The 71,449-nt window shown below is 48.1% G+C and overlaps 1 protein-coding gene across 10 annotated transcripts; it reads right to left on the reverse strand.

The window, feature by feature from the left end:
- Positions 1-25,211: 25,211 nt before the first annotated feature.
- Positions 25,212-48,934, reverse strand: VEGFA (vascular endothelial growth factor A). Of its 10 annotated transcripts, XM_065835834.2 has the most exons (9): positions 47,883-48,934; positions 41,939-41,990; positions 36,583-36,779; positions 34,748-34,824; positions 34,303-34,335; positions 33,993-34,139; positions 31,457-31,528; positions 30,175-30,306; positions 25,212-27,864 (listed from the first exon to the last, which is right to left on the reverse strand). In XM_065835834.2, exons 1-9 carry the CDS (start codon positions 47,946-47,948, stop codon positions 27,843-27,845), a joined length of 798 nt encoding a protein of 265 aa, XP_065691906.1. In that variant the 5' UTR covers positions 47,949-48,934; the 3' UTR covers positions 25,212-27,842. The 10 variants fall into 10 exon arrangements, with proteins under 10 accessions (XP_065691906.1, XP_065691909.1, XP_065691908.1 ...); XM_065835837.2 differs by lacking the exon at positions 33,993-34,139; XM_065835836.2 differs by lacking the exon at positions 30,175-30,306.
- Between the last annotated feature and the right edge of the window lie 22,515 nt (positions 48,935-71,449).

Consider the following 71,449-nt stretch of genomic DNA (forward strand, 5'->3'; position numbering starts at 1 on the left):
GAAACCAGTGCCTGCAGCCAGAGCAGGCTGGAATTATTTTAAACACAGCTTTTCATCCTACTTCCATTTTTCTTAATGCTTTGTTTTTAATAACCAGATATTGATGTCAATGGAAATTTCCCCTGGCAAAATATGTCAGTATGGGCATCTTCTTTGTTCTGGGTTGAGAAATGCATTTTCATAAATTTAGAAATTTCAAAATTTTAGCCCAATTTCCATTGTAATGTATTTTAACTTTACGAGAGCTCCTCGGCATGCACATGCCATACGAAAGACTTGAAGTATTGGAGTTTTATTTCCTTTCTTAAATCATGATGGACAGCTGTTATTTGGTACTAATTAAAACATCTTATCTTTTTTCACAGATCAAAGCGTCTCCTGTTTGTTTTGTAATGAAGCAGTTTGACACTTTTTGTGTTTGACTTTTTGTCAGACTGTTTCATTACAAAATAAACAAAAGTTGCTTTGATCTGTAGAGAAAGACAAGATTTTTTAATTAGTACTATATAGGGGCTGCCTTTAATTGCATTTAAAATTAAAGAATGGAAAGCTTAAAATATCTTGCCATGCTATGCTTTAAATTTTTATCCTAAAACGGTCAGTAATCATTGTAAAACATGAAAAGGACATGAATTTGGATTTCTAAGTGGTGTTTTGAAATTTCAAGATGTGAATACAAAATGCAAAACCCAACATCCCAAACTTGAAACTCTGTGAGAAGCCATTTAGAAAGAAAATTCTAAAAGTAATTGATTTGGCTTGCAATTACCTTTCATAATTTCTCTTCCCATGAAAAAGTTGTGAGTCTTGCCCTGAAAATCAGCAGTCAAAGGCTAAAAAGAACTTACATAATCAGCCCCATTTTTTGGCATGTTAGAACAACCCATGGCCTTGGTGTTCCCCTGGCTCCTCATTGCTTCTAGACATTGAAATAGCCACATCTGTTAGATTTCTATCTGCTGCTCTGTATGAACATTGCCTCAAGCTGCAGAGTCCCATTCTTGGCTGGCACCTAACCATGCTGCAGATGAACAGTAATAAAGCATCTTTTGGCAAGAAGGCAACACCTCTTTCCTGTCGGGTACACTTTTTGATGCAGTCTTTCCAGGGATGACTGCCCACAAATTTGTTCCCCCTGACTCTGAGTTGAGCACTGATTTCAAACACCAGACCCTTTTGTTCCCAGTTTCATACCAAATTTTGGGCCAAATCTAGGCTTTCAGCCCTCCTTTCCAAACCAGCTCACAGTCTGGGCGCTGGCTGCCTAAGGGAACTGTTTCATGCTTTCTGCTCACTGCTGCTCACAGCAGCAGTGATTCACCCGAGAAATCTCTGTCTCGAGGGGAACGCGGCTGTCTGCAGCAGACAGGTGTCTTACCTGCTGCTGGTTCCCACCCCTAGAGTTTGCTCCTACAGGGAGCTGGGTGAGTAACCACCAGCTTTCACATCTCTCCAGGCCAGTGGCACGTCTCACGCCATCCAGCTCACCAAAACAACACCATGCACCTCAAATACAGCCCTCGCTGCTAAGAGGCACGAGGATGTTGGTCCAACTCGTGTATGCTTCACCACTGCAGAGGTCCCCAGCACAGCTACGGGACCTGCTCTATGAAAGGGTGTGTGTGGAGAGGGGAGGGATGGCAGGGAAAAGGTTGGTGTCTCATCCAGCAGCCCAGCTCCACCAGTAGCCAGCACCATATCCTTCACGGGAGGTAGTAAAATCCTTGTAGTGGACAGTAATGCAATAGGCTTCCTTGCCTAGCTCGCAGCAATTATTGTCATGCAAGATGAAGATTTATATCCCATGTAGGTTTTTATCCCAGCTGGTGTAGGGGTGGATGATATTTTTATTGCTCCTGTATGGAAAATGTGAGTGTAATATCTTCCCAAGCTCTTGGCCCCAGTCGTATTTTCAAACAGTGAATTCCACAGGTTACATACGGCGTAACGCAGTGTGTTCCTTTATTAGTACTTCAAGTGCAATATTTTAAGTCATGAACTTTTTCTTTCTCATTCTGGTATTTTAATAAAGGATAAATAGCAGGGTCTCATGCGCCTCCTCCCTGCTATTGTTCTTTTCATTCCTGTGTCACATCCCTTTCACTAAATTAATGGTCCTAATCTTTTCTTTGTGAAATCCTTCTAGGTCTTCTAATAATTCGCATCATCTATCTTTAGATACCTTCTATTTCTGATACGTCTTTCAGAAAACTGACAAAATCTGGGCACATTGTTTCAAATGTAGACATAATTTTGATTCATAGGAAGGTATTATAATGCATCCTTTTCAGCACTAGCTAGCTATTGTGATTTCTGTTGCTCAAGGAGCCTGAAAAGGACCTTGATGTTTCCCTTAGTAAGAAATAATTAATTTAGGGCCTGTCATGTTACATAAGTAGTTTAAATTGATCTTTCATGTTCTATTACCTTGTACCTACCCATGTTGAAATTAAACTGCCATCTGCCTACTCTGGAGATCCTCATGCTCTCCCCTTTTTGAGTCCTCTAAGCAACATATGCAGCCCTGAGGCCATGGGTCCATGTCAAGCTTTGCAAAACAAATACCCACGGCCCAGAGCAGAGCAGCAGGTGCCGCACAGCTCTCTGGCAAGCTTGCAATGAAGTGCAGTGGGTAGCCTATCGGCCACCCACCACCAGAAAAATAGCATCTGAGCATTGCTGCCACACAAGCAGGTCTGCAGGAAGGTGATGTGAGCCCACCAAGCAATGATTGCTATCTGAGTGGCTAAATCCTTACCTCTGCATGCCTAACCTTTAGTCCAGCTTCCTGCCTAACACCTGCTCAGGACCAGCCATGATGTTCCTGCCAGTCCTCTCTTCCCTGAAACTTGGTGATTGCCAAGTGAGATAAAGCGTATCTCTTGGAAAGTCAGTCAAGCTTAACTTCAGAGTGCAAGTCTTGGTGATCCTGCTCCATTGCTATATATTTCTCCATGGGTCAAGCTAGAATTTGCCACATGAGCCTAGCTCCATACACTGGCTCTCACCTGATGCAGTTGCTTGTGGGGCTGCCAATCCCTTTAGATTTGCTGGGTTTTTTTAAATTGTGATCAATGACTCAACACAGGCTGGAGGAGTTGCATCAGCAAAGCTGAGAAAGGTGAAGAGTGAGCTGGGTGAACCTGGATCAGAAAAACTCCATACACTCATTACAGTGACAAGAAAGAGCAGAGTAGGGAAGACAATTGGCAAAGAACTGTAGCTCATCAAGATTTATCTGTTGGTACTAATTCTTGCTGTCTTGAAAGGGGCTTTATTAGAGTTGTTTATGTAGACTTGGCCAAATCCTTAGTAGTTATAAATCAGCGTAGCTCCAATTAATTCAATGAAACTGTCAATTGACACTAGATTAGCATCTAGCTTGTAGTACATTCTTGAACCCAAGCAGATTGCCTCCTTTTCATAAATACCTGGCTGTCAGTTTTCCCTCCAGGATCCCTGCAGATCTTTCCTCCTGGAACCCAGCAGACTCCATGTTCTCGCTGTCTTGCTGGGCACAAAGTAACATCTGAGTGCTAGCCCCATTTGAAAAAAAGAAAAAAAAAAGCAGCACACATGTTTTTTTTACAACAGAGACCTATTAGCAAGTCAAAGCAACGGCCTGGAATGGTGGAGGCACAAACGTAAGGAATCTGTGGTATTTGTAAGAAACGCAGATAGCAGAAGATTTGACTTATTTCCAAATACTAAAGCAACTGTTCTTTTTGATGCACAGAGCTCTGCTCAGTCTATTTCATTGCCTGCAACAGCAGTGTATTTATGGATGGCTGGAGGCAAATATACAAGCCTTCTTGTAAGAAGTTCCTGCCCTGTAAATTAAAAGGATATTCATTGTTCCGCCAAAACACCTTTCACCAACAGACTTCTGGGCACTTTGCGAACAGGGTATTCAGCATCAGGAAAACTCTCTGTGAAGCAACTAATTGTTGATGTGGTACTAAGAGAGTGGTGCAGCAGGCTGCTGTAGGACAGTGGGAAAGGCGGGAATTAAACTTCACTAACCAACTTTTCGCTTCCGTGCTGCAGTCCTAAGCATTGAACTAGAAGCCAAAATCCTGAGTCCCATCATCAGCTGCAATCTCTGAACTGCTTCTTTTTTCATTGGCAGAATAATACCTACATCTCTCAAGCCCCTAGTACACACTGTAAACCCTACAGTCTTTGTAGAAAGTCCTCCAGAAAGACTCTTCCCTTTGCTCTAAAGTTATATAAAGCCTGAGTTCTTGGTTAGAGACTACTCAACTATCCTGTTTGGGCCAAAGTTGGATAAATTATTTGCTGTTCAATCTGCATCTTCGCTAGGCTTATGGTGATGATATTTCAACTCAGTTCCTTTTCAACAATAGTGATTCTCATTCCAGGTGACCTCTCCTTTGCCTGTCTTCTGCTTTCCTATTCTCTCTATGACAGATATTTTTGCTATTTTTCTACTATCCACCACACTGTATCTCCCACGTCTTTTACTAGGCCTTATCCACCCTTATCCTATCTTTTTCCATTTTCTTTCTAATTCTTTCTTTAAGTTCAGTCTGAATTCAATGCAAGCTCTCTTGCTTGACTTCAGGGTATCTGGATATTTTGTCTTTTTTTTCTCCTGATGCTTTTTACTGCATATTTCTTTTCCTTGCCACTCCTGTGCAAAGCTCCACATGTCATTAGTTGTGTCTGTCTCTTGAGGTATAGGAGTATTTCCTACTCTACCTGTCTACGTCCACATCCTGGTCACATTCTGATTCCCTGGGAGGGACGAAACCTGGATATACTTGATTCTCAGTCTCTTTCCACTCTACCCCATGCTTTAATGTCCACAGGAATAAGACCAAGTTGCCTGGGCAGGAAGACACATCTCAGCCACATCTCTGTTCTTGACACTCATAGGGCACAGGACCAGAGTCTATACCATAGTGCACATCTATCCGTAGTGTAAACTGTCTTTTGCTGGCTGTATCCGAACAATGCTGCAAAAACATCTGTTCAAATATCTATACTGTACCTTCTGACAATAACCAGACATTGCATGTGAGAGGTGCTCAGCACCTCTAAACTTAAGATCCAATAGTTGCTGAATCAAACAATGAGATAAAGGGTAAGAGGTAAGGCGTAAGACAAGGACCCCACAATCAAAAATAGGTACAAAGATGGAGCCTATAATCACACAGCAGGTCAGCATTAGATAAGGTGCAGCACCAGGCCTCCTGATTGTCCCCACTAGTGCCCTCAGCACAGACTATATGACATTTCTCTCTCCTCAATCCCTTCTCATGCCTCTCTCCATCCTTCCCCTCCTCCCAAGCCACTCCTCTCCTTTTATTTTAAGAGCTGACTCTGCCATTTCCCATCTACAAGGTGACATATGAAAACTTTCTTAGAAAACAGTCATAAAAAGAAGAAGAAAATGAAAAAGAAAGACCCAATGGAAAGCAGAAAATTACAGTGTCTGGGCCCTATTTACAATAATTATAATTATTATAAAGCACAATAGGGTGTAGAAACCCATAATTCTCCTGGTGCTTTCTGATTTTTAGATCTATGTTTAGAAAGCACATGCCAGAGAAACAGTCAGAAAAGGAATACCATGAAGTCACTTTCCTCTCTGTGTTGTAAAAGCATTGGGGGGAATATTTGTGTCTGCAGGAACACAGGGATGTGCAGCTTCAGAAATTAGTCCATCATTGCCCATCCCAGGGTGATGTACCACCTGCTAAAGTGAAAAACGAAGCCCTTCTCTAATAGCACTTCACAAGAAGACACTCTCCTTTCTCTACTCCAGTCCGTGTGTCATTTTTATAGGACTAGACATTTCTCTCACTTCGGATGCTTTGCTGACTCTTACCCAAATGTCACACTTCATGCCAGCAGCCGTGGCCCCCAGCCCACAGTAACACAAACTTGGAATTGCTCCCTTCCTTACACAAATGTTTTGTGGTTGTATCTGAAGACCCCTAGTAGCACTGAGGCAGTCTGACTGACACCTGCCCTATGGAACTCCTCCTTTCTTCACTCCTCTCCCACAGGCAAAAGTACACATGTAATGCAAGTGGTTTATTTTGCTCACCAGATATCACAGCCAGAGAAAGCAGCTTTGAAGAAGTGTCCTCATGTGTAAGGCAGAAGGTGGGAAGGCTTATGATTGTCCTTTTCTCCTGCAGACAGTTATCTAGCCCACCAGAAAGCTCTCCTCCCTTCCCTGACAAGCTTTCCCCATTTGGCAGCAAGTTCTATTGCTCATTACTGCGGCTTTGCTCTTAAATCCTATGCAATCTCTTCAAGAAAAGGGGCTGAGACTTTCAATTCTAATCAGAGGTCTTTCACAAGGATAAAAGCTCCTATTCCTACCTAATCTTGTGTGGCTGCCCATCTTGGAGCCAGACAAGTTCATTCTGATCTTCTCTCACTCAGGGTGATAGTATGAGGTTTGTGTCTCCTAAAAGAGAGGTCTCTCTCTACAGTCCAGTTATGTCCATAGTAGTCTGCATTGTTGGAGCCAGTACAAGTTGGATTAGTTTCTCTCCACAAATCTCCCTACTCTTTCCTGCTTGGGTGTGGACTCTACCTTCTGTGCCCTGACTCCTGAGCTCTGCTGACCTGTTTTAAGCAGAATCTCTTCCAGCTGCTATGATATACACCAACATCTCCTGCAGGGCCACTTCACAGCCAGTGGAAAAAGTGGTGTTTGAAGTACTATGGAAGTGCCTCCATCCCTTTCAGAGCTACCCAGAGAGCTTGGGACACCTTCTTAGGCTATTTGGCTAGAAGCAACCACCATGACACAGCTATTGTGCCAGTGGACACTGAGAAGCTTCTAACCAATAAGATGGATTAGAGACATCTTCACTGCAAAGAGGTTTCTTTCTAAAAATAAGCCTTTAATTGTCTTTATTAATGCATGAATGGGTGCTAATAGCACCTGAATATGAAAACACACACAGAGTTATGACCAGGAAACACACCTGAATAACAGAACAATGCTTAGTGACATTTGGGTAAATAGGATATCAACAGGGACCAGATGTGAAAGAAGAGACAGGAGGGAATACACCCAGCCCTCAAGCATTAGTTGTGTTTGGGGCTAGGTACAGCCATCAGTTCAATGCATTGCACATGTATGTATGTGTGTACGTACATGTGCCCTTTCTGTCTGTGTGTGTTTTTCTTTGAATGTTACACATTTTTGCCCGCATAAGGGAGAGCAGAACTGCAGCATGAACATTTGTAAGCAGAACAGAATAATCCTTGCAGTATTTATATCTGTCTGAAAAATCCCAGCCCTGTAGTACATGCCAAGCTCAGGCTTTTCACCTACCAGATAAAAAGCCAGGGTATTACTCCTTAACCGAAAATGGGGTGTTTTACGTACCTTCCCCACACATCCCCTCTCCTCTGGTGCAGGCCCAGCACAGATGCAGTGGAGAAAAAGGGGAGTTTTGCATGGTGCCTTCAACAGTCAAGACGAACTCTCTTCTTGAGAGGTAGGAAGGTTGCCAAACCAAAGAGGTTTTCCCCAAAGAGGACTGAGAGTCACACCTGGCCAGGTGTTCTTGCTCTCTCATGAGACTGACTCCTGCCCCACCCCAAATGAGAAAGCCTGAAGTGGGGAGAGAGGGTGATCAGATAGATGCACATACAGGTATCTCAGATATGCACCTGCTGCTCAGCCAGCGCCAGGGAGACGCCGGGGAGAAGAGGAAATGTTTTCTTTCTCTGACATTTTTAGCATGGATAACAGAGTTCAAGTAGAGCAGAGGAGCCCAGAGATAATGGCTTCTGTTGCCTTGAGGTAAGCTGCATAATTGCATGGGACCAGCTCATCTGATCAGGGAGAAAGGTGAAACACCTTGTTGCTAGCCCAGCTGACTTTCCTCAACTAACAAAGCTGATGAGCAAAATGTCAGGAGATCCCCAACATCAGAAATATCTGAATGGAGCAAAAAGAGTCCCACTAATGTAATTCTGTGGACAAAAACATGCGATCATGCACACGCTGAAATGGCTTGCAGACCAGGCCAAGCCTGAAGCCCAGTGGCGATAGTTCTCCCAGCTTGCTGGAAATACATCGTTCCTGACTTACCTTCTCTCCCATTCATGTTTCAGGGCTCTAGGGAGCAGCAAGTAACTCCCAAGTGGTTGCTGGAATTTAGAGGGAACTCTGGCTGCTGAAACAGCTGAAATAAGGATCTTTCATCCATGCTGTGTCTCACAGTTCATGGCCATTTTTTTCACCCCTGCCCGTCCCCTCCTTTGCAAGACCTTGTTTTGCTGTTTAAAGAACGTGCAATCACCATAAGACATAAAGTGTTCTGCCAGGATCTATAACTAAAGATCTTGATGCGCCCCAAATAATCCTGGGCAGCAGAATAAAACAGCTCAGCAAGAAGGGCCCTTGCTTGGACTGGTCCCTTTCTGTGACCTGTCGCTCAAACCCCTCAGCTCTGCAGCAAAACTGGATGGTACAGGGTAGAGTATTGGCCAGCATGAGATCAGGGCAGAGCTGAGGGGTCTCACTGGCCTGGGAAAATGTATCCTGCACCACAGAGAAGTGTCAGTAGTCTAAGTTTTACTTAGGAGCCACGCTCAAGGCAAAGCAGGTATTAGGGAGGTGGTTTTGGTGCCAGTCTCGCCACTTTGCCCCATGGCAAACTTCGCATTAGTGAGGGACAGAGTGCAATGGGGCCAGTGCCCTGTGAAGAGCCTGGCTGGTGGTCTTCTCTCTCTGGTGACTGGTGCAGCATCAGATGTCACAGTCTTTGGAGAGGTGTCCCCAGGCCTAGTGATCAATGCTGCCATCTCTCTGGGCAAGGGGAACCCACTCACAGGTACTTAGAAACGGCCCATTACTTCACACTCATGACTGTGTGTCTGTTGCCAGCATCAGCCACAACACCTGTCTGCCCCTGGCTCCAGGGCCACATACCCGTCATTTCCCCAGGTGTCATCACTCACTTGCAAACAGTGCCCCAAAACCTCTGTCTGCTCTCGGGGACTGCCAGCTGCCCAGTGCTCACCTGCACATCCTCCCACCCCCTCCAGCCAGTCCATGGACCATAGCTCTGCTGAGCTATGGTCCATGCCAGGAGAGAAAAGTGCCCTCCTGCAGCCCACAGGCATTGGCAAGGGTGGGCTGGAGGATGTCTAGGTTTGGGACAGGTCTGGTACCACACTGTGCTGGAGCCCTGCCATGGAGACAACCAGTACCCATAGCACAAGTGCCACAAACCTAGTTTCATGTCCTGCTGCTACATCTCACCCAACACATGGCCCTGGGCAAGCCTTTTTGCCACTTCCTTCTTTCTGTCTCCCTCCCTATCTGTCTTGTCTAATTAGGTAAAAGCTTTCCAGGGTAGAGATCACTTCTCCCTGGGTAGTTACACAGGGTAGCTGGGCACGCTCCTAGACACAATTAACAACCCAGCAGAGCAGACCCACTGGATATGACAGTGTCAGCAGGAGTTGGTGTCCCTGACACAAACTTTTATCTTGTCTCAGTTAGCAGACAGCAAAATCTCAGACCTTCTGTGGTTTGGTTGGAGAGCCATTGCTCTCCCCTGGAGAACCAGTCTCCAGCTGGAGCAGCTGCCTGGCCTCAACACACCAAAGTGTGGCTTTTGCAGGAGTTGTGGGATGTATCTTCCTTCCAAAAAGTCTTTCAGGCTTGCTTCAAGCACAGAGCAGAGAGGCTTTCTCGAGGTCTGGCACTGCTAAAGGAAAAGCTTTGCTCGTTGTCTGAAGATAGCTGAAAGAGTCCTGGCGCTCAGCCTGTCTCGCAGGTAGAGGCACACAGGCAGCAGGGAGAGACTGACCCTGGCATGGTTATTACGAGGGCTGAGGGCTGCTTGCCTGCGTCATGATGGAGATAACATCAGCCTGATGAAGATGGCCTCAGAGCAGCCTAATTCCTGCTTCAGGAGAAGGAAAACATGGGCCTCAGGAACCACTCTGGCTCTTGGCTAGTTGCCAGGCAGGTGTGCTGCAGGGATTATGTATCCCAGAGGAGAGGATGCTGATGAGGGATGCCGTGCGCAGCCAGCATGGAGATGAGCTCCGTTTAAGCTCCCTGAGGGATGGGTGTGCAGAGCAGTACTGAGAAGAGGAAGCTCACTTCTCCATCTCCTGCTCCTCCCTGGGGAAGAGGGGGTAGGTTGGGGTGCCATGTCAATGATGGCAGTCACCATCTCAGAAGAAAAGGGTGAGGGCTCTGTTAGAGGGGAAAAAGGAGAGTAGAGAGGAGGGGTATGACAGCTACTAGGAGTTTAAACAGAAGCCATGCAAGGGATCCAAAATCAGACAAGGTCTCCTTCAGCCCTTTGCTCCCCGCCTTGTTACTTCATTGCTGTTGGCGATAGACTCAAAGACATTAAGAGGAGAATGTCATGAGACCAGCACAGCTACAGACATTGCTAACCTCAAATGCAATCACCACAGACAGCACTGCAGAATGGCAAACCCGAGGTGTGCGGACATACCAAACCCAGACTCTCCTCACTAAAAATCCACATGCTCGGGATGTTTCCGACATGGCTTATAAATAACACATTGGCCTTAAATATTCGGAAACCCACAGTTATGTCCTCTAGGATTCACGCCAAACAAAATAAGCGAACATTTTGAGACAATATAGGTCTATGCATTTGAGAGCTGCATACAAAAAGTAGTAGTGGCAACAAATGTAGTGTATGTCTTCCGTCCGGCGGACATACAAGAAGTGTGTGTCAGGTAGCATCCCTGCTAAGATTAAAACTGGAGCTGTCTTGAATATGTGGATTCTGGGCATCTTCCCTTCCTCTCCTCATTTCTCACGTCTTCTCCCTGGTCTGAACAACCCAACAGTTAGGCCTGTGACCCTGGCAAGAAGCACAACAGGACCTGTCTACACTGGCCAGGACCAGGGAGCTGAGCTTGTGGAGCTTGCGAGGCAACAAGAGCTGAAGCAGCCTTCCCAGCAAGCCCTTGCGCTCATTCACAAAACGGGAGCTCAGATCCCCATGAACCCACACACTAAGCAAAAGGAGCCTGGAAATGATCTGAGAGAGAGCACAGATGGAAATCATTGTCATCAGGGAGGCCAAGAGCTTTGCAGGAAGCACGAAAGGATCAGATGTTTCAATGGATAAAAAAGAACATCCAGAGCTACATGAGATAGAATAAAAACTTAAGAAATCTAAGCCGTCTTGCTCCAGGATACAAGCCAGCCCTGCCTGACAGGAATTAAGACAAAACGACACATCTGAGCAGGTCGGTTCATAATTACCTGCAGCCACGTTTCCCACCCCTCTTCCCTGGAGTGTCTGGCACTGGCCCCGTCCCAGACAGCTCTGAATTAAGACCATTGGGAAACTGGCAGGAGTGGAAGGAGGCTCTGTGGAGGGGAGACAAGGAGACAAACTGAGAAACCTCAACCATGACAGAGCACACTCATCCCCCTTTTGTTTTCCCCCTTAACCCCACCTTCTCCCCTGCCACTTCTGCTGAGGAAAGATCTTGCCTAAGCAAAACTTTGATGACAGAACAGACTGCTTTGGATATTTAGGTCTGGTTTGGATATCTAGGTAGGCTAGGGGAAAAAATAATTTTCAGACCACGTCTCCTGTCCAAAGAAGAGTCTTTCCCAAATTGAGCTAACTCCATACAATGGCAACAGTAAGCAACATGATATTAAACAATAATAAATCAAAGCTGACATGATTTGGAGTACATCCGGACCCTCCCCTGTGGGGGTATTACTCTTCTGTGTGTCAACAGAGGGAAAAGAAAAGCAGAAAGAAACCTAATCCAAATCACAGAAAAGACAGTGTGCCTAGGATGGTGTTTCTGAGAGAGAAGATCCCTCCTAAAGACTTGCTGTGAACACCATCGGGCAGAGGGAGAGGGACACAGGGAAGAAGGATGGGGCAGGATGACCTGTCGCCTTTGCAGCAGATGATTGTCTAGAACATCAAAGCCACTCTCGGCACAGAGGACTGGGACCATCTATCCCTGCTGTGGCATGCAGCACACCTCCAGGAACTGCTGCCTTCACAGAGTGATCCCTTCTCACAAACTGCAAGAGGGCTGCACACCTTGGTCCACACCAGCAAGCCCAAGAGCTCAGACATGTATGGGGAGCAGCAGGGGAGAAAGGGAGCACTTGCGGTGGCTCCGGACTGGAGGGTGTGGTTGAGAGTGACATAAAGTGCAAAAACAACAGTCCAAAAACATGAACATGGCTTGGTGACACATCCTTGAGCCAGCTTTAAACTAGCTGGAGACCAATGGGAGAGAATGAGCAACAGCAGCAGCCAGCCAAGCTTGGCCTAAGAAGGGTCTACAATCCAGACATCTCAGTGACACACTGCTACTGGTACTCATGCTAACAGTCAGAAAACTAGGTTAAAACTCAGATTAAAACCCAAGCTCATTAACGTGTGTTTACCAAGCTGTGATCCCACCTCTGGAATGCAATGTAGACATACTCAAGGGATGACTGGATTTAGCCATCTCCTTGTAAAATACTAATGGACAAGTGACTTAAGGGAGTTTTACTCCAAGACCAGTGCCAGAGCTAGATACTAAACATTTCAGGGTAAACCTACATTTTTGTGTCTTTAATGAGGACACAAAAATGAAGCCATTTGCCCAGTGATGCACCAGCAAGAGATACCACTGGCAGGGAGGTGTGCTGCAGACATGCCTTCTGCTTGTGTCTCCACTTTGCACACCCCAGGTCAGGGAATTTATACCTACACATACAGAAGTGTCCTCCCTCTATAGTTGGTGTTTTCTTCAAGCACATGTCCAAGAAACCAGGCAGTAGGCAAGGGGAGAATGGTGGGTGAATGGTGTTCAGAGAGCACAGCTTCATCCTAAATACTGAGGGCATCTACCAGGCACAGTTCTACAACTGTGCTACAGACACTGTCAGCCCAGCACTGGGCTGCACACAGTGCACAAGGGCAGTGCCATCCCTTGGCTACTTCAGCTGTTATAAAAAGTTGCAGATATGAGGGTGGATGACTCTGAAGAAACTGGAGTTGAAGGCAGTGGCTGAAAAAATGAGCTTTGGATCACATGGAGAGAGCTTTAGGGGCCTGGGGTTGGTCTGGCAGGGGCCATGGGGCAGGGGAGAGGGGCAGAGACAGAGCTGGGGGGCCTGGGGCAGAAGCTTGTGGGGAACTCAAAAAAGGGGTTAAAGTGACGGGGTAAGGAATTATCTCTGTTACTTTGTTCTCCCACCCCGCTTTCCTCAGGCCACGTGCACTCCATTATAATGACTTGTTTTCAGTGATGCTGGAAGCTCTTCAGACGGAGGACTAATTCTGCAGAAACGCTGTGCAGCTCCAGGAACCAGGGATTACAACTCTCAGTGCTTCTCTCTCTGCTGCTGTCACTGCAGACACTGAGATGCGCATGTGGGAAGGAGATGGCTTACAGCAAAGAGAAGAAATAAGGTGCTTGATCTTCCTTTCAGTTTTAATGGGCTTCTCATAGGTGTGCCACTGTTAATGAGTGTTGAGTCATGCTGGCCAGAGCTTTGTCTTACACAACCTCTCCCTGACTCCCTAGGCTGCTCTGTATCTGCCCTCTGACAGTGCTACACCTGATGACTAGGGCAAGCACCGCTGCCAGCAGCAGGTTTTAGGCAGTATTTGCTGAGCTTTACCAGGACAGGAGCGGATTGTTTCACTTTGGTGGCTGTTTGCTCGGCCAGCTCACTGTTTGCTCGGCCGTTCCTCCCTCCCCGTTCCTCCAAAAACCCTCTGCAACCGCCCTTGCCGCGCTCACAGCAGCGAAGGGTGAAGCATCCCCGGGGTGCAGCCTCATCCAGTCAGGCAGCCCAGCGTGCTCCCCAGCAGCAGCCAGCGCCGGGGCCACGCTGCTCCCCTCTGACATCACCCGCACCCCACCCCAGCTCTCCAGCACCCACAGACCCACTCCCTGCCCCACAGCACAGGAGGAAACACCCACCCACCACCCCAGCTGCACCGCCAGGGCCAAACACTGAGGCTGCAGGTGAAACCGGCTCTTTCCAAGTGCCACGGACCCTCTCCCGCACAGACACCCCCGCAGCATCATCTGGGTGTAGATTAACCTCAGCAGAGAACACACCAGCTCGATGCAGGGACAGCTCACCCAGCCAGGTGGAAGCAGCCAAGAGATTCAGTACAACATGACTGGTTCTCACATATGCTTCTTTTTTTCCTTTTCCTTTTCCTTTTCCTTTTCCTTTTCCTTTTCCCTTTCCCTTTCCCTTTCCCATTCCCTCTTCATTCCTATTTTTCATCCAGGCTGTCATCAGAGGAGTCACACCCAGCGGGCAGGATCCAAGCACTGTTCAGAGGCATCAATCCCATCAGAACTTTTTTTACAACCTCTGTGCACAGGGGAGCACATCTTAAGCTGATGCTTGAAACCTTCTATACCAGGACTGCAAGTCTAAAGACACTGTGTAAGCAGGCAGTGTTCCCTTGCTGATTCAGCTAAGTGTACCACATCATGGGGAAAAAGCTGAAGTATTTTCAGTGACTCACATGGTCCAGAGATCCTGTTAAATCTATCCCAGGCTATAAAAGCGGGTAGAGCCTGTCTCTGAGTCTCTGTCTTGGGTTTGCAACGGGCGGGAGAGGAAATCCCTTGTGGGGAGGAACTTGGATCCTGTCTAATACATGAAGGAGAGCAGAGATCTTCCACCTTGCAACAGGCACAGGCTGCACGATGCGGCACCCTATGCCAGCTTAGACTCATCTCTGAATCCGGCCTTCAGTCTCTGAGTGGCTCCGCATGCCAGGGCACAGTGTCCCGGCATTAAAAATACCAAGGCTGACAGATAGTGTTTATTAATAGCACAAGTGGTGTTTATTGCTGAGCAACAGTCAGCAGCTCAGAGGTTACCACTGTTACAAGCCAAGGTCTGAGCACGTTGCCACATTGCTCCATTCTCAGGGGAAAGAGGCTCCATCTTTGGAGGCAGAAGCTGTGGGGATGAGGGGGTGAGGTGGGCGCCTAGTTGCCTTGGGGACCAGCTGCGCACAGATGAGGGGGTTACAAGCAGAGCACCCTGACCTGAGGGGCAGGGCAGCACCCACGCATTGGGGGACCCCAGCTCCCTGGGATGACCTGCGTAACACACAGCACAACTTGTGCAAACAGGCACAGAGCAGGTGTTGGTGCTGAGCATCCGCTTTCTTCCCATCAACTGCACTTGGCTGCACTGGAGGCACCATCTCCTGTTCAAGAAGACTCCTCGTCCTCCAGGGTCTCACTCAGGTCTACATGTGGCCCCTCAGCCTTGCCCCTCACTCCTGCCCCATGGCCCCTGACAGCCTCTGGGCACCAAGCTGCTGTTTAGGAGAACATTGGTTTTAACATTCCTGTTCCACCGAGAACGAAACTGAGGTGCAGAGAGGTGAAATGATCCACCAAGGGTGATTCTCGGCCTGTTCCAGAGCTGATCACAGATCTGGCAACAATTCCTTAGTGATCCGTAAGAAGGAATGAAAAAGGGCACTTTGCTTGGTGTTCTGCAGAGATCTACTCAGCTGACTTCTCCAAAGAGCTCTGAAACATCCCTGAAAGAGGGACAGGGGCTCAGAGACTGAAAAAACTTGAAATCTAATAAGCAGTTGTCACAGCCCAGACTCAGAGTTCATACTGTGGAGGGAGAGGCCAAATCCAGCTCTCAGCAGACATTTTTTTTCCAGTCCTTGATCTTACTCTCCCAGCAGACTCTGTGTGATGCTTCACACCCTCCAGGTTTCTCTCCTCCAGAGCTGTGCTCCCTAGCTTTTACCAGTTTATGGTTAAATTACCATGACATTGTATGCTACAAGCAACATCCCACTTTGCTCTTCTTCTCCTAGTTTCTTTTTTCCTTTTTCTCTGTCATCACATGCAATATGTGGGGCTCTCCTAGAGGATGTTACCCCTGCATTATCTCTTTACATATTGCTTCAGGAGAAGACAGTTGCAGCTGAGAAGCTACTCCATCCTGCCAACACAGACTGCTGCACACCTGGAATAACATTAAGTGATCAAGGAGCGCTTTTCTTAATCAAGGTGTGACTTTCCTTTGGGGTCACGCAGAAAGGAGCAAAGACTCAGAGACAGGCTGCAACGTAAGCTGAAGTCGTGCTTTGCACAGTGTGTAAAACTTCGGCTCAGTGCCTGCTATCGTGGAATCTCTGAGCACACAGTAGAGGCTACCAATTAAACCATCTTTAGCTCCTCACCATTAATTCACTCACAGATCATCCCCCAGGGTAGCTCAGTACTGTTGTTGTCACTGACAGATGAGGAAACTGAGGCAGAGACCAGAGTAGTGATTGACACTGCCCTAATTAGCAAGCAAGGCAAAGGGGTGGGAAAAGGACCCAGAAGTCCCAGCTCTGGCAAAGCACCGAGGTACAGGATCACCTGTGCTGCACAAGCCTGTAACTTTTAGCCAGTTTCTTTCACATCAAGCCCAAACACAAGCTTTGGCAAAATATCTTCCATAGAGGTCATGATTTTAGTTCTTCTTGGCTAAAAGATCCTATCAAAAACTCCCTTCGTTCTCTGTAATAACCTTCAAGCAGGTTTCCTGTCATTACCCTACCTTCCATCTTTACTCACATCCCTCACCCTCAATGAGCCAGAGACCAGCCATCCAGTGCTAGCAAGCACCCTGGATTCAGAGGATCCACTCTTTTCTGGCATAGGGCTCGGTCTGCCTGGCCACCTGAGTCTGGGAGAGCCAAGGACCTGCTTCAGAGGTACCCACAGACCAATTTTTGTCACTAACATGTTCCATACATTTATCATCTGAACAAGAAAATAAGCCTCTGGATGTATCAGAGACTGTGCATCCAGGCAGGTCTTCGTGGAGGTGCAGAACGAGCTCGGGGACCTCCTGTGCTGCCAGCACAGCAAAAGCGAGGTACCTCCTCTCCTCCCTCAAGGACTCCAATCCGGGTCAGGGAGCCAGGCCATGGATGTTTAGTCTGGAACAGTCTGCGGGACACGATTTGGTGGTGTTCCCGTGATATTTCACACAATAAGCTTAGAGAGGACAATGCAGTTGCTTTGTGAGACGTGGTGATGCTGTGTCTTGTGACACAGCCTATTAGCAGATTGGCTAATGCTGGGTGTGCAGCTGCTTTCTGTCACGGGAAAGGCTGAAAGCAGCCAGAATATACCTGTGAATCCTGCCTCTAATTACTTCCAGCAAAAAACACTGTGCTCCCAGTTTTCCCAAATCCGAGTGCATTGCACACACACATGAAAAATAACAGTCAATAACCAGAACAAAAATTCCCTTTTCTGCCTTAATAAAATCCTGCCCAGTAAACAGGATTGTACTTGAAAGAGGCTGTGATAGAGATACGAGGAAAGACATACAGATGCCCACATTTCTTTTCATGAAGACAACTTGTTAAACAGTTGAATAGATTTTGCTAACTCTGCTTAATCCTAGCTGCCTCTATACCCCCTATTTAACACATTTTGCCTCTGCCTGGCAGCCCTCCATCAGCACCTAATTTTGCCAGGCCAGGGTGCAAAACAGCCCGACAAGAGAACACAACGATTTTCCCTTAATTTCACGAAGGCCAAGATTTCCCCTTCTTGCTGAGGGTGGCTTGGTCATCACAAGGATCTCAGCAGTGAACTGCCCGTGAACTGGTGGGAATGGCCCTTCTCCCACAGTGAGGACACAATATCTGAGGGCTGTGGATGGAAAAACGAGGTAGTCAGCCAATAAAGAAAATTAACCCAGTGGACATGATTTGCCCACATTCTCCAAAGCTGGAGTTCTTTTATAAGGCTTGCCACAGAAAGCTCTTAAGGATAACAACTAATCCCTGGATAAAGGTCAAAGTTCTTGCTGAGCATTAAAACTTGGTGATGTGATTAAAGAAAAAGTGAAAACTCAGTGCTCCAATGAAGAAGCTGCAGGGTGCCCGTGCTCTGGTTGCTGCTGAATGATCCCAGGACACCAGGCATGAGGAGCTAATGGGTTTGGCTCATGGAGCTCAGATATCTGAGGAGCCTGAAAGGGATGTAAAGATACTCGGGAGTGACGCAGGGCAACAGCCCTCTGAAACAGCCCCTGGATAGGTGCAAGGTGACGTACCCTGGCACAGAACAGCCAAAACTTCACCTCTCCACTAATAGGCTCTGAAGGTTCCCTCTGGAAAAAATATTTAGCAGTTGCTGTGGATACTTCTCATAGGATGCCTGGGCTTTGTGTCTATCTACAACCCAAAAGGCAAACAGGTCTCAAGTGACTTAAAAATGAGAGAGAAACTGTAAAAACTATCCACAGCAAGACAAGGACATACATACAATCCTCTTTCAGGCTTAGGAAAGGTCTCAGATTGACAACACCAGAAGATGTGGAGTGGATTAAAAATAGGGTGGAACCAGGAAGTAAAGGGATATGGGAAGAGCCTGGAGAGCAGACTGAAGCGTGCCCAAGGGGACTCACTGGCAGGATTTAAGGCAAGGAAGGAAAGTCATTGCTGGCAAATCACCCGCCCAGTTGAACCCCGCAGCGGTTTGAAAACTCACACAATCTAGGGACTCTTGCCTTCCGAGCTTTTGGAGTATGCTTGGGTCATGTTGGATTTCATTTTTTCACAAGTGTGAAAGATGGAAAGGTTTTTGGTTCGACTAAAAGCAGGTAGTCTTGCACACCACACGGATCTTGTCCTGGTGTAAGCAGCACAGGATTCTCAGTGCTAGCTGCCCCCTGGGCTTTAGCAGCTGCCTCTTTGCCTGCATGGTCACCCCACAGAGAGGAGAGACTCCGTGGAGTCGATAGCCATGGAGGCAGCCATGCAGCATCTCACCACCACCCTTCCTGCAGCCAGGCTCTCTGTGGCACAGGGAGGCCCAGGGGCTGCCCAGAGCAGGCTCCCCATGTGCTGGTGAAGCTGGCAGCTCCGGCACTCCTGCAAACCCTAACCATGAGTTTTCCAGCACTCAAAGCAATTCACACCAGCAAGAGATGTGTCCATGGGAGAGCAGGAGGTTTCACAACGGGGAGGGTTCCCTGTGCCTGAGGCTGCCAGATAATCTCAGGCCTGCCCCACCCCACTCCTGAGACACAGTCAGCCTATTCCTCCTCATCCTCCCACCTCGCAGAGTACTCCTTACCTTCTGCCCTCACTGCCCTTGCACTGTCCCCTACCTCTCCCAGCCAGCAAAGCCCCTCCTGAGCTGTGCCTTTTTGTTTCCCCTCCCCTTCACTTTTTGTTTCCCCTCCACTTCACTTTGTTCCGGTCCCCTTCCAAAAGAGCAGGTGGAAAGAGGTGCTATCAATACCAAAATGCCTGTTGGGGTTCTCTCTCAAATGATGGAGAGGAGCAGGTAGACACAGCAGCAGCTGGGACTGGGTGGTGTGGGGACAATGACTTACCTGCTTTTCAGGAAAGTACACAGAGAGCCTCTCTAACAACGTCAGCAAAACGGGAAGCCTTCGACTAACTGGCAATAAAATAATAAGCAGCAAATGGTGCTTGATTGTCTGTCAAGGGTCCCAAAAAAGGAGAATGGGATTTGTCTTATCCATGGAGAAATCAAGGCAGAGAGGGAAAGCAGAGCATCGGTGGCCCAGCTGGGAACTGAACACAGCTCCTCACTTCCCACACCTCTGCTCCACAGACCAGGACCCACTGACTCCCATGGTTCCTCCAGCTGCGCCAGCCAATTCCTATCTGATGGTGAGGGAGAAATACAGCTCACCAGATGACTGAACGCAGCTACGTGCAGGGCTGCACCTGCACCCACACTGTGGGGCACCACCACCCGCACCCCAGCACTGGGAGCCTCCTGACTCAGCAGCACCAAGGAGAAGGTTCCCCCGTGAACTCCCTAAGCTCACACCTCCAGCAGAAGTGATTGTGAATTCCGGTGCAAACTCAGAAATCCTCCAAAAGGATTTTGAGAGATTAGAAATGGGCAGGAAACAAAATGAGATTTAACTTGGGAAAAGATAAGCTGAAGCATCTGCGGCAAATCTGCTTGGGCGGTGGAAGGGGACACCTGGAAAGCAAAACTACCAGAATAGCTTGAGAAAAAGCAACCATGGATGGATGCATCCAGAGAGGGACACAAGGGGATATGTTCAGAGCCAGCTGTCTGTTTCTTCTTCTGTGATTCTAGAGTGATCCACCTTTGCCTGTGTTCAGCATTCTTTTGAGGGAAAAGGAGTATTATTGTTATACGTGAAAGGTGTTGAAAGATGAGGAACAGGAATGATCAAGGGGAGAGTTCGATGATCTGATGCCAGAGGCTTCAAAGACCTTCCTTTTTATGCCACTGGCCAAGAAATGTCCACAGAGGAAATGAGATGAGACTCCACAAGCATCCGAGGGGTCCATGTCAAAGAGGAAGGGAACTTATCTACGGATATGTCTGCAAACCTAGAGCAATAGGGTGAAATTAGGGCAGAGAAAGCTACGGAGACACGGAGCTCTAGCAAGTCAATACTGCAAGGAAGAAATTGGCCCGAAGCCTCAAGAACAGCCTCAGATTAGTCACCAAATAACTCAGGATGATCCTGTGGTGCTTGTGGAAACTGGAAACAATCAGATCCAGTGCTATTGACACCCCATTTACCACACTGCAATGGTGAGACAAATCAAAATAAATAGGAGTTGGTTCCTTATTTGCCGGCAGCAACAACACCTTAGAAGAAATGTGGTCTGCTTCTCCCAGATGCGAAGTCTTTGCAGTGCAAAAAAAGGAGGCTCGACCATTCGGGCAAGCTGCCCAAAACAAGGAAGGGGACTTGAAGAGGAATGAGCCAATTCAAGCCAAAAAAAAAAAAAAAAAAAAAGGTGATTGACAGCAAGTTGCTTTTCCAGAAGTTAGTACCTGTATTGGCCTCTGACTAGCCAGGTGAGGGATTTGCTTGGAAGCAAAGAGTCCATGGTAAAGCTCTATTGGGGCTTTTGCTTCTGCACTCACGGACTGAGAGCCGAGCACAGGCAGGCAGGGCAGCGTGGGCAGCTGGTGAGAGCCCAGCTTCTGCAGAAGAGGCTGATGACACCAGCACAGACTCCCTGGGTACCAACATGCTCATGGCACAGCTGACTCCAGTGGCAGCAGTTTCTCTGTAGGTGAGAAGGAGACGAAGGCCAGGCAGTGAGATGGCAGCATGGGTGCCTTTCCAAAGTATACACCATGGCTCAGGTAGGAGTTACGGGCAAGATGAAGGAGAAGGACTCTGGTTCAGGCAGGTCATGCTTCTGGCCTTAAAATCTCTGAAGAGGTGACGGGAATGGATTATTTACTTAAGTTGATCATTGTACTCATCTTGTGCCACCTCTCCCAAGCTTGTAGGGCTTGCAGCTAAGGGATTAGGTGTCTCCCCCTTTTGCTTAGATGATGCTTCTGTTGAAGAGAGTTGCACACGAAAGGCCCAAGAGCTTGTATGAGACACACCTTTCCTTCACCACAGGCCCATTCAACCAGGATTCAGAGGTATTGCCATCTGCAGACAAAGCTTCTCACCCCCAAGGCACCATACAGGTTGGGTGCAAGACATCCTGACCTGAATCCTAGATTATTTAGGCATCACACAAGCCTCCCTGGGGAGTGTTCAGCAGGAATTGCCACTCATCAGTGGTCCTGGCAAGGCGCTCAGCAGAGCCAGACACCTTTCCCAGCCTGGGTCCCGCCACATGACACACTCCAAGATTGAAGCGCACCAACAGCTCCCAGAATAGCTGGCAAAGGAGGTGTCAAAGTAACACCGCAGCTGAACCCTCGCCATGCTGTCATCGGGCTTGTAGCACAACTCCTTCCCCCTGCTGTGTGCACCAGGCTTGGCAGTAGACAGACAGCGTGGGGTGGGCAGCAGAGGTACCTGTGTGCTAAAGGCAGGTAGGAGCCTACGGCAGCAGGTTACAGCAAGCAGCCCCCATGCCTGAGGAGATGCTTGGACACTCACAGGTTACAGAGGGATTTGGCTGTCTTTTATCCCCCCAAAATATTATCCGAGGCACCCGAAAGAGCGAGGTAAAAATAAAGAGTGTGAACCAGCAAGATTAGCCACGTATCACAATGTACAGATACGGCGCAGAAGCGCGGTCATTTCCTAACGCATCCCTCAGCCTGGATCTGTAGAGGTGGTTCAGGTAGCATGTTGAAAGAAATCCTAATGGGAAGGCGTTTTTGGCCTCAGGAGGCCTGCCTTGGGCAGGTAAATGTGTGGCACATGTTCAACAAGGCTGTTTGCCAAGTTTGCCTCCATAAGCCTGTAACCTCCTCACGGAGAGGGCAAGCTGTACCTCTGGGAGACACCTTGGGACCCCCTCCCTGATGCATGCAGCCAACAAACCACTGACATTTGAGGGGGTATTTTACCCTTGTTCCCTCCATGGTGCAAAGCCCCCAGGGTCCTCCCAGCTCCGCAAACCAAAGGGAAATCCTTTACTCAAGCCGTGGTCAGGCACCCTTCGCATTCCTCTTGCCACTTCCACTGCTGGCACAGGCAATATCACCTCCCTGCTCTTATCCACAACTCACCACCTCCTACAAAATAGGGAGGACTTGGCTGGAGGTCCAGGCATGGGTGCTTAGTCCCTCTAGGATGGCCAGCAGGCCCCATTGTGCTGTGGGGCACGGCAGGGGCCAGCAGCTGTCTGTGAGGTGGCACAGTGCTCCTGGGGCTGCACCAGCCCAGTCCTGAATAGATGGTGCCTGCGTGGACTGGGACTGCAGATCTTGTGCTGGGTGATCAGGATTATCCTTAAATTTCAGGCGTTCCAAGCACAGAGAGGCTGCCCTCACACTCATCATGAGGCCTGGGATAAAAATACACATCTCTCACTACCAAAGCTCCTGCAGGCAGACAGTGGAGGACATGGCCTGCGGAACAGATTTCCCTTGGGTTTCCAAGGTGCTCCAAGGGACCACACTGGAGAACACAATGTTAACAGGTATTTTTACCATAGGTGCTGCAGGTGTTAATGGAGCCCAAGCAGAGCCTGGCTGATTTACAGACCAAATCAGTAGCATAACACATTAGCAACAAGGGGTTAAACCAACTAGAAGTGCCAAATGGGAAAGTCAGAAGCAGTTTCCGATCAAAAGCACCCTTTTCCTATTGCTGGTGGAGAGTTCTGTTGTGTCTGCCCAGGGTACCCTTTTCTCCCTCTTAAGGTGCCTCCGCTCTTTCAGTCTCACAGAATAAATGAAGCAGGCAAGCGGAAAGCACCAGCCAGCTGCCTGAAGATAGCATTTTAATTAGCCAGCCGCCAAAATGTGGACGTGACTAGAAGCCTTTGAGGGAGACTTCTCACATGCAGGGTGAAAGGCTGTGTGCTGAGATGAAAGTGCCAGAGCTGCAAACCTGGCCTCATTCCACATGTCCCCGCCTCACCTCAGGACGCAGCACACGTGAGCCAGATGTGAGACACGGGCTGAGGCTGGGCAGGTGAGGGGCAGCCATAGTCCTCTGGCCCAGCCTCTCCGGGAACAAGGTCCTCATCGATACGCAACCTCCCCAGAGAGGCTGAGCTCCCCTTCAACATGGAGCTGCAATTGCTCTCCTCCCAAGAGGTGACAGCCCAGCCCTATTCATGCTGGAGGACACAGGAGATGAGCTGGACTGTTTCCAGGGCCCCAGGTACCCATTCAGGGCTGGCTTGGGCAGGTTCTTGCTGCAGTGGTTTGAGGCAGCTGCCTCGGCTCTGCTGCAGCCGCACACAAGTGAATCCTTTGAGCAGGCAGAGTTGTCCCAGCTGAAATGTGCCACCCATCCAGGCACAGCCGCTGCCTCATGGAGTAGTGGCTACCAGGTCACCTGGCTCTGCAGATGTCCTACTACTGCTGAGCCCTCAGCGGCAGGAAAGGAGAGGGGTGCAGCACACTCTTCCCCTTCAGGCGCTGGGAGCAGCCAGCCCAGCTCACCACTGGCAGGCAGGGTTTGACATGTTGTGAATGACAGTAGGGACCCGCTGCCCCATCCGTCCAGGAGACCTGGGTTCCCCCAGGCTGAGATTTCACATCCAGTTCAGCCCAGGGGAGCAACACTGACCTGCCAGTTTCAACCTTTTCAATTTGCCAAGTTGTAAACATTTCCCAGCTCATGCAGAGACAGCGCAGGTCTACCGAGGATTGGCTTGCTGTCTTTGTTACTTTGCACAGCCGTCTGTGAAACAGCCCATAGATCCGCACAACCCAAAAGCCAGTGGTGAACATGCAAGGGAAGCAACTCCTTGGGTTCCTCACATAGCAGCATCCACAGGCTGCCTCATTCACCTTTTCACCTCACTGCTGCGCTCCATAAGATGTTACTGAACAAGATGAACCAGAGCCGAATCAGGTACTCATCCTCTTTCCTTCACTCTGCCTTCTGCAGAGGCTGTGACTGCAGATCCACCTGTTAAGGTGCCCGGGTCCACCCTAAATAAAAGGTAGATCCTTTACCTTCACAAGAGCAGGACCGAGGCATCCATTCAGTGATCTGTATTAACCCAAGTGTTTCCTCCCAGACATCCAAGAATATCCTGCGTGTTCCTTTCCAGTGTGGCCAGATGACTGACAAGTGATACGCTGACCTCCATGGCTGATGAGGAAAGCATACCGTATCCAAAGAGCTTTACCTCCCAGAGACCCCAAAGCAGATCACAAAAGATGCGATGGTGTCAAGATCCCTCACAAACTGATGAGCACAGTCAGAGCTGAACATCCTTTGTTCAAGGTCATCCAGGAGGGTGAGGTCTTGCTGAGCCATGACTGGCAGCAGGTTACATACACACGGCTCCAAGGGCAAACACCAAGTCTGCTACCAGTGACACGCAGGCTCAGAGCAGTACTTTCATCTTGGATTGTAAGCTCCACCAGGATCACATCTACTCGTGCCTGTACAGTGCCCAGCACGAGGGCCTTGGCTCCTGACAAGACAGAGCTGGGATCCCCACGGTGCTCCTTGGCGTCAGAAGCTGGGAAGGAACCCATGAGTCCTGCCCCCTCGCTTCTGCCCATCACACCACCCTCTTCTCACAGAGTGGGGAACTCGGGCTGAGCTCCGCACACATATTTTGGTGCCTACCTCCCATTCATCTGAACAGGCTTTAGGTACCTAGATGGTTTTGGAAGCTCTGGGCCCAAATCCAAGAGTCCGACTGGCAGGCTGCTGGTGCCCTGTTGCCTCCAGAGGCAACGCTGGAAGGTCTGTTACACAACAGGAGATAACCAGGATGCAAGGCAGAAGGAGAAGGCAAAGGAAATCAAGGTCAGAATTAAATTCTTTAATACAAAAAAAAGTTTGTTTGTCGTCGTCGTCGTTTTTAAGATATATCTGTAATTTCTTTGCTTAAAAATAAATATGTACTAAGGAATATCTTGAAAAAATTCACTAGACACAATATGTAGTGTTAATATCTTTTTTCCCCGCAATTATTACAGATAAACAGTAGCACCAATAAATAAAATGATAACAAATATTAAAATTAAAAAGGAGAGAGATTCAAGATGTAGAGTTTTCTATTTTTCCTGTTTCTTCTTTTTACATATATAAAAAAATCGTAGCGTCTATTTAATCCGAATCACACATATACATAAACATATATATATATATATACAAACACATAGCCAAATATATATATAGTATGTAGATGTATATCTAACCCTTGTCTCAATAGGAATGTGTAGGGGTAGGTGTTAGAGAAATTAATTAAATAACTGCCCATAACATGCTACTGACTCTGCCAACAATTGGGGAGAGATGGGATGGGACAACAGGAGGGTTAAATTTATACACAACCAGTACAAATAAAAAAAAAAAAATAAAAAAAAAAAAAGGAGGTACGGCTTATAAATAGTTGAAATTAAATATTAACAAAGAATACTGAAAAATCCCTACTCTTTAATTAAATTATCTGTTTAATTTCTAATTTTAAAAGGGATATTAAATAAGTATATAAAACACTTTCTCTTCCCTCCCCTCCCCATTGGAAGCCTCTGTCTTGCGCACGATGCAGCATGAGTATTAGACATTGCAGATGCAAGCACCCACCCGTGTGTTTTCTCTCCTTCTGAAAGCCACCAGCCAGATGGGGAGTTCCTAGTGGTTAGTAGTTGCTTGTTGTGAGTCTGTTTTTAGACTGTCTTGTCTTTTTGGAAGCTTTCCGCGTTGTACATTATCAGGCGTTGAAAATTCAATTGCAGATGATGTTTGGCAGCATTCTGACACAGACTGAGTACCTTTTTGATTATTATTATTATTAATAATAATAATTTTAATCACAGAACTAGATTATATAGATCCACATAGATGTACAAACACACTTTCAGGGGTGTGTGTGTGTGTGCGCACGTGTGTAAGATGGGTTTCACATACACCACAGCGTATATTGCAGATACACACAGAGCCAAGATTCTCAGATACGGCTTAGGGATTCCGGCTGCCTTCACATTTCATTCCCCAGCCCAAGACGTGGAAAAGGGGCCTGATATTTACAGTACGTCACTTAAAAAAAAAAATCTTGATGTTCTTAAGGGACATTCACACTGGGCATGCAAACTGAAGGCAGCAGAAGTTACGTTCTTTTATCCCCCCTTCAATCTTGGCACACATATATATTATTTTTTTATATATATATATGTATAAAAATAAATATATATATATAAAAAATAGAGAAAAACACATGCATACACACAGACACAAATGCACACATTCACATACACACACATACACCCCTCTCTACTGTGTATATACTTTTGATTAATATCCCTTTCCAGAAATGTTCCGTAAGCATCTTGGATGCTCTTGAGTGGCAGCTCTGTGCATGAAGAAAGCAGACAGTGCTGAACAACTGTGTGGCTATGCACCGGTCCCCATTCTTGCTTCAGCACACTGTAGGCCTTGCGTCCTTTTGCAGCCACCAAGGGCGGGAAATCTAGACTCCTGTGATACTTCCTTGAATGGAAAGTTATTGCGCATCAGCTGCCCACCATCCTTAAGAGAAGCCAGCACGCCTCTCTGGCAAAGTTTCTACAGCGAATAAAGTCAACGCAAAATGTACACTGACATCCCGTGTCCCAGCAAGGCAGGCAGGTTATGAGACGAGTAAGGGCGAAGGTTGGGGGAAGAGAGGGGAGGAAGAATCCTTGATCACGCAGATGGCCATTTCCTTGGCCTTTTGACCCATCGCACCCTAGGATGCCGCTCTTTGGAACTCCCTGCCCATCCTCTCTGTCACTTCTCCTCCCTGTTCCAGGCAAGGAGAAGGTGGTTTGTGGTACAGCACACTCTACAGAGAAACAGCGGAGGCCGCACAAGTCAGTTAAGAATTAAGAAGTTTACACCCAGCGCTTCTACTTAAGTCCAGTCTTAGCTTGTTTCTTATGCCCCAAGCAGCCCGCTTGTGTCCACAGCAGTCGAGTATTATCCAGTGAAGACACCAATAACATTAGCAATGTTAAAAAAAATAATCAGTATATATATATATATATATATTATATATATATGTGTGTGTGTGGTTAAGATATACATATATGTATATATAGATGTGGTTAAAATATATATACATATATATATATGTATATGCATGTATACACACATATATATGTATGCATGGGGAAATCCATCAAATACACCCCTATAGTCTTCCTGGCTCTGTTATTTAGCAGCATGAAAAGAAAAATACAATAAAACAGTTCAAAACCCAAAGGTGAATTCTGTGCGGCGGGTGCCTTGGGGAATGTTCCTTCCGGAGTCCATCGTCCGTACTGAAAGTGCTGTGCTCTACCGATCCTTCATTTTTAGGGTTCATTTGGATTAGTGTTGTTTTTTTTTTTCTGTCCAGGCGAGAAATCAGGCTCCAGAAACAGGGCTGTTCCCCCTTCTCTTCCGCTGCTCACCGTCTCGGTTTTTCACATCTGTCAGAGAGGAGAGGGAAGGAAAAAAAAGAGAGGAGGGGTTAAGGTTTGTGATGGGGTTGCAAGTAGGAGAGGGAAGGGAAAGGAAGGGAAGGAAGGGAGGTGGATGATGTGTTTAAGAGCACATGGTGTTAAGGCATGGCATGACGTCACTGGTGGGGTGAAGTGCTGTGCAGATGGGGCAAAAGAACTAAGAATCTTGACCCGTGAATGGGTCGATGAATTCTGTTTCCCCAGGCTCACCTAGACGGGGCAGGAGGGGGATACGGGTACAGGGGTAAATTTAGGAGCAGAATCAGAGGCCTCCTCACAGATGAGCCAAGTGTTTTGTTTGCACCCTCTCACACCGTGCACACACAGATACACACAAACACACAGAAAAACAAGGCTAAGCAACGCATGCAGAAGGACGCACTCCCTCAGCTCCCCACCTAGCCTGCTGTTTGGGTTGGAAGCAGTGCAGACAACAAGGCCTCATGCAGGCAAGGTAAAAAGAAAGTGCCTCTCGTTCCACTAGCTGCCACGAGCAGGGGTTAGCACCAGACAACAGCAACAGCAGCCTGAGGAAGCAGCAGGAGAAATGAGAATTTACCCTCCCCTGTAGGGCCCAATTCTAATTCTACAGGAAAGAGCATGAGGAATTTCATCTTAACCAGCTTTTTCTCTGGAAATAGGTAAGTTATCCACTCCTATGACTCCTTCCTATCTTTCTGGCCAACAGACCAGCTCTGGAAACCTCCCTTAGCGTCAATTATCCCACCACAGAGAGGGACTAGTAAGAGAAATCAGTACACCCCTTCTGTCACCATGACATCTTTGGAGTACTGTTTGTTTTTACTTTGTATTTGTGACTATTTCTGACCCTTCAAACTCTGTAGGGTAATCTCCAGTTATTCTGGGTTTGGGGAACAGGAGCAGAGAGAAGAGATCAATGTCAGGTCTGGTTAACACACTTCAGGGGTTATGCTCGCTGGGAGAAGTTTAACTTTAGAAGCTGCTCTATTCTGCTCCCCTCATCAATTACTTTCTCACTGAAATTACAGCACCCCAGAAATTTCCTCTGTACATAGAGCTGTTTCCACCATGGTGACAGTGCCAACGCCTCTCTGGTTTAGGCACAAAGCATTTTCACACCTAAAGGAAGCACTTGCTACTTGCAGCAGCCTTAGTCACCTAGCCAATTCCAGGCAGGCAAATGGAGGCAAATGGACGCCTCCTCTTTCAGGATACAACCACAGAGGACCCTGGACCTCTTCCCCTTTTTCTCTCCCATCCAGCTACTGCCAGTGCAATACTCTCTTGACAGAAGGAATCTCCTAGATCTCTATGAAAGGGGCCTGAGTTCAGAGTCACAGACGAGGGCTCATTATCAACCCCATTTCTATGCCTCTCTCTGTACAGGTAGGATGATCCCACACCAGTGATGCACACACTGCTCGTCCAAGTCAAGGGACCCCCTTCTGAGTTCACCAAAGCGCTCAGGTGAGAAGTGGGAATCAGTTTCTGCACATCTGTGCTGCAGATGGTGTGTGACAGAGAGCACTCAGATGACACATGCACAGCATGGGTCTCTGAACAAACACTAACCAGTGTCTTCGCATCTCCTGCCTCACACCTGAATTACAGACCTCTGCCTACCTTCACCCAGAGACACACTTAACCCCGCTGTATCCTATGTCACAGCCCTGAGTGCAGCCCCTCTAACTGCCACTCTGGACAAGACATTGACAGGGAACTGTAAGCACACTGCAAGAGGACAAAGTGCTCTCCCTGGCTTTTAAGAACGGGGAGGCAAAGAAAAATGTGGGGACAGCCCTGAGGGAGGCTCCTGGTTTGGCTTTCCTCACTCTGCACACAGCAGAATGTCCAAAAGCCACATCAAAATGGCTTGGAAGACAGGGGTGGTCAAATCCTAGTCAGCTAAGGATTTGTCTTTGTCCAACAGTACACTCAGAGTTGCATACCGATATTGTACAGAGGGCTACAGACCCTCCCCTGGCTACCTCAGCAACACGAACTCAGTTATCTTGTTTTACAGGAAAGGATCCCATAGATACAAGCACCCTGTCTCTGGGAGCCGTCCCCGTCCAAGTCCTGACAGCGCATCTGAAATGCACAGCCGCCTTCTGACACAGGGAAAACACTGTCCTCATATTAGTTAGCCCCTCTGCTTCTGACCCACGTAGGGCAGAGAAAAGAAGTAATCATATAGCACTGGTGCCAGAAGTCAGCAGGAAGCAAGCTCCCCCCTCTTTCTCTTTCTCTCTCTTTCACTTTGTGTGTATCTCTTTCATCCTTCAGGACACAAACCTGCAAGTGCGCTCGTTTAACTCAAGCTGCCTCGACTTGCAACGTGAGTCTGTGAATTTGCAGGAACATTTACAGGTCTGGGGATCTTGTACAAACAAGTGCTTTCTCCTCTCTGAGCAAGGCTCACAGTGACTGCAAAAAGGCAAAAGGAAAGATGTCTAAGCTACAGCGCTTCAGCAGAAAGAAAATACACATGCAACACCCTAAACATCAAAGCAATCCCCTTGCCCCCACCCACAGCCCCATGCTGCCCACTGGAGTGTCACGGGCTGATGGATTTTCCAGCAGCACCCTGTCAGCCCCAGGACAGCACCCCTTTGCATTAGCGTAAAGAGAAAGAAAACAGGCTCTCTGCACAGTATTCACAAATGCTGCATTGGGTCCATCGGCACAGGCCAGAGGGTGGAAGAAGGAGAAAGTGAGGATGGGAAGGTGAGAGGTCCCAACCAGCTATTGACTTATCAATGAAAGTCGTTGTCTAAAGCGGGCTATTCAAGTAGAAAGAGACCAGCGGCTAGATGAGTTAATACACAGGGTCTCTCCTCCCCTGGAAAGTAGCTGGGCTCCAGCATCACGTGCTTATCCCTGCAGCCAGCACTGCCCTCCCTTCTGTAAGCCCCATCCCAACCTTGCCCCCTAGGAGTCTCCTACGGAGGGGCCATGAATTTACAATGCAGGATTCTGTGAACCACCGTCAGAGAGGCAGAGCAAAAGAGATATAGAAACAGGGAAAGACAAGCCGCTAAATCCAGCAGAGAAAGAGAGCGAAAAAGAGAGAGAGCCCCCCTGCCCAGTTCCCCAGCACCCCCTCTCCGGTTTCCCACCATCCCACCTCTCCTCTCCGCCTGTGACTCCACCAGACACGCAAGCACACGCGCACACCACGCACACGCACACATGCACGGCAGACGCCAGCGCCAGCCTGCCTGTCGCCAGTCGTTGTCGCAGCAGTGAGGGCACAAGACGCGTGGGGGAAAGCAGAGGACAGAGTGGCAACCAGAAGGCGTGTAAAAGAGGTGCAGGGCACTCACCCACCCACCCACGCTCTTGCACCTTGGGAAAATGGTCACCACAGATGATTAGAGAGCCAGGCAAGCTAAAGCCACCTTCCCTGAGATGCCCTTAGTGCCAGAGCAGTGCCACCACCAGTGCTGCCCCTGCAGGACCTGCAGCCCACCAGTGACTGGGAGGGGAAGGTGAGATTTTGAGTGAGCAGCAAGCAGGCAGTTTGGTTTGGGGAGAGGGAGGGAAGAGAATCTACAAGCAGAGGACACAAACGTACAAGCTGGGTGGTTTGTACCGGCCTTTCTTGCGCTTTCTCTTTTGACCCTTCCCCTTTCCTCGCTTTGATTTTCTGGAAGAAAAACAAAACAAAAAAAAAAAACAGAGAAAGAGAGAGAGAAGGAAAGAAAGGGGGAGAGAGAGAGAAAATGGAAGAAAACGCAAGGAAGAAGAGAAAAAAAAATACAGCCATGTGCCTTGCTGGGAGGGGGGAAGCACATGAGGCAGGACTGGAGGGCAAGTCCTGGGGCCGAAGCACAGATCTCCACCTTGCACACACATTCACCGGCCCTCCTGCGCTCCTGCCAGCACCGCGACCAGCCTGCCCACAGCCAAGCCGGTGCCAGGAGACTCGGCAGAGACCACCACCAGCAGAGACCACCGCCAGCAGAGCTGGATCTGCTGCAGCCTCAGAGGGCACCTGTCCCCTCCAGAGAGGGGCAGAGGGAAAGGGACAGGGGATGAGGGGGAAGGAACAGAAAGCTTTGTGAAAGCATCACGCAACCACAGTGAGCACAGACAACCGTTCCAGGCGGCAAGTGCGGGTGCACACTGGCTGACAAGACACAACTCGAGCAGAGGGGCTCTTCCCAGGGAACGGGAAACCATGCTGACCTGACACACTGCCTGGCACCAGGCCTAGGAGGGGGCAGCCAAGCTCTAACAGCAGGGCTGGTGGTAAATCCTGCCTTGGGATGGGAGCAAAGGGGCACCAGCCTCAGCACCCCACAGATAAGGGGAGAGATTTGGTCTATGCAGGAGTGCTGTGTGGGAGAGGGCTATCTACCCTGAAGGCTCTGCTCACCCACCCCGCCTCCTGCCTATGGATTGGAGGACTCCAGGAGACCCTGGGTATCTGCTAACATCCCCTCTGGCAGCCTCCATCCTGAGTATTAAAGAGGAAAGAGGGAGGCCTGACCTAGTTATGACACCCAGGAGATAACCAGTAAACAGCTTTCAGGTCTTCCTTCCTTTCCCTCTCCTTGTCTTCCACATGGATCTGCCAGACAGATGAGTGGACAGAGCCAAGGCACTGATTCTCTTCTGAAAAATTCACCCATTGCTCCTGACTCTTGGGCAGGAGCCGGGATGGGCAGGGGGTAGGACATGTTGGCCTGGACACTAACCATGGATCCCTGCAGGACAGTGAAAACACATGGAGGGAGGGATGCTGGAGTCTGCACTGCTTCTTGAGCCACGTTAGCACAGGACCAAGGGAGAGACATGCAAGGAGAAAGCCCTATGCAAAGCACCAGGGCTTGTCAGGCAAGTGAGCCCCAGAGTTGTGGCAGTTCAGCAAAGGCTCCATCGCTCCCTCGCACAGGTCACCTCGGGAGGGAGCTGTTGAGGGGACATGGGGGGACAGAAGGGAAAGCACCAGAGGCGTTTCTTAGGCCCTGTTCAAGTTGTCTCTCTGGAACAAGTGTCAGAGCATCAGCTCGCTCCCAGCCTCTGCCCTACGTGTCAGGAGTCACAGGGAGGCGGTGAGGGGAGGAAAATCGACCTGAAGGGAGGAGAGGGGCACCAATATAACAGGACTTTCAATCCAGCACAAATCAAAGCACACCAGTCTCTCCCATCCCTTCCCTTCCTTCCCCGGGGAGTGCAGAACCAGCAAAGAGCAGGCAAGGTGCTGTTAGAAGAGGAAAGGAAATGCAACGCAGTCCGGGCTGGCTGCTTCACCCACACCCCATCCTCACCAGAGCTCACACAGACCCAACTCTCGCACACCTTCAAACCACAGAGCCACGCAGACCAACCGTCCCTGACACGGTCCTGCAAAGAGAGGAGCGTTGGCTGCACACAGCCCGATGCAGCCAAGAGTGGATCTCCAGGGGAAGGAGGAGAGGCTGGAAGGCAGCTAGAAATATACAACCACCAGAAGAGGGGTGAAAGCAGTTCTATCACTGTCCTGCTTCATCTCTCTGTCTCTGTTTCAGCCTCATCTCCCAATATTCACCCCCTCCATCGCCAGCTCCGCACCTCTAAATGGCAGAGTCGCTATCCCAGCCATGCGCAGTCCAGCTGACCCTCTAATCCAGAGAGGTCACTCATTTTGGTTTTTTATGTTGTTCCATGTTTTGTGATCGTCCCTGCAACTACTGCAGGACAAGACCTTACTTCTCTGTTTTCCACAACCTTTTTACTTTGGGGAGGAAGGAAAGGGAAGGTTGTACCTTAACCTCCTTCAGATTACCAGAGCAAACCCATCAGATTGAAAAAACTCTTATGGAAGTGTCCACCAGGACTCGGTTAGGACATCCTGACCCTTTAGGACATCCTCCTCTCTTTACACCCTCCTGGGCGTGCAACCAACCAAAATCCGCGTCACACCCCACATGGCATCAGTCCTGCCTCCACCAGGCCTCTATTGCCACCTCTCCCTGTAGCCAGCAGAGTTCCTACCCAAGCTGCTGTGAAAGAAGCTAGCAAGTACTCACTCAAGCAGCAAGAAAAAAATTAATAATAAAGAAAGGCAGCGATTTGCAGTAACCAGAAACACCCCAGAAAGAGGGAAGGGAGAATGGGGGCTGCACCTTGAATCCATTCTGGTAGGACACACACGACGGGACTTCCCTGACTCGGGATAAAGCATTACGAATGACTGCCATGGTTGTGGGTCATGCAAGCTCCAGGTCTGGGGTATGAAGGAACGACCATCAGATCTGGGTTTCTGTGCCCACCTGGAACGGATTCAGAGTGTCGCCCCATGCACTACCAGATGCCATTTCCAAAAACACCTTCTCAAAGTGAGTATCTCCAACCAAAGAAAAGGGCAGGGGGCAGTGGGGATAGGAAATGCCAACCAACCACCAAAAGAGAAAGGAGGTAAGGCTTGTCACTTACTTTTCTTGTTTGTTTTTGACATCTTTCTTTGGTCTGTGTGGGAAGAGAGAACAAAGGCCTCATTAGAAGGGAGCTGACCACATACACTTCTATTATCCCCAGTTCCCGCCAAGTCCAGGGAAGGACACGTACAGCTGGCATTGCAGGACACCCATGGCACAGGTGAAGTGGTGCATCCCTAAACGTTTTTTTCTCCTGTTTCACTTTGCTGGCAGCCAGTGCCAAAAGAGCCCAGGCTGCAGGCTAACATTGTCCACCTGTGACATCTAGAGATGGAGGAGCCTTGCCAGCAAAGGACTTCTTTTCCCAGGCTCAGCCATCCCACTGCAAACCAACTGAGGAGACTGTAGAAGCCTCTGGACAACAGTCCCAACCCAATGGCAGAAAAAAGGAAAGGCTCAGAATAAGTTTATTGCAAGAGGAACCAGTTCTGCTCCATTCTCACCTGCAGTCACATTTACTGTGCTGTAAGAAGCTCATGTGCGCTATGTGCTGACTCTGATGGGGTTTAATTCTCATGATCTGGAATGAAAGAAACAGAGAGGGTCACTGCCCATTCACTATTTATATTCACAGCTCCAAATCAGCCCGCTGCGTGGCAAAGCATTTGCACCCCAGGTGCTCCTGGGAAGAGCATGGCAGAGTCTGAGCTGGCTTTGAGGCCCCATTCTCCCAGTCAGGGAAGGCCTTTGATCACAAGCAAGCAGCAACACCAGACTCATGCCAAAGCCCTGTTTGCTCATGCGTGCAAGGCGTCAGCACTGGTGGACTGCCTTGGAGACAGGCATAGGAGAGGGCATAACACCATAACAAGGTTCTCACTGAACTGTTCCTGGTCGATGTTAGAGGGACAGTAATGGAGCATCCAGCCTGCTCTCACATAGAAGCATGCTTCAGTCTAATATAAAGGCTCAAAGCACCAATTCCATTTCTGACTGCTTTTCCCTAAGCCACCGCTCCTTCCCTGCTGACATCTTACTTTCTCAGTGAACCAACACACAAAGTAAATCTGGTGATCTGTGCTTAAAACAGCCCTGCAGAGCCAGACATTGCCCAGCCTCCAGCCCCAAGTGCCTCCAGGCAAGTTTTATTAGAAGTTGTACGTGTATCGTCACAGTCTCTCAACCCAGAACCCGGCTGGACCACTAGCTGCAGCATTTGCATCACAGATCTGCTTTAGTGTCTCTGACCCTTTACAGACATGCAGGCATACCATCCAAAAACTGTAATTCAGCAGAAAATCATCCTTGGCTACACTAGGCTGGAGCCTGCCAGTGGAAAAGCAGTATGGGGAACCATGGAAGGACACAGGCAGGTTCTGTGTCAGAGTTCAACCACAGTTCAAATAACAAGTAAAAAGAGCTGGCTGGTAATAACTTAGTCCTGCATGTCTCTCATCCATATCAAAAAGTGATGGCAATATTTACAGTGCCCATTCAAGAGGCTGAGGGACAAAAATAGGTGAGGGAGCTATGGGTTAAGGATAGTGGGCACCAGCACCATCGTGGACACAATCTGGGACTCAGGATGGCAGACAAGGGCAGTGACAAAGTTCTCTTAAGCAGAGTTTGCATCTTCCTGGTGTGCCCAGCCTTTGCTGTCACAACCATCTTTGTCTCTTCCAAGGAATGAATTCAGCAGCCTCCAAACAAAGGAGGAAGACGCCCAGAGGCAGAAACACTTTTCCACTTGACACCAAAGAAGTGCATTTCTTAGAGCCCTTTTCCACCCCTGCTGTGCCAATGTAGCTAATGACCCAAATCCCCTGCTCTGTTGGTAAAGGCTGACCTCACATGCCCTCCAGGAGAGAGTACTGACAGCCTTTCCCCTTTTACACTGCTCAGCTGCCTTCAGAGCAACAGCTGTGTGGACCAAACACAGAGTTAAGGTGGAGAGAGGGCCCAAGAAGTATCTTCTCTGAGGCCTCGGAGATAACAGCATCAGAAATGCTCCTCTGCATTCTCTAAGCACAAGGTGCTCCTTGGCAGAAATGTTCCTCTGCATGCTCATAGTTACTGTATTTGGGCACTAGTGAGATCAGAGCCAAAAAACAGATTCTCCTCTTAGCCTTGAACGGAGTTGGACAACTCATCTTTTAACTCTGCATAGCGCAATACTGGGCACAAGGGTCAGGAGGGAGGTGAGCCCTCCCGATCTGACAGTCTCCAGTTCCCAGCAGTAGGCTGCCCTTCCTCTGAACTAGCTGGGACTTAAAAGTGGCTGTGATGGTTGACTTGCTTTCCCCAGCCAAGCATGCCAGCTTGCAAAATGAGCCCTCACCTCCATCGTGACGTTGTACACATCCACAGGGACACATTCTAGGCCCTCATCGCCGCAGCAACCCGCACATCTCATCAGAGGCACACAGGATGGCTTGAATATGTACTCCACCTCATCAGGGTACTCCTGAAAAATGTCCACCAGGGTCTCAATTGTCCTGCAGAAGCTGCGCTCGTAGACTTCCAGGAATTTGATAACTAAAAGGAGGAATGGAGGGAATAAGTTAATGCAAACTTAGCTCAAGGACGTTTACTGCTTCACCCCTTAAAATGAGACAGACAGTTGCAACACATCTACCTTATGCTTTTCACTAACAGTCTTGCAGATCTATGTCCTGTGCCTCTGTCCTATACACATAAATCAAGTTGGGAAGCAAAGGAGACAATCTCTTCCTACTGTTGCTTCAGGGCAGAGACAAGATAGACAAGAGAGCCTCACTACTTGCTTCCCTGGCACCATAATGCATCCCACAGGCACCTCCTCTCCAAGCCCCTTCCTTGCTTTCCCCCATACTCTCAGATATGCTGCCACTAAGCATATTAGTTGGGCCAAAAAGCACCTGAGCCTGCTGCAGATGATCTGCGCTCTGGATTAAGGCCCTTCACCAGCTTGCCTTTCACCTTCTTTCAACACAGCCAGTAGATGCCTCAGTGGGTTTTAGAAGACAAGGGTATAAGCCAGAAGCACCCTTTCTACAGACCTCAGTGCAAACACTTCTGAAAACAAGTAGAGGGTTCTGAACCATCGATCAACATATCTTCAATCCTCCTGTCAGCTACCTCTTGTTCCCATGCAGAACATGCACCTCAACAGGCCACCTCAGAACCACGACAGCACCTGCTACAAGTCACAGCCTCCGCGTCTCCACAGTGACCACTTTCCCAAACCAAAGCATCAAGTCACCCACTGAAAGACTCAGAGCAAGCCCACAGCACCCCCAGGATTAACTAGACCATACATTTGGCTGCTGAACCACAACGAGGCAGTGTGGGAGGGGGAACAGGGTGGATCTGCGATTATCCCCTGCCTTCCCTCTGAATGGAGCAAACACTAACTGCTTGCGATCTTCGCTGATTTCACAAGTGTTTCTCAATGTTTCCCAGCCTCTTGCCAAAGCTTCCTTTTGCTGCTTGGTCAAGGGTTGGAGAGATTTAAAGAGATGAGAGATAGGATAGATAAGTACACATGCACAAAACGCAGCTGCTAGTACAGTTCTGCAAACAGCGAGTGCCTAGAGCCCTCCAGGACTCCCAGTTCTACCAGCCAGCATGCAAAGGAGGACATCTCAAATGGAGCAGAGGATAAGAGTATGCACAAAGAGACAGTACCTGCCCCATGTTGTTACGCACTGTAATGATCCACCTGTACAGCATGCAGAGTCCTATAGCACCAAGGTTGATAACTCTGAGTGATAAGCGCAAACTGCTTGCATCATGGAAAAAATGGTCTCCAGTAAGCGTTTCTGAAGTGCCCCGAACTTGTGACAAACTGGCATAAAGGTTACTTTGCCACAAAAATGCAAAAGCTGCAGGGCTTGGAGCTCACAGCCCACAGTTAATTGTTGAAAGTTAATTCTAGGTCATGCAGAGCTGACAGTACCACAGCGCTGAGAGCGGGTACAAGAGGGGAGGAGCTTCCACTCAGGGAGCTTGAAGTGTCTGAGAGCATGAGCAGTTATTAAAAGAGAAAGTGGTTTGTGAAAAGGAAATGTAGCCTGCCAGGCATGGACTGCTTGTTGATACTCCTCGTCTAGAAGGCAGCATGTTTCTGTTCCTTGTCTCTTCCCTTCCTCTTCCCTCCTCCTCTAACTGCAGTATGCCTCCTGTCTGTTCTCCTATCTTGTCTGCAGCTACCTCCTTCCTCCCATTCCCTTTCGGAGTGACCGTAGTCACCACCTATGTTCTAACAACTTGGACAATTTAATATGTGGGAAATTCCGCAGGCACAATGATGGCCTGCAGAACTACACTGTTGATTATTCATGCTGTGCCAGCAGTAAGGATTTGGGAACTCTGGCAGTAAAGGTACGGTTCTGGATATTAATGCTTGCAGATTTACGTCAAGGGGAGGGAAGGAAGAACAGAAAGAGGGAGGGAAGAGGGAAGGAAAGCAGCAGTTACCTGTTCAGATCAAATGCTGCTCACCACAGTAGTCTGGGGCATAAAGGAGGCAGAAACAAAAACAGAGTAGAAAATGGAAGTGAAACTGATTCACATCTGCCACACTTTTCTAAATCTTTGCGCTGTGCAAGCAGCTGGATTACACCAGAGAATCCGGAGTACACACAGGCAACAGAATAGCACATTCAACCTATTTTGCAGGAGGTTTACTTTCACGGCTGTGATGACTAGACTTGAGATCTGGGAGATCTGACAGGATCAAATCCTTCCCACAAAGAATCTGGGAGTTTTTGCCTTTACTTTAACATATAATGATTTTCCTAAGTCTGAATCAGCCTCTGAAAAGGAAGTGGGGAATCTTTCTCCAGCTGCCAGCCAGGAGATCCTGCCACGAAAGACACTTTGCCTTGATGTTGCTGGACACAGAACATTCACACAGAGACGGTGCAACGCTCCATAGGTCATTGGCAGAGCTAGCACCCAAACCAGAGCGCGTGACTGAGGCACAGTCATCCTCCCAGCAAAGCCCTGCCCCTGCTACCATACCTACGCTTACTCCTATGTACCAGGAGTCATATTCCAAACTTCGCTGGGCTGATTCAGCCTGCGCTTCCTTTCCATTGGTTGTGTCAGGCCGGGAAGAAGGTCTGTGTTTCATGGGGAAATAGAGGAAGGTCACTGAAGGACTAACATCGCTTGGCCTGCTCCCTTCCTGCAATTTGGGCTTCAGCCCACGTGAAAAGTTAATCCCACATTTAACCCACGCCCCTATCCTGCAGAACACTTTCAGATTTGAGTCAGAGGTTCTTCTTTGTGAATGGAAGGGGAAGTAAGGTTAAAATTCAGTCAGAGCCCACATTAACTCTTCAGGGCAGCCACAGCAGGCAGGATTAAGTCCAAATTTAGAGCAGTCAAGTGGGAACATGCTAGACTAGAAAAGGAGCAAGTCTATGATCATTTTGCCTCCCTCTCCATCAATGGCGTAGCAGCAATACAGACACACTGTTCTTTTAGAAATAAAAGTGCAGCCACAAGTGCTGGTGGTTTCCTTTATTTATACCAGAAAATTTTTTCTCGTGAAACAAACAAAGAGTGTTTGTCTGACTCCTCTACAACTTCCCATGCCACAAAACATGTGGAAGGCTCTCTCGAGCACAAAAGGGTAGGGGCTGAAGCTAAAATTACAGTCTCTAACCAGACTAAGTCCATCCCAAATAAAAACCTGTCACAGCTTGACACCTCGGGGCAAGCAAAAAATGGCCAAAGACACAAAATCACCTTTCAACCCAACCCCCAAAGACCCCAAGAGCTTCAGTGGAAGGAACTTTGGGACTGTCTTTGTGGAACAGAAGCACATCATTGTCTCCTTATCAAAGAGGAGAAACTGAGGCACTGAGAAAGGATATCCAAGGTCAGACAACAGGCCAAAAGTAGAGCAGGAAGGTAATGGCAAGAGTCCTGATTTCTAGCTCACATATATCTGCACTGCAGAACCAGAAGTAGCATGAAGGCAGCAGCACCAAAGTGTCACCACTCAAACTGCCAGACCAACTTTCTCCTGTGATCCCACCAGCTTTCTTGTGACAGGGAATTAAATTCTGTTTGACTCTTCCCATTCCCAAGAAAGTAGTTGGACACAACAAATGGCACAGATGAGGACACTAGCTCCCTTCTACCAACAGCAGAGGACTGATTACCAAAATAAGCCTCACAGCAGGCTCCATTTTGATCCCTCCGGAGTCACTGAACCTTCTTCTGTTGAATTCAGCAAGAGCAAGGGTCAAGCGCAACAGGGGGGAGCCCACCAGCAAGTCAGAAATCTTGCCCATGCAAAATGGACACCTATCCCAAACAGAGGCTGCCACAAACCTCTAGCAACACACATGCAGTCTGTCACACCAATAAAGTTACAGAAATTTAAACTGAGTGTGACAAAAGGCCAATCTGGGCCCACACTGCTAGAGCCCTCTGCTGACTTCCCGCTGGAATAACGCTGGAGGTCACAAGCCACGGGGATCCTGCAAGACCTTCGCCAGACTGTCACACAGCGAGTGGTCTGCTCTGCTCTGAAGGTGTGGGGAAAAACACAGTCATGATGGTCTTAAAGCTGCTAATGATCACCTCGGCCTGAAGGCTTGAAGTCCACAGCCCTCTGACTCCACTTTTGACTGAAGACAGAAAGCCAAGCTCCTGCAAGGCACAGCGTTCCATGAGAAAGGGCACTTGTAGGAAGCATCTCTAGCCTGGGGGGCTGACTGTTCCTCTGGTCTACATTTACTCACACAAACCAGTGGGGCAGAGGACACTGCCACAGCCTGGCCTTTGGGCAGCCAGAGACACAGAAGCACAACAGCTGCAGAGGCACCACCTTGTAACCTCACCAAGCAATGGTCCTGTCCATTCTGCACTGCCGGCAATAAATTAAGTGGAATCTACCAGATCACACTGAACTTGCTAAGTCTGCTAGCTCAAACAAGAGTAAAAGGGTGTATTTTTCGAGCCCGGCTCTGTACAGTGCTTAGCAATATCGAGAACAGAGAGGGTATCCCAGACCATCATCAGACACGACTCCAGAAAATCATCCTGGGCTGCTCATTCTTCCTTCTTTCCCCCCAGAGACCTGACACCTGGCCATCGGGGGAGAGCTGGGGCACCGCTTCGGCCTTTGTTCAGGGATGAGCCCTGGCCACTCAGCAGGGCACTGCCAGCATCATTGGGGAAGAGCCAGGTGACAAAGATGACAAATCCCTTCCTACGGCACTGTGGCGAATCCCAGCAAACGGCTCACCGCTGCTCAGCTCTTTGTGTGTGTGTATATATATATATAAATGAGCGCGTGTATGTGCACAAGCGCACGCACGCAGTTTTCCTCAGAGTTGTGGGAAGCCAGAAGCGGGCTGGGCCGGCCCTGCCGCACGCCCCGGCCCTGCGGCCACCCCAGCCCCACGGTCGCCCCGGCGCCCGACCCCGCGGCCATCCCGGCCCCACGGCCGCCCCGGGACACGACCCCGCGGCCATTCCAGCCCCACGGCCACCCCGGGACCGCAGAGGGAGGGGGCGGGGGTGCCGCGCCGCCCCCGCGAAGGGGTTAATGGCGGCGGCGCCTCCCGCCGGCAGCCCCCGCTCCCGCCGCCGCTCCCCGGGAGGTGGCGGTGTCGGCCGGCGGCGGCTCTCGGGGCTCCTTCCCCCGAGTCCCCCGGCCACCCTCTCCCGCCGGGAAGCCGCCCAGCGCTTACCTTCATTGGGTTTCCGCTCCCCATCCCCCAGGGCTGGAGCAGCCTTCGACAACTGTAAGATAACAGAGAATCAGTCACAACACGGAGCCGCTACGCGGGGCCGGGGCGCGGGAGGGATCCCGGTCCCGCCGCCGCCTCGCTGGGCAAGAGGCGGAGGGAGACCCCGGCGAGAGGGGGCGCCCCCGAGGTGGAGCTGTCCCCCTCCAGCCGGCCTGGCGGGCACAGAGTGACCTTTTGTTCCTCACGTTCCCCAGGGAGCCGAGAAGGACACAGGCAGAGCGGGCAGGACGGCCCCGGGCCCAGGGAAGGGGCAGGCAGGAGGGAGGCGGCCGGGCCTCCAAGCACCGTGCGCCCGAGAGAGGCCCCAAAGGGAGAAACACGTCCCTCGGGAAGAGCTTTCAATGATCCCGGTCAAAAACCAGAAAGCAAATCTGGGCCCGGGGCAGAAAAATGACAGGGGTGACCTTGTACTGCTGACATGACCGGCTGGCTTGGGCACCTCCATTCGCCCTCCTCCGTGAAGGTGAATTTGGCCAGGGAGCGGAGTGAGGCAGGCAGAGGAGGGAGAAGGGAGACCAGGCGCGAAAGGGCACTGCTCCGCTTTCAATGTCACAGATGTCTGTCACGGAGCAGTGGTGGCCACCGAGGTGTTGGTATCTGGCCGGGTGTCAGGGCAATTAACTGTGACAGCACCGCATCGCCGATGAATGCGGCTAAACCACCCGGGTGTCCCTCCTGTCCTCTGGCAGGGAGGGTGACACAGGCCTGATCCCCAGCCCCTGTATGGCCCAGCAGCAGCCCAGCTCCCATTGCTGCACTCCCTGTGGCTTCCCTGGGACAAAAACTGAAAAGGCCTCAAGCTCTGTATTCGCTCCTGCTGCCTTTAGGGACAAGGGGCATTCCCAAATCAGTGACGCAGGCAGGAGTGGCAACAGGTAACCTACTCCCAGACCAGGACGGAGAGGTACTACACCGCTTTACTATGGAAGTCTTTTTTAATTCCACATGAAACAAAAACTCTACTCTTCCTGCTGTGTGTGAGGGTTTTAGCTCTGACGTAACTTTCCAGCCAAGTCAGGCTTCCCCCTGCTGTTCTGTTGTGAACAGAAACCAAAAAACGCCTGGCTTTCTTTGGTTCTCCAAGGTATGTTGCCACCTGTGTGATGCCATCCGCCCCAGAACCAACTGCCTTTCAGCAGAGGCCTCAAAAAAACATAGCCATACATACACACAAAATACTGTTTCATCAGCAATATGCTGCATTTAGGCTTAGAATAAGGCCCTCTGATCTTGTAGATGGAGACAGGACTGAATCAAACAGGCAGAGTCCACCTCAAGCTCACAGTGGGAAACTGCCACCTATGGTCTTCTAGTCAGCCCCATGCACAGGGCAGCGCCACCATCCAGGCAGCCCGAAGTGTCAGGTTTTAAAAGGAGGGGACAAGAGAGCCAGCAAAGCCCTAGATGCCCCTCTCCCAGCCATGCCTTTGTGTCTGTGCACAGTTCCCTTTGTCTAAGGTCCCCCCTGACCAAAGTCCTTGCTTCTCCTTTCTACCAAAGTCTTTCTGTACCTGGGCATAAGACACCAGCCCAGAACCACCACATGCACGGATCTGTTTCTTCTCTGGGGAGGAGAGGGCTGTGTGCCCAACCTCAGTGCTGTGACAACAGTTTAAAAAGCAGGTTCCTAGAAACAGTTTCATTCCTGAAGTGTGAAGGTCACTGAAACAGCACAAACAAAATGGAGGCAGCAGAGGTTGCAGCGGCCTTGCAAAGCCACTCAGCGCCTCAATTTGTGTAGTAGCACAGGAGGAGGATCACGAGCTGAGTCAGTCTATCCAAGTTACAATGCCCCCAAGACCTTTTGCAGGGGATTTTTGGTTCACATACAGAATGACTGTAGCGGACTGAGCAGAATTAGCTCAAAGACACCTTGAGGGTCATTGTGCCCATTCCCTGTGCAAGGCTACAAGCTGGCTGCCAAGCCCACCGCCTCCTCATATGCAAGCACACAGAGTTCATGATGGGAAGCAGAAGCAAGTCACACACACACTTCCACTGCTCACCTGTGCCTGGCCAGCACCTCGCCCTGCCTCTGAAGTACTGAAGCAGGAGCCAGAACACTCTTCCAGTGCTCACCCAGACCTGGGCTGTGACCCCACCCAGAGGATGGGAAACAAGATGGGTATGAAGCCTGCAGAGAGCTTCTGAGCACTCCCAGCTGAGTTCTCTGCAGAAACTCAACAGGTTTCCCAGAACTACCAGTAACATGCTCTCCATTCACTATACCAAGAAACCTTTCAGCAGTGCCTTTCACAGGTGGTTAGTGACATCAAAGCCACTTCACTGGAAGAGTGGGAAGGCAGGGGCTTTTGCCCCACTTTAAACCAGGCTGCTACATATCAGACAGGGCAATGGGGAGCCAAAAAGCCTTCCAAGGCGCAAGCAGGCCCAGTGCGCCCTTCGGTGGGAGCTTGAAGGTCATCCTCTCCTCCGCTGGCTTTTGGCATTACCCAACAGCTCTGTAACACAATTTCCTTCCAATTGATTTTCAACATTTCATGAAAGTAAGGCAGCAAGCCCTGGGCTCGAGAGCAGAATAAATGACCTGGGAATGGGGCTGACCAAGGGGAAGATTCTTTCTGTGCCCTTTACAAGTAATGGCAAATGCACATCCTGCAGCAGAATAAAACCCTCTCTAATAAATAAACCCGCCTCACACCAGCAGTGTGTCTGCACCTTCTCTGTCTCCCTTCTCCCCTCACTCCTGCCCAGAGCAAGTTATTCTCTGAAGGGAGAGAAAAGGTTAATCAAGTCATTCCTCTCTAACCATCACCCCCCCTCACCAACACCACCACCACTCTTTCTTTCCCTTCCCCTCCCCCTAATCTGTGCAGCCTCATTAAAAGAGCTTTGTAACTGTTTAGGACTGGAACAAACAATCCATTCCCTTTGAGAGGGACTCCGGGACAGGAGTTAAGGCACTTTTCGTCTTAGGTGCTAGAAATTCTTCTCAGCGGTTTCTACTTAATGGGGGGGGACAGGACTCACTGCACTCCTCCATTGTACATGCAGACAGAGGTCAGTAATCCCACAAGCTGCCAGCACAGCTGAGGCACCTCTGACAGGGAGCGGGATGGACAGGAGAGCAGATTTGGGGTTGCTCAGGAGCCACCAAGCCCCTCTAAGATGTCAGTACAGGCTTCCCTCTCTCCTGTTCCCAAAGGAACACTCTTGCTCTCTCCCAGCCTGTCCTCAGAGCACGGGCCTGGAGTGGCTTTTGAGAAGGTGACCCACTGCATCCCAGCTGCCTACAGGCTGGGGAAGCAGGTTCTGGTGGCTCCCCATCGTGGCCTGGCGCAGAGGCACACCAAAGGCAGAGAGCCTGGTGGGTGTGCAGTCATTAGCAGTCTAGTCACAGGCTCACTCTCCCTCCCTCAGTGTCTGATCACTGCCTGTTCCCTATGGCAATACAGCTGGTGTATCCAGGTCCCTCCGCAGTTCAGGGCAGGAAGGGAAGAGTTCCCAGACCATCATCAGGGGTGACCTATCATCAGGCTGCTGCCAAGACTCGCAGACAAAGGAAGATGGGGAATGACCGACTGTCTCCCATTCTTTAGGAAAGGTGGGGACCAGAAGGGGACAACAACACAACCCCTCGGACCCTGTTGGGCCTGAGGACTGTACACCACTGTTCATCATGGGCAAACAGCTGCAAAATCACCTTTTCCTCCCTTTCCTGCACAGAAAGGCTATTGCCACCAGTGAAGGCAGACACCTATGGCATCAGCACCACCCAGCCCTGACTGTGACACAATTTCCCACCATCCCCGCTGCAGGACCATAACAACTCCTTCAGTAAGGAGGTATCCCCCTGCCGCCTTCACCATGGAGCACCACGATTCCAGTGCCCCTCCTTCTTTGCCTTTGGGAAAGCAACCCGACACGTGCTGGACCCCGCTTCCCCAACTCAGCTTTTGCCAGGGTTTTTATTTAATGCTCTCCAATGTGCATGGCTAGCTAGATAGGTTTTATTCAGCACAACAGTCAGATTAACAGTACAGATAAATATTATCATCAGAGCACAAAACCCTAGACCCGGCATGAAGAGTCATGCGTTCTGCCATGCCCAGAGTCATTGTCAAGCTGCCTACGTGAGATCTGCTGGTATTTCTAACGTTCCCATCACCGTGGTGCCCAGGCGGTCAACGGACAAATAAGGACAGAACCGAAGGGCAGACCTCACCGTTGATCTGCCAGAGCACTTATATGGCCCGCATCACCCAGCTATCTCAACATCTCCCGATCTCTCACTTATCTATCCCTGTGACATTTCCCCCCAACCCCACCGACATCCCATGATTCCTCCCTACTTTTCTTCCCACTGTTATTCTCTTTCTTTTCTCACCAGCACCATCCTCCTGCCTAGGAGAAAAGGCAACACGAGGCTTCTACGTGACTCCTGAGGACAGACAGACCTGGACTCTACCTGATCCACGTTTCTTCCTCCAGGGAAGAGGAAGGGGAGGGGAGAAGGAGCGAGGGGAGGGTTAAAGAGTATTATCACTAGACATCGATACAGAGCTGTCTAACCTACAGCCGAGGAACTGACTCTCCTGTACAAGTTTACCGAGGACCTGCGAGGCAAAGAAATCCCCGTTTTACATGACGGTGGAAAAACTCATGGAGAGCGGAAAGAATTGTCCCACGAGCCAAATCTGGCAGGCAGGCAGCAGGGAGCTGCTCTGTGCCACACTCAAGAGCTGCGCCTCAGTTCCCATCCAGCACAGCCTAATGTGCGGCTGTCAGTGGAGAAAGTAAGAGATATAACAGGCTAGAAACAAAGCATGCAGTGCCTGCATTACTTCAGTTACAGCTGAAATGGCTCCTAATTGGGGAGTTACCTTCCAGTATCGGTGCTGAACAAACAACGTGAATAACTGATTAGTTTGCAAGCAACGCTTATTTTCACAACTGTGGGAGATGATCTGGCCCCGCATTCTCCCCAAGTGCCGAGGAGAAATGGCAGGAGAGAACTAACCTGTTATAGCCTTTAAAACATAATCCGGGTCCGCCCAGGGAATAGCCACTTTCACGTGGGCACTCTGTCTAAACCCCTTAATATCTCTTGGCAACACAGCTCTCTTGACTCTTTAGAAAACAGATTTATAGGACACGTTTGCACAGAAAGCTGCTTTTCCTTTTTCTTAAAAAACAGAGAAAGAAAAGGAGAAAGAGTTGGCTTTTAATCTCGCAGGAATGACAATGAGGCAAAAGTAAAAGTGACTGAGGAGGAGAAGAGGAGAAAAATGTGCGGTTTTGTAACCTCGGTGCAGGAGATATGTATTTGGAAAAAAAAAAAATCAATCTGGAAGAAATTCAGGATCCATTTTGTCCTCTTTGATCTCTATTTGTTTTTCCAGCTAGGTATTTTGAACTCCACTCGGCGGCACGAACCCGAGCTGGGACCCAAGGCAAATACCGCCGAAACACCCTTTTGCAATGTCAGGAGACCCGAGGACGGGCGGCGAGGCTGATGCAAGAAGCCAGCGCGCTGCCTCCCTGCCCCGCGCAGCTCTCCGGGACCGGCCCCGCCGGGACCCCACGGCTCCGCCGCCGCGGGAGCCCCACGCCGGGGGCTTGCAGTGCGCGCACACGCTGCCGACTGCTCCGGGGGCCTGCGAAGCACCGGGCAGCGCTTCCCCCCCCCCGCATCCCCCGGTTGCAGCATTGCACGCACGCATACACACGTGTGTGCGCTGCAGGCACCCACCCGGACCCGGTGCCAGCAGCGCGGCGCCACCGCACCGAGCAGGTGGGAAGTAAGGCAGGGGGGCGCCTGAAAACAGGGGGGAAAGAAGTCTTTTCCGCCGCCTCCCCGCCCCCACCGTACGTGGGGTACAAAAGCCCCCGTCCCGCCGCCGTCCCCGTCCCTGCTGCTTACCTCCGCGCTCTGCAGATAGAGCAGCGCCGCCAGCCCCCAGTGGATCCAACTCAGCAGAAAGTTCATGGTTGCCGGCACACGCCGTGGAGCGGGGCCCGCCGCGCTCCGCCTCGCCGCCGTTGCCCCGCCGCCGCCCCGCCGCGCTCTTGCCCGCGCCTCCTCTGTACCCGCCGCCGCCTCCTTGGGTGCCGCCGGTCGGGCGCTGCGAGAGGCTCCCGGGGAAAAGGTGTTCCTCTTCGGGGTCTCTGGTTTCACCCCTCCATAAGCCCGGCTTTCCGCCGGCCCCCGCTGCTGCTTTCGGTGGGCACTCCACCGGGCCGAGCGCAGGCTCCGCGGCCGCCCCGCCGCCGCCTGGCCCCCGCCGCCGGGCAGTCCGAGCTCCACAGCGGCGCTCGTCCGCGGCCGCCGCTTCTCTCCGCGCCGGGGCAGGCAGGCACCCGCGCCGCGATCGCTCAGTTTCAAGCACTCACGCCAAAGTTTGCGCGGAAAGTTTCAATGCATCTCTTTTTCTGCGTCCCCTCTTCGCAGCAGCTGCCTCCGGCGGCTCCCCGAGTCGGGGTCGCCTCCCCGGCGGTAAGGCGCTGATCCCGCTGCCGCCGCTCGGCCCGACCCCTCTCCGCAAGTCGGGGTGGTGGTGGCGGAGGGGATGAACAGAGCGCTTTCCTCCTGCCCTCTCTGTCTCTCCCTCTCTCAGTCCACCGCTTTAGAAAAAAATCAGAATATAAAAAAAAAAAAAAAAATCCAAACTGACTGGAGAGGGAGGGAACTGGGGCGGAGGGAGGCTCTGCAGGAAAGGGAGGGAAAAAAAATCCCAGCGGATCAAAGTATAGGTGGGGAAAAAATAAATTAAACGAGAGGATAAAGCAAGGCGGCAAGCCAACAGCAGGTCCCGGTGCCCGGGGAGGGCTGCTCCCGCGGCGCGCTGTCCCCCGCCGGCGCGGCGTGCGCTCCTCGCCCCCGGCGCGGCGGCAGCCGCACTCCGCGCACTCCAGCGGTGGCTCCGCGCAGCGCCCGTTCCCCGCGCAGCGCCCGCCCCGCCACCCGCTCGCCGGCGCTCTGCAACTGCTCGGCGCGGACGCGGGGAGAGACGCTTCGGCAAAGTCCCACCCCCTCCCCAGCTATTCCCCTCCCTCCTGCCCTCCCTTTTCTCACTGGGAAAGGCCACGGAGGTAAAGGGGTCTGCGGCCCCTGTGCCGCCCTCCCCGCCCGCTCCACTCGGGTCCGCAGCCCCCCGTGGCTCGCAACATTTCGCCCCCCAACCTTCCTGCCTTGCCTTTCCCCTCGGGCGCCCCACGGGCCGCGCTTCCTCCACCCTTCCTGCCCTGCCGATGGATGCACGTTCGGGTCAAAATTCACCTTGCCCGTGGGAATTGCTCCAAAGTCCAGCGGAGACATTTGGGGGGAGGGGGCAGCGAGGACAAATTGTGATCACACTCATCATCCGTCCTCCCAAGGCCTTCGCTTTTCAGACACAGTGATTTCTTAACACCTATGTGCTAAAGGAGTGGAGTAGGGGGTTGTCCTCATTTGGATTTCGTTTCTCTTCATCCATTGGCAACCCCCCTTGGTTCAGGGGGGCTGCCTGCACTGACTGAGCATTGCCCCAGTGTGCAGAAAGGTGTCATGCTGAAGGGGTGAAGATTTTGCCAGACAAACCCCACGCTGCTTTCTGGGAAGGTATTCGAAGGGCAAAAAGGCAGCTTTGTCTTACTGGGGTTACCGCAGGCATTCCCCAGCTGAGCTCCTTCACTGGTGTCATACGCAAAATTTCCTCATACGGGGTACAAAGTAACAATATGCGTGTGTCAACATATATAAATCTCTTTCCTACCATCGTCCTTCAAGGACTGTGGGTAGTGGACAGAGTGGTAGTCCAGGCTGGCAGATTCCTTGGGCTGACCATGGGCTGGAGAAAGGGGAAAGGGAAAAAGACACTGAAGAAAGAAAAGGCCACATTATGATTAGAAAGCAAGTATTCCAGTGCTGTGCCACAGACTCCTACAGGCAAAGCGTTGGCTCTATAGAGGCACCTGCTGGCTGAGGGAAACACATGAAACAAAAACAAACAAAATCTTTGCTTTCCGTAGATCTTATACCTGCTTTTCCCTTTGTTTATTTTTTAAAGTTTTTGTGTCACCCCGTGGTGCAGCATGTGGGGATGTCACCCAGGTCACACTGATCCCGAGGAAGGCTGGGAGGTGAGTGACAGATCATCTGTCTGAGCAAGGAGCAATGCCAGCTCCCGCCCGACCTCTCGGCTGCCCTGGCTGTGGGGTCGCACCCCACACCCTGGTGCTCACAGCCTTCCTTCTGGGCAGGGGCAGAAATCCAGCCTAGTCAAAAGCCTGGAAGAGAATATAATCCCTTTCCCCTCAGGGATCACATTTCTACAGAGGAGTGGTGTGTGTTGTTCAAATATTGCAAAAGAATCTTTTTTACTTTGCTCTGTTTTTGTTTTGGTGTGGTTTGGTTTTTAAACTAATTGTTGCAGAGGGTTTCTGAAGGAACAAATGTCCATCCAAAATAACCTGATTTTCCCGTATTCAGAATGCAATTGCCAAAATTGTTCTCCAAGAGAGAGGGAGATTACAGACCCTTACCATAAGAAATAGATGGAATATTTCACTAGATAAAGGAAAAGCCAAATTAGAGCTCTCAAAGGAAGGAACCGCTCCTGATTCTGCCAGAGTTTACTGTGAGCAGCTCCCTCCTCATGCCAGGCCTCTGCACTTCAGATCTGCAGCAAGCAGATAGCTCACTCAGTACTTTTTTTCTTTATTTGGTAGTGGGTCCTAGGTGCCTTTTCCCCTCCTGCTAGGTGAGCATTTTATGAACGAACATAGTGCTACCACAAATAGCCTGTAATTTCAACACTCATCTGGATGGATGAAATCCCTCCAGCTGTTGCACTGCTCAAAGTCATACACAGAAATCTCACAGAAAAGATTAAACCCACGAGGTAAGGCAAGGGGTAGCCTTATCTCCTTAAAGCTACAATGTACTGTAAATAATGTACAGAACCCAGCTTCTAAAATTACCACTACAGGATTGCTCATCTCATCTTACGTTTCATCGGGATCCTGTGATCTTCCCACCTGCCAACATCCTGTTACCAGGAGAGGGGTGTATGTGAAGTTTGTGCAAATGGTCATGTACTTGCTTGGATTCTGGTGCCAGCAGAGACATTCATGTGCCTTCCATGTTAACGTTACATCGTAATAAATACTGACATTGCTATAGAACCCACAGTGTTTGCGCTAAGCACTGCTCACGAGAAAAGCAAATCGATGTGTGTCCCAGCTATGTTTCTTCATTAGCCTCGTTACCTTTCCCAAGTCAATGGCTCCTGAGACAGAAAGAAAGACAGCATCAACAGGCAGGATTTTAAATATGGAATACCTAAAAGCACGAGCTCCATGTTTAGGCACTTAAGGGAAGACGCGTGATTTGCAAAGAGGCTGAGTGATGACTTATTTGGAGCTGTGAGACGCTGCGAACTTTTGAGAACCTGACTATAATTTAGAACTTCATCTTGCAGACTGAATTCAGTGGAAGCTTTGGCATTGACTTCAAAGGGCACAGGATCAAGCCCTTATTTAGGGTCTCAAAATACAAAATTAGGAGCCTAAATTTAGGCATCAATTTTTTAATACCTTGACCTATGTTAGTAATACCCTTCATCTAATCCCTCTGTTTGACCTGAAAAGAGAGGAATGTCAGTAACTCTTTACCGACTCGCCTAAAAGAACCTGCGGCTGACAAGGGGGAAATGCAAGAAACGCATTCCCCACACTTCGTTTATTTTTTCTCCCCTCTCTCAGATCCCCAAAATAACAGCCAGAGCAATGTTAGCGGAGGAGCTCAGGCCCACTTTGAAACTGGAACAGGAAATGTGAGAAATGTGGATGTTAAAAAACAAATCAAACAAAACAATATTTTCTTAGAATTCCATCTTGTGGGCAAGTCTGGGGGTAATCTGGATTTGGATAATCTAAATTAGGAGAGAAGTCAGGAAAACAAAGAGTAATTTTAAACATTTTAGTGCCAGAGCTATTTCTTAACACACGGCTCACTCTCTGATTTCAAATATAGTCCCTCAGCGCTGAGCAGGGAGAACAGCACAAAGAAAATCAACGTCTTGATCCAGCCCTCTAACAGACGTGGAAGAAAGGCCAGAATGGAGTGAGTTGTTGAAAAAAGCAGCCAGGTGAATGGTTCCTAAAAGTCCTGAGGTATTTCAGGTGCTTCCTTCCCTGTAGGAAATCACAGGGACGCAAGATGCAATAACCAGGCTATGGTCAAGTTGGCTGCAGCATGGTCACAAGACAGCAAATCTATTAACCACACGATCCTTATTATTGTGATTATTTTTGTGTTGTTGCACTAACACGGAAGGGAGAAGCTGTAGATGTAACAAAAGGTTGCTCCTCTGAGATGGTTTGCCAACGCTCCCTCTGCTGTGGTATAAATAGAATACACGCAGTGGGCACGGGCAGTGCGCTAGTCTTGTATTTGCAAGCATTAGAGATGCCCATGCACCACCCACTGGCAGTTTCACTTGCCTCTGTCACTCAGGAGTTTGTCCAAAGATTTTCAGCTCCTGGAAAGAGAGAAAAATGTTCATGAACACACAGCACCACCACTCACTTTGTCCTTCTGGTTGGTTTTGTACCCTCGGTTCTTCTCTCATAGTCGACAATTACAGCAGGCTATGAGGAGTTGCTCTCCTTTCATTCTCTCCATCTGTATTTTCGTCTCTCACTGGATGTTTGTGTGATCCTTTTGCAGAAAGCAGCAGAGGAACTGACAAGCAAGTGGAGGTAACAGGACAGCTCCCCGGCGCTCAGCAGGGATGTTTTAATATCTACAGAGTGATCAAGAGACTGAAACAGCTCTTTTCCTGCCGAAACTACATGTAATGTCAGCCTAAACGTACAGACATCTTGACCCTGACTTATGCATCCCTAGCTAACAGAGCTGGTAGGAATATACACAGGCAGTTATTGCAATAGTACTTCACCTTACACTTACATCACAGTCCCTGGAGAAGCGTCTGATGGGGCAGCCTTATGTATTAAATAGTTTCCTGGAGGGAAGAATTTATTTGGGCTCATTTATTATCATTTGTCCTAGAGTTCATATTTTACACTCTGAGCATAGGGAGCAGGTGTTATTCATGGCTACGGCTCTAAGAACCAAAGCCTAATTTCAGAGAAGCTGTTCTGTTGTTTGAGGTTGATCACTTGATGTTTGTCCCAGGTGCTGGACACATGTTGCTTGCTGAAGAAAGTATGAATTGGTCTCAGATTTCAATGTTTTGGTAACTACCAAACAAGAATAAAACTAAACTCAAGCATCTTTCCCTCCTCTGCAAATCAAGTGGCCGTTAGCAATCTTGACTTGAACAATAAATAAAGCTGTACAACAATCACATCAGAATCACATCAATGAGGCGTCAAACGAATACGGTAACAGAGGCCCACAGAAGCTGGACAGTCAGCATGTGCAGTCCTCTGCAAAGACAAGCAAACGGGTCTTCAGTACAGAGGAACCCACAAAGCGTCTATTCTGTGTGCCACGGGCCACAAAGTCCTTCCCAGTACCTCACACCGCATTTCAGAGCTGTGCAAAGGCCAAATACCACAAATGTAACGTGCCACAGAAAGACAGAAGAGCGCAAGGCTCCCTCCAAACCCTGGCAGTGTCAGACTGTGGTTTGCACCAGTACCCCACACAGCCATCAGAAGTTGTCAGTGCTTCGCGCCGAACAGGAAGGTAGCAAACCCAAACTGGTGGTGTCTATCTGACCAAGGAAACACTCCCTCCTGCCCACAGATCTGACAGCAGGATTAAATGCTGGGGACATAGGGACTGGGTCACAGATACATCTTGTCGCAAATCATGTCTTTTCTCTGGCCACTCACTCACCAGTGCTCCCCTAGAAGGAAGAATCCGCAGCAGAAACCCTGATACCTCCTTCTCCTTCTGAGACAGGAGAAACCCTTCCCACCTCCCTTCAGAAAGTGTGGGATTATTGCCACACAGGCATGGTGCCAACAAGCGCTGACCCAACCTCCTCTCAAATCAGTTTGGTGAGACTCAAAAGCCCCTCTACAATGAAAGGGGCAGATTTGGGGGTTATAACTTCCTCAGAGGGAAAATGTGGGCAGCAACTACTCACCAGCCGTTTGTGGTTCCTCATCTCAGGGTACCAGAGGGTTGTGAAATGTGTGCGTACCAAAGCGACACCCCTGCCTCTTCCCTGGCAATTAGGGTCTGAGGCAGGGAACCTCCCTGTCCCCACACACCACTTTCCCACAGGTGACTCTAGATCTCCTTGCACCATTTCCTCCTCCCACCCCCTTTCCCACAAGTGACTCGTGATTATCCCAGGCTCATCTCCACGAATGACCTGGGACTCGATCCCTTTAGGAAACTCAGCCCACTCAACCATGGAGGCTATAAACCCTGACCAAAGGATAGTCCAGACAAATCTACAGCTGGATGCCAGTTAAATATTTCCATACTGAAACTGGATTGTTATCTGATGTGTAAACCACAGACCATACACACAATTGCAAAGCTTCCATCTCAGTGGTATATTACTGTCTGGTTGTACACTCCAAAAACAAGCAATTTTTTAAATAACAGAATTCAACAAATTGTTTTGGATAAATTGAAATTTGATAACTCTTTTGACTTGCGGTTTACACAAGGTAGTATTTCAGTTCCATCAGGACCTTAAGTAGAGCATGTTGTATACAGTTCAGTGAGCAATTTCATGAGAGCACACTGGGTTGCTCAAAGCAGAGGAGTTTTCTTGAATTCCTTCTGTCTCTGGACACTACAAATGCCCACACACCTTGGTGGCTGTCTGCCCAGAGCCACACCTTCACACCCAAAAAAAGGCTGGGCAATACTCCAACTAATAAAAGATCAAAACAAGGGCAAATAGCCAGTTAGGAGGTTCCTAAATTCTCCACCTCTCAGACTCCTGGGGGAGTACTTCCCAGCTCTAGAACTGAAATGCAGCCCAAACAACATTTCTCAAGAACAGAATTTGAGAGAGCACCTTCCTCGTCCTTGGCCAAGCTCATCAGTGTCCTCATTGCTAACTATAACTTCCCAAATTCCTGTTTCCTCTCAGCATTTCGCAACCAAGTTCTTAGGGCAAATCTCAGAGAAAGGAACTTTGGTCCAAACAGCTTCAGCTTGAAACAACACTAGTGTCAGTTCTGGGAAATCTTCATTTACACCAGCAGAACAAAACATAGCGAAGGCTTAAGACACTTGAGATGCCAGAAATGCCCCCTTTCTTACAAATATGGTATTCATAAATAAACCTACTTTCAAATAAAATTGGCAAAATCTAAATTGGGGAATAGGTTTTCTGATGTCACCAGTTCACAGAAAGGTCAGTGTTAAAAGCCCAGATGATTTAAAACAAAAACCATAGGGGCAGCTACTCACAGAGCTGCCATCTGTCAACAAAACTGAAGTTCGAACATATGATCGGTTTCATCATTCCCAGCTTATTTTCTGCTCATATAAAAGAAGGGTTTTTTTCTGGAACTAAGCTATAGGTCAAAGATCTTAGCTTCTGACATCAATAGTTTGATAGAGAAGTTGCTTTTCAATATTGTCTGTATTCCCATATATGTTATTTTTCTCCCCAAGGGGTAATACTCACTCCTCCAAAGGATGAAAGGAAGGGATGTGAGCTTGTGAATCTTCAATGAATTGAATATATTATCTCTATCCTGGTAGCAAAAAATATAGTTCAGGTTTACTCCATCCCTTTCTTGGACATTTCACGAGAGTTACACTGTGGGTGAACTACCATCTTATCCACTCACATATCCATCTGCATTATGTTGCAGGACACCACAGGACCATCAAGGCAGAGCTCCAAACCTGCACAGGACAGGGCACTCTTACCATTACAATGTGAAGCAACAGCACTCAAAAAGGGCAAGCTGCTTTCCTAACAAAGGAAAATACACAGTCCTTTCTCCCAAAAAACTTGCCATGAAGCACCTGGCAGTTTGTTTTCCCTGAAAGTGAGCCATAAACCAACTCTTACAGCCATGCATTTATATCTGGATAGCCCATGTCCAGAGCCAACCAGCTTGCACATAAAAGAGAAGCAGGCTGAGTTGGAATAAAGCTTCCCTCACCTTTTAGAAATAACAGCATGACATTTCTTTCCATCTTCCCCAAAAGTTTCAAAAGCTGCAAAACACACTCTCTACCCTGGACTAAACACTTAAGCTGCTTTACCTTTTAATGCTTGTAACATTGAAGCTCAGATGGCAAAAAGCCCCTCCTGCCCATTCAAAATACCTTGATACCACAGCTGGAGCTGTGTGACATTAATTTTTGGGGAGGTTGGCTCATATGTCTCCCAGTTGCCATGCGCAGTGCTGTGCTGGCACCCCAGGACATGCCTGACATGAGGACAAGGTAGTCGTTCTGAGGAAACATCCTGAGTACATGTCACTGGCTGGGGACCAGGCCTGTCAGAAAAACAGCTTTCCTTCACTCAACAACAGCCCAGTTAGGTGAAATAACGTGAGCTGAATCCCATTTTCAAAGAAAATGATTGCACAACCTAGTGCTATCTGTGAAAACAAACAATTAAGCAAATGAAGCAAGGCAGCGAACTCCGCACAACAATAAGTGTGTTTCATGCAGCGCTGTGCCTGGCTAGCTAGACCTGCTCTGTAGACCAGCGGTCCCACCTCTGACACTTCTGCTCACTCTCCCTCTTGCACACTTGCACATTTTACTACATTTCACTTGCATGGTTTGCTTTGACCCTTCACGGTCCTGGCGTTGTCAGCCAGAGGGACACTGCCACGGTGAATGGCTCCAGCTGCAAAGCTCTACTGAAACACCATTTGGGCCAGTGCTTTAGCTGGCCTTATTCATTCAAAAGGAAGGTAGCTTTGCAGCCTTTGAAGGAAAGAGGTAGCTTCCAGAATATAAATACCTTACTTGTTCTGAACTACAGTCCTTTCACTGATGAACACCTCTGCTGTGCGTGTACCCATGTTCCTGCTCTGGACGAAGACGCCTGAGCACACAGGTCTGGGCTGGACAGAGGGTGGATGGTGAGGAGATGGAGCAGAGGCTGCAAGAGGCAGTGCTGGTGGAGGGTCTGCAGCCCTTCACCCAAGGGCCCACACCTGGAGGATTTCATGGGAAGAAAAAAACCCGTCAGTTCACAATGTAACAGAGCACATCTGACACAGTGGAGACATGGAGAAGCCCAAGGGCTACCACCCCAGAGAACAAAATGGTTGCCAAGGGAGTTGTCTTCTTTAATAACATACCTCCTTGATGCAGGTGCAGACCATGTGCAGACTGACCTCATTGCTGGACAGCATCCTATGGTGCAGGGAGATGAGGCTGGTGGCTGCGGGCTCGTGCCAGGTTTTGGTCAAACACACTTGCCTTTCATTTTGCTCTGGACTGAGAGGTGGGAATGGAGGAGCTGCATCAGCCAGTGCCAATTTCATCTGGTCGAATGTTTGGTGTACGTGGATGAGTCAAGACTCATTAAGCAGCTGCTGAGGTTGCCTGAGCAGGCTGTGTTTTCCTTTCAACACATGCGTGTGGTTCAGAGTGCGGCCATTGGATGGACTGCCTGCTCTCCCAGGTCTGCAGTCCACCCTGGCAGGGGAAGGACTGGGAGATCATGCTGACACTTCTTTCCTGGCATCTCACCTGTACATATTTGGCCACCTTGGAGAATGAAGGTCTCTCATGGGGTCACCACTGAGGCAGGACCCCAGTGCAGTAGCAACCTCCTCACCAGACATGGCCAGGTAGCAGAAACCAGACAAGAACCAGGATGTGTGCCACACAGAGGTCCCTGGACACCAATTAGCTGGAGGCACCCAAGCACACGGCAGGAGCCAGACAGCACAGCAACTCTGTGCCATCTTACAGAAGATGGCCTCTGGTCTGTCACTGCAGACACCTTGGGGACAGTCACCTGCTGGCAAACAAGAAAAAATTACCCAGGGCAGTTTATCGCTGGCTGCTCCTTTCCCAAACCACCAGAGCATGCCTGACTCCAAAGCACTGCAGGATTAAGAGCAAAACAGCCAGTTGTGTCCCAGGAGGCTTGTGACAAGTGCATATTTCACTCTGGCCAGCACTAGTAGCACCTAGGCTAACCTGGGAGGTGATCCCACTGTGGCCAGTACACATCTGCAGGCAGAACAGAGTTGGTAGGAGGGGTCAGGGTGGACTTTCCAAAACACCTTCCTTTGGTGGAAACTTGTTCCCTATTGGTATTCTGCACTATATGAAGACTACTAACTACAGAACTAAAAATGAATTATTGATTAGTTAAGAGTCAAATGAGTGTGACTCAATGTGATTTGCTATGGGCAAACAGAATAAAGTCCAAACTGCTAACATGCAAACCTGGAGTTTTAAAAGGGCCTGTTTTCAAAGCTTTTCAGCTTTTCACAGCTAAATCAGCTGTGAGAGAAACACAAACAGAAGTGGAAGAGTTAGGAAACTGAATATTTTTATTTGGGCTATAATATCACAATTGAGAAAGAAGACTAGTTTGGAGGGAATATAAAGCAGACAAAAAAATTAAATATGTATGGATTTGTGTGTATGTAGATATGAGAAAGAAAGAGAGAAGCTGGTAGCAACAATTAATTTGACTAATAATTTAATTGATTGCAACTGTGGAAAATTGATAAGAAGATCAAAAGGACAGGAAGATATTTGTGCAGAGTAGATTTAAGGGCAATAAGACAGCTTTTTTTCAAGCAGAGTCGAAACAAGAGATCATAAAACAATTTTGGTCCACTTCTACATGGAAATAGTTGTGAAGTAATTATCCAATAATGATACAGATAATAAATGTAGCCAGCAAATAGGGCTGTTGTAGACTTTGGACAGTGACGACACATACTTTCTGCCCAATACAGACTACGGAGGTTTTTTAAAATTTAACGGAAGTGTAAGAAACCTGAAGGGAGTAATTTAGATTGAATAAACACACACAGACACACACATAAACCTAAAAAACATACCACCACACAGCATTAAAAAGAGCTGGCAGGAAAAGATTCTAAATGGCTTCAATAAGTTTTGGGAAAAGGGTTTCATAGGCTTAGAAACAGCGTGGCATTGAACCAGTATTACAATGACTATATAAAGATGATTGTGTGACACTGTAGCAGGATACCCAGAGAGCTGGTGGACCCTCCACTTCTGAGCTTTTCATTAGTAAGAATGAAATAAACAGGATAACATAATTCACATCAGTGAGCCTAAATATGTAAAAAATGGATTTGGTTAGAATAACAACTGCTTCTATCAGTGAGATTACAAGTTTGCTTGACAGAGTTAACAGGGTTGATGCAATTTACTTGGACTTCTTACAAATATTTTTGTTCGTGCCATAGGATGATACAAAATAAGCATGGACCTTATTAAATGAATTTAAAACTGGCTAACTAGTAGGTTTGAGGAAGCAATACTGTAAATGAAGAGTCACCATTTGGCAGGTGGTGCTTCAACTCCAATTCAGAAGGATATATGAAATCATTCCTATTGAAGTCTGAAGATGGCACAAAGAGGGAACTATTACGTAATGAAGAGGATATGTCTTTGGTGCAGAACAATACAAATTGCCGGAGGTCATGCAAACACAATGCATTTTAACACAGAAATGTATGACTCACAGCTGTGGAAGAAAGCAGGAGACCTCCCACCAAAAGGCGAGGTCTACCCAAGCAAGCCAGAAATCTGGAGAGAACTTGCAGATTATGGATGCATCTGCCATGATGAAATATGGTGTCAAGGGCAACAAGATCCTGGGCTGCAAAACAGGAAATATTAAACAGGAAAAGGGAGGTTGCATTATCCCAGCCTTCAGCACCTAGACAACTCAACTGCTGCTGGGATCACTGCATGGGTGGAGAGGAGTGAGAAGGGTGATGAGAAGAGCCAGAGGATGACTGCAGTACTGGAAAGGATGCCATGGAGTAGAGCTGCCAGGACACAGCCTGTTCGCTGGAAGGTCATGGGTGATTTGGTCATGGCGCGTAAGAGTCCTACACTGGAGACAGTGCTGCAATAACAAATGGCTCTCTTTGGTTTAGCAGTTACAAATATTTAAAGAGCCAATGGGGGGAAATTATGCAAGGCAATCTTGGAGATTAGAAATGAGGCAAAAACACAACTGAGGAAAACTTTGAGGAGCCCTGGGGGATTTTTTGAAAACTGGAAATCTTTCAGTCATTTATTTTCTAGAAAAGAGCTTTGATGTTTCTCCTTAATTCAAACAGGGACAAACTCAAGAAGATCCTTTGGTAGATATTATACAGGTCAGGTGAGATGGTCACCACAGTCTCTTCTGCCCTATGTTTCTGAATCTGCTCTCTGTTACAAAAGTTGATGGATTCTGTGGGTATTTTGTTACTTGCACTCATTGCAATAGGGATTCACACCTTCCTGCTGGTCAGTCAGTGCTCTTTCTCTGCATTGAGTAGTGATTCCCTTCCTGACAGCCTCCTTTCGTTCTTCATCTGTGCAGCCAGAAGCAGCAGTGTGCTTCTGTCCCTTCCCTTCTGCTTTCCAGAAGGTTCAAACCCTCACAGGCCTCTCCTGGCTCCTCACAACCCCACTTCTGTCCCAGCATGCCCACATCTCCATGCACCTCCAGCCCTGCTCCTACTGTTAAATTCCAAGAGGTGTCTCTGGAGAAAGACCCTAGAGATGCCCTGAAAGATGCCCCCATGTCTCTAGAGTCAGAGGCAAATTCTGGGGCCAGTAAAGGCAACTTTTGTGTGAGCAAGGCAATTCTCATGACCAACAACTTGCCCAGGTCATACCCCAGCTGTGTGGCAGAGCAGGGAAGGGACCCAGAGCAGACTCCCATCTCCCGCCCCGCCGCTCCAACCCTTGGGCCGCGTTTTTGGCTGGTTTGGTTTGGTTCATCCGAGCGGCGACGCGGCAGAGTTTTGGCGCTGCCCACAGCGCCCCCTGCTGGTGCCAGCGGCGCCCGGTTCGCGCTGCGAGCGGGTCCAGCCCTGACCCTGCTCGTTTTTTGGTTACTTCAGATTCCGTAGGTGAAATACAGAAAAGATCACCGTGGTACCTGGACCCGTGCCTGGAGGTATGCAGGATTAAATATCCCTCGCCCATGTGCTCTGGAAGGGCATGAATTTCAGCCTGGATGAGGGGAACAATGGGAATTGCCTCTTTTTTTTGGCTGATGTAGCAAGAAAATAAAGTCCATGCAAACAGAGTCACCCAAGCCAAGGAAGCCTCTGCCTGCAAACACCGCTGTAGGAAAGACTCAGCAGCATCAAAGAGCTACAGAGGGCCATTGGGCAGGGGTGCGAAATGGAATGTTATTAACGTGAATGTTACCTCACACTTAGCATGACTCATAGCTGGAAGTGGCAGCACAATCCCATTACCTGCGCCCTCTGACAGTACGGTCATAACCCCAGCAGAAATAGATTGCTAAAAATTAACTTATTAGTATTGTTGTTATTACTGAGAAGCCAGATACGGGAGTACTAACTCAAAGGAATGGCCTGTCCCCTCCTGCCAGCCACCCTCTGAAGACGAGATTTTCCTGCTGAAGATAGGGATTAAGATGAAAAATGAGTGAAGATTTCCGTTTCTGAGATAGCTGGTAATAATTAACATGCAACTAATGGAGGGGCATGCTAGTTGGGCCTTCCAGGGAATGTACTCTAGCTGCGAGAAGATGGGAAAATTCCAGAGTGAAATGCAACTGGCCTTGCACCTCATATTTTTTGTGCTCCCCAGATCCCATCAGGCCATTAGAAGACCTGACCCTGACCATGCTGAAGCCGTTTCTTTGTGTGCAGAGGACTTCAGGGCAAGGCTGCTAAACAACAAAGAAGACAACCAGGGTTATACTCCTGTTGCAGAGAGCTGAGGCTCGAGAAACCCACAGGATATCCCCATCTCTCTGACAATATCTTTTTGCCAAAATAACCCTGTCATCTCCAGCTGAAGTTCCCCCTCCAACCCAAACTACTGTTTCTTGCACAAGAAGTTAGTTCCTTGGGGAAAATATGGTCCGGGCTTTCATACATAAAGAGTCTGATATGCCTACCAACACAACAGACCACCGTGTGATCTGGTCTGTGGGCTGCACACCACCACCAAAACACTTCGAACAAATCAATAAGGGAGCGCAGACCTTGCTGTAACAGGGACAGTGCAGCACTGCCAGTGATAAGTTAAATTTTTAGTGTATCTCTGGCCTATCTGTTAAGGAATCCAGCACTGATCTCCTCTGTGGTAGAACAATTCTCACACTGTTACCCATACAACAACACCAGTTTTCAAGCAGGGGAGGGAAGAGCAACTTCTCCCAACAACTGGGATTAGACACATTTATATACAAAGAGTAAAAAATACCATCAGTTTGTGCTATCATTGTTTACTATTGCATATGCAGCAGGAATAGCTCAAGATAGTGTAAGAAAAATAGTTGAAGTCGTACAAACATATAGATTCTGCGGTATTTATGGGACAAGATAGCACAGTGAAGAAGGACAGATAAGGTGGTGTAGGAAGAAAAGAAAATGAGAAATTTAGCATAGGGCACTTGAGAGGTTGAGGAAGAGCAAACAATTGAATGAGAAAGTTTTGAACGTAAGATGATCTCCAAAGAACATTTGTGTTCTTCGTCTCCTTTGAAAACACAGAAATAGCATAAACAAGGGAAGGGAAAAAACACACTGAAATCTTAATTCACATTAATAGCATATAAACAAGAAAGTCTCACTTCATGCAATTTCTTGCAGCTCTGTACAGGCAAAGACTCACATGGGAAAGGGGAGTGAAGGACCATTAGTAATCTCAAAACCCAATCTCCTGTGATTACCATCCAACCTTTAAACAAAAAGTCCTCACAATTTGCCAACCATAACCGTAATTCTATTGTCTTTGCTTCTGGGTCCCTTGGCTCACAGTTACAAGACCACTCATGCAGAACGCCAGGTTATAATTCTGATAGCTGGTGCAGACAAAGAGAAAGTCCATCAGGGAAAGATAAATATTGTTCTATCAAGATCACCAACCAAATCTACTCAAATTCCACAAGATAAGAATCGTTAATAATTTCCTGCTCAAAGTGGTCAGCCCTGGCCTCTCCTGCAACCTCTTGTTCCCATGAAGATAACATTTTTGAATAATAATTTTTTTTTAAAAATTACCCCAAACTAAAGCAGTTTTCCCCTGAGTAAAACTTCCGTCCCTGATTTAGCAAATGTTGGCTTTAGGCCATCACACTTCTTTCTTCTCTCGTGGGTTGTATGGTGCAATTGGGGAAATGCAGCTAAATCTGAAATGCTCAAGCATTTTATTTTAAGCAAAACGCAGATTATATCCACCTCCAAAAGACATAAGTATTCCAGTCAGTAAAAGATACCCGTTCATCTTACCAGATCACAAACTCTTTTGGCTGTCTCTGGAGAACGAAATAACAATAAGTAAATTTTGAAGTAAATTCTGTCTTTTAAGGGCTGATGAAAAGCTTTGACTGCAACTATGCAGAACCACTCTTTGAAATTGTTATATACCAGTGGACTCCAGCGTGTTCAGACTCTCTCACATACTCCAATAGCTGAAAGTTTATAACTCTGGTGTTATTTTCAAGCATTTCCAAAAGGGTTTTGGTTTGGCGATACATTCCCTTCAGTTAGAGAAAACGTTTTGCAGGACCTGCTCTCTGCTTCTTCTGGCTCTGAAACATCCCCACAGCAGAGCAGCTGCAGAAGTGATTTGCCTCCTAAGAAGAACTGTAAACTGTTTGCATCCCAGGACGGGTAAAACAGGACCAGTCGTTAAGAGAACAGCATCATATCACGGTCTGCAAAATATCTGTAACCACGACCACTCCTTAGGCAGAGCTGAGCTCCCTGTGCCAGCCTTGGGCTGCTTATTCTGGGAACTCCCAGCTGGCGCTTCTCCCTTTGTGCCAGCCCCACGGGAGCCATCCAGCTACAACAGGAGAGAGAAAACTGGTTCCACTCACCAAAAACATGGCATTTTGCTTATTGACATGCACCAGCGACAACCACTTTTGGGAACCATATCCAAGGGCAGGCTCACGCAGTGGGCATTGGAGGTCAGTAAGTTATCATTGTATTTGTAAACATGACAAAAACTTTATCTGGAGTCAATAAAAATGCTGAGTCCCGTGGGGCCATTTTCCTGAGTCAAAAGCAATAAATCCAAAGAGCTCATCCTTACAGAGAAGGGAAATTGGCAAAGAAGAGCAGCATAATAATATGTTATGTTGTATATCTACAGGCCCTTTGATCCCTGGATATTTACAAATATTAATGAGTCATGCTTCTCAAGCACCTTTTTGGAAGGTATCATTAGACAGTTTTCCAGATGGGGAAACCCATGGGAGAGAGAAGTGATCCTTCCATAGCCACACAGAGCGTTTGTGACACAGCCGAAAGCAGAAACCAGATATTCTTGCTTCCAGTCCTTTGTTTTTAATTATGGCAGCATTCTTCCTCTCATATTTTAGGTTGTATTTTATAACAAGTCATACATGAATACACCTATGTAAGACATTTCTTGCTAGTTTACCTTCCACCAGTCACACTGACGTTTTACTCCTTATGCTAAATGAATTTTAACTGACTCCATTACAGCAGAAAACTCAGTAATAAATATATACTGCAGTCATACAGAGAGTGTTCCTCACACAAAATACTAATTGCCTTTACAAGCAGAAACAAGGCACTGAAAATTTAAGAATGGATGCATCTTTAAAGCTTAAGAGGGAAATTTTAACAGAAGAAGAAAAATGTATCTATACATATGAGCAAATGCCAAATAATGTTGTGTTACACTGTCTTGGCCAAGTTCAGCAACTCTGCAGCTACAATATCTTAAGGGATCAGATTTAAAGAGACAAAATTCAGTGCCTGTTGGTTTGATGGGAGAGTAGAGGTAGAAAAAAAAGAAATGAAAAAAAATCATCAAGTATTCTCAAGTATGTGAGAAAGAGGTTGTCTACAGGCTCCTTTGTTCTGGGGGAGTTGATAAAAGCAGCCGTCTCTTTGGTGACATACCACCTAGCACTGCTTTTTTGCTCCTGTTGTGGATAAGCAGGACAGTTGTCGCTGGATGACCTAAATCACAGCAACTCTGCTTTCCTCTAGAACATCATAGCATTTCCTTTTTTTTTTCCTTTTTCTTTTTTCTTTTTCTTTCCTTTTCTCTCTCTTTTTATTTTCTCTTTCTTTCTTCCTTTCTTTCTTCCTCTCTTCCTCTCTTCCTCTCTTCCTCTCTTCCTCTCTTCCTCTCTTCCTCTCTCTTTCTCTCTTTCTTGCTCTTTCTTGCTCTCTCTCTTTCTTTCTCTTTCCCTCTCTCTTTCTCTTTCTTTCTTTCTTTCTTTCTTTCTTTCTTCCTTCCTTCCTTCCTTTCTTTCTTTCTTTCTTTCTTTCTCTCTCTCTTTCTCTCTTTCTCTCTTTCTCTCTTTCTCTCTTTCTCTCTTTCTCTCTCTCTTTCTCTCTTTCTCTTTTCTTTCTCTTCTTTCTTTTCTTTCTTTCTCTTTTCTTTCTTTTCTTTCTTTTCTTTCTTTTCTTTTCTTTCTTTCTTTTTTCTCTCTCTCTCTCTTTCTCTCTTTCTCTCCTTCTTTCCTCTGATCCTTTGCATGTAGCAGCTCATATATTACAGCCAGCACACTATCACAGAGCTTAGGCTAATGTGATAACTTCATTTACATACAGGGCCAGTACTTATTAGCTTATTTCTACAGGCCACATCAAAACATTCAGATCCTCCTGTCTCCTCCTTCTGAAATCTACAAATTCTTCCCACCAAATCCATAGATAAGTGGGTGAGCCTGGCCTCTGCACTGATTCTGTTCCTTACTGGTCCTGAATTGGTGTGGGAATTTGATCACTTCATCATTTTCTCCCTGGTTTTCTCTTCAGCCTCAGTCCTGTCTGCTCTCACCTTTGATTTAGATGTTTGTCTTTTCAAGAGAACAAAGTAATTGCTCTGGATTTTACCAGAGGAAGTTTTGCTGGTGGGATAAACCTGTCCAGATGTTGGCATTTACATCAGAGCTAGACGTCTAGACTTAGTTTAACAGTCAGCAGAGAGAAACAGGCATTCTGGGGCATGGGAAATCTCATTTTAAGGTAGATGTTGAAAAGCGCTCAGGTGAACCAAGTTCTGGAAGTGCCCATCTGTCTCCATTGGCAATAAAGATTGCCTGGAGGAGAAGCTCAAACATAAACATCAAAAGTTAGGTGAGATGAAAGTGTGTGGTCCTCGAAGTGCCTAATACAAAGGCACTTCAGGAGTCACTGGGCTTCAGGTCTTTTGTAGTGCATGAAGTAATATCTATGTTCATGCTTTCCATTATGTGATCAAATAGTGAGAAAAAATATGGAAGAGGATTGTCTATGAAGGAATCACAACACTTTACTGAGAGCCTGGGATTGGTATCCGCTCACATGCCTGAAGACAGCTAGGCTTAACATCAGCCTCAAACTCAACAACTTCAGTTCTTCTGCCGCCATCAATGGAGTCAGATTGTCCTGTCTCAGTGAGAGGAAGAACGGCTCCACACCAAGTTCCATGCAAGGGAAGAGCTGCTTCTCTGGTGTCACCAAGCAGATGTCAATAAGATGCAATCTTCCATAATGCTAGCTCATGTTTCTCTAAAGTAATGTGAGGAAAAATACTTAATCATCTCTAAATTTATATGAAGAAGGTATATCAACTCAGTTGCCTTCATTAGCACAGTTTGCAGCTTGTCACCAGTGAGACCTCATCTTGTCTACCTCATGAGGCCATACTCAGACCCCCTCCAAATCATGTCAAGAGTAGATATCACAATTACTGCAACCAGAAACGGTCCAGCAACCTTAGATACCAGGTTTTTAATCAAACTTGTAATCACAAAAATACTCTCATATGTAGACACCAGAGTAATTGTAATGCGGTATTGCGACAGGCAATAGAATAACACTCAAAAGCCTTGCCACCCCCCTCCCCAAACCAACCATTTCTTCACATTCTTCACACTACAAGTCAACAGACAACCACTTGTGCAAATTCCTGTTTTTTCCTTTCTTTAATAGCAGGGCTTACTGTTATTTTATCTATATTACTTTTCAAATTTAGCTACATTTGCATGATGTCAGTATTTCAACAAAATTATTAAAGACACCAATATCACCCATAACTGAAAAACCTGGTTTGTTGTGAGGACTCTTGTTCCCCAAAAGCAAATTTTCCAAAGATGTCTGAGCAAAGAAGGACATTTTCCATGAGCTTGCTCTAAACTGCCTTCCTAATCGTCCAGAAGTGTCTGGGACATTTTGCACCCCAAATGTTCTGCTACTACCTGCTTTTCAGTATTTAACACTGCTTTAATTTAGCTTGAGTTAAAGGCCTAGTGGGATCCAAAAAGGTATCCACAGTGATAATTGTTCTTACTTCCAGACAGTCTACCAGTAAGGAGTTATTTCCAAGCACTCCCTCTTCGCATTATGAAATAAAATTGTTTTTCTCAGTTTTCTTTTTCTTGTTCTCTAGGAACACTTATTGGCAGTAGTGTCTTTGTTTCTTAGAAGTTCATCAGTTCTCGCCATCTGTTTCTCCCATGATGTCACCACTCTCACTTTTGCCTCATCACTATTTCCACTGCAATCAATCAGAACTGGATGCCTCAAATGTCTGACCTCCAGGAGGAATAAAAAATCAGAACAGAAGTGATACGAAGAAAAAGAGGATAACAGGAATTAAAACCAGGGAAAAACAACTGCTTAAAAATTCCAGTTGCCTCTAAATGTGGTTAGTCTTCTAAGCTCCTGTATTATGGCATCATCTTTTAAGAATGTATAGAGGTTGACCTCCAAAGAAAAACTGTGGGAATGTATAGACTTTAAGAGGTAGATGTTTAATAATGTCTCCATAGTGTTTTTTAAAAGAGTGATTTCTCTTCATTCTCATATTCAGCCTCAATATCACAAGATGGTGTGAGAACTATTGACAGTTCTTTCACCATAAGAAAAAAATAATAGCATATAGGTGGTTTAAGTTGAAGGATTCATTTCTTTTTCTTACTATCAGCACCTAATAAACATAGGAAAAGAATAATAGCTTTGTCAGCAATCACTAACATCTGTTGGTTCTGAAACATAAAGCAAAATCAAGGAAGACCTGAATGCAAAAACTTCGTGGTTTCTAGCTGGGAAACAAGCAAACCATTCCCTCTTCCCATTTTTCTTTCTTGTCCTGATCACACTATGTCAACAAACAAACAAGGCCATAAACCCTGTTGTATTTTGACTTGGCAGGGCACCTGTAGCATGTGCTTGCTCTTACATAAAACAGACCTTTTTAGCTGGTTTTTATTGCTCTCTTCTGTATCAAGGTGCCCACAACATTCCAGCCAGGAGCTCTCAGCTGCTGCTGGGGTTGTAACGATGCCAGAAATACCACTGCAAAAAGGAAGGCTTCCTTTCCATACACTAGAAATAATATTTTCCACAGATCCCCAGCTTGCACAGGTTAGTGTGACCACAGGCTTCTTCCTCAGCCCCCTGTAGTGTCTACCATGATGAAAGCGTTTGAAAGCGCTTTGTACACTAAACTTCCTGGAACCAACAGGAGGGCTCAGTACGGCGTTTTGCAATCTGAGCATCCATCTAAGCAGCTGTGTTCCCGCTGAAGTCCCAGAGCTGCATGTGCTGCATATCTGTGCTAGCAATTACTGCAAAGGGGTGCAGCTGAGCCTGATCTCAACACAGCTGAAGCTCGGGCGCTGCCAAGAACAGAGTGTGTTCAGCACTCTTTCAAGAAGTATGGTTCATCTTCATATGCAGGAGTGCTCCTTGTTCTCATTACCTCACTTGACAACCAGAGTTTTTGAGGTAAGTGAGAGAGTCCTCTCCTTCCTTGCTCACAGTGAAAACTACTTGCCTCAGTTTGGAACCTCATTTGACTAGAAATTATCCCCTCTAGATATTTGTCTGTCATCACTCAAGGATCTGATACATTGCAAAGCACATATCCGTATGTGTCCGTCCAATAATCTCTAGGAGGAACATTTTGTCTTTACTTGATAATGGAGTCACCTCTCACTGTGTCCTTGGGTTCATCTTCTGATTGTTTCATGGGTCTTTGATTTTGTCCTTTCACCTCCCCAGAAAGAGCTGCATTTTCTCTGTGTCTCATGTTTGGGAATGGAGAAGAATGAGGACAAAGTTTTTCACCTGGATTATGTGTTGGTCTCTTTAGTAGCACCTATCTTGGTGTGTCAGGATGAAGACAGACAATTTCTTTCTTTTTTTTTTTTTTAGTGGAAGAGAAAGGCTGTGGTGGGACACCAGTTTTGTGCTTGGTGCTTGGCTAGCATAAGCCAAGCAGAGGAAAAGGAGGACTTACAGTCTGCAGAAAATGGCATTTTGGTTCATCCCAGAAGGTGGATTGATAAGACGATCATTGCAAATGTCTGAAAGGACAGTGGCTGTGTTACTGCGTAGTCACTGTAACCCCTGCAGGTGGCCCTTCTCAGGAGTCTGATGTTTCCCTTGTACCATTTCAAGCAAGACACTCGTTGTTACTGTCTTCTTCAAACATTACATGAGTGTAACCATTCTTTCTCAGTAGTTGTGGATGAACACACCGCTTCTGAAGACTGAAACAGAAAGGGCCTCAGTAATCTCCAGTTGCATCATGTCTTTCCACGTATGCATGCTAAGACTCTCCTCCTCCACTTCCCTCTGTCCCTTGTTCTTGGTTTCAGTGCCCTTTCCCTCATCGGTTACTCTCCACATCTCACTTTACCCTGCAATACTCTCCATCCATCTCCCACCATTCACCCTTGCATTCCCCAGCCACACCAGACGTAAAAGCTCAGGGCACAAATTTTTCTTCATGTGTGTGAACAACGGTGGGTGGAGTGGCTGCTGAAATCTTACTGGATCTGTGATATGGGCAGTGGGGTCTGTATGCACTTAAAAACAAAATCTTGAGGGAAATCCTGAAGCCAAGCTAAGACATCAGGATTTTGCTCAAAAGGCCAATAGATCTGTAGCTGAGAAAATGAACCCCTGGCACCAAACAAGATAAGCACGGATGTTGAAAGTTAGGCTGTTTGCCTAGAAGCCCTTCATATTAATCCCTGTCTCTGACTTTGACAGTAACTTAGAGGGAGACTGTTAATTTGCCTCTAGATGATGAGATAGCTTCAGGAGGAGAAGCAAGGAAGACCTTTAAGTGTCTTGTTTCTTTGCTTCACCTAGCCTGGCAATGACCACTTCACTCACAGCTGCACTGACCCAGGTGTCTATCTCATCAAAAGAAAACAGTTCAGCATCTATTCTGGGAAATACAGATGGGACTGAAGGGAAGGAGAGGGGAGACCTGTTTCCATGGTTTCAAGCTCTTTCTTTCTTTATGTTGTTTCCCCCCACTTCAACAGTCAATTTCTCCAGTTTCAAGGTTCAGGTCCAGCCCTGCCTTCTCCCCAATATCCCATGGAATGGCAGAATCTTTCACACCCTGGCAAGTCCTTCACTGAGGGACATAGCAGAGAAGGGACTGGTCTGCGCATTCCAGCACAGGCTCTGCCACGTGTTACACCTCAGCTTTTGTTGAGGTTTCAGGTTGCTGTGCCTCATTGCGGTTCCTCCTTCTCTTCAACCAGTCCCTCACACAAACTAGACCCAGCTGCATGCTGCCTCAGCTGCCCTGAACCATGGAGGATGTAATACCTCTGGGATAAGCCACAGCCCTCCTCTCTCCTTCTTTACTTGAGGCGGGAGGCTCTTCACAGCCTTGCTATTTCCCTCTCTGAGCTCCACTGAAAGGATGCCCCAGCAACCCCATCTTTTCAAGAACAGCAGCCCATCAGTCTGTCTCCCTGAAAGGCTGCATCCTCCATCCCTGCTGGCCTGCAGTAAAACCTCTTGTCACTTCCCTCCCAGGTGTTCCCTAGCTCTTTTCCCCTGGAACCCCTTTCCCAGCAGATCCTTCCCACAGACCAGAGTCAGGTGTCCCCCCTGGAGATTCTGTAAAGGAAAAGAGCCAGGTCAGAGAGATCTTTTGTATCACCCTGAGCTCAGGCTGAATTTTCCTGGGAACACCTCCCACCTGCTTCTTTTAGGAAGCAATTAATGTAGGGAAGCTTAGAGTTGGGCTCACGGCTACAAGTCTGAACACAAGAAAAGGGAAAGAGGGACTGAAAAGCTAGCTACCCTATCATTAAAATATGAAAAGGATTAAGCTTATCTTCTTCTTAGGAAACAGAGGAAAAGTGGGAAGTGGCAGTGTAGGGGGCCTGCAGTTGAACAAGCTTTGTTTGCAGGATAAGTGGCTTTTGTTCCTGGTGAGGAGAACTAAGCTGTGTTTACAAATAATGCTGACAGTTCAGCCCTGATTGTGCTCCGAAAATGCAGCATCCCTACTCCTGGATTGCCTCAGCATTGCATCCCCAGAGGCAGGGAGAAGCAATAAATCAGAGTAGCAATCCAAAACATGACACAACTTTTGAGCAA

The sequence above is a fragment of the Patagioenas fasciata genome, chromosome 3 (assembly GCF_037038585.1).
Source record: "Patagioenas fasciata isolate bPatFas1 chromosome 3, bPatFas1.hap1, whole genome shotgun sequence".
In the NCBI taxonomy this organism is placed as follows: Eukaryota; Metazoa; Chordata; class Aves; order Columbiformes; family Columbidae; genus Patagioenas; species Patagioenas fasciata.

Excerpts from the sequence above, each read along its gene's own strand:
- VEGFA (XM_065835834.2), bottom strand. The coding sequence starts at position 47,948 with ATGAACTTTCTGCTGAGTTGGATCCACTGGGGGCTGGCGGCGCTGCTC. Across the intron at positions 34,825-36,582 it reads TGTACAACGTCACGATGGAG|ATCATGAGAATTAAACCCCA; the intron begins GTGAGGGCTCAT and ends CTTTCATTCCAG. Across the intron at positions 27,865-30,174 it reads TTAAACGAGCGCACTTGCAG|ATGTGAAAAACCGAGACGGT; the intron begins GTTTGTGTCCTG and ends CCTCTCTGACAG.